Below are 72,089 nucleotides of genomic sequence, written 5' to 3' on the forward strand. Positions count from 1 at the left end.
GCTCGAACGATATTTCCGAACATTTTTTGCCCCGGAAACCAAACGAAATTCGGAGGTCGAACGGCCAATCGCAACTTGAAATAACCTGTACGCCTGAGACGCGTATGGCCAGCGTGCATGACGCTTGCCCAAAGGTTTTTACCATATGAGAGGCTCAGTTAACACGTAGCTCTCACCCAGTGCAGACCCGCAAACCATCGTCCCTTAACTTTTCAGTAATTTCCTTTATTTTAGTGTTTTTTTTGGTGTTCATCCATACGCAAGTTTCTTGTTTTTTTTGTATGATTCTTAGCATGTAATTACTGCAAACTTCGTGTAAAAATGCTTTATAATGAGAGATTTCTTTTGTCTGGAACCAATTCATGTCATTTACATGAATTCTTATGGGGAAGATTAATTCGGTGTTCGAACAAATCGGTGTTCGAACGGCCTTCCGGAACGAATTAAGCTCAATCTCCGGAGTACCACTGTACTTGGTTACTTAATAATATTATCCAATAATATTATAAGTCTTACTTTGTGCAAAGTGTTACTTTGTGAAAAGTATTACTTTGCACAAGAAGGCATATTCATTACATTCCAAATCTTGTTAAGATTCTTTGTATTCCCGATCGAGTTATTGTCCATCTTTCTGTCGTCGTTAAAACACGCTTTAAAAGTCCGCATTGATGCCCTATAATATTGAGGCAATTGCATTGGACGTGTGTGTGGTATGCGAGGTAGAAATGTGGGTGTGTGGTACAGGAGTGTGTGTGTGTGGTACGAGTGTGTGTGTGTGTGTGTGCGTGATACGTGTGTGTGTGGTACGTGTGTGTGTGTGTTACGTGTGTGGTACGTGTGTGTGTGGTACGTGTGTGTGGTACAAGTGTGTGTGGTGTGTGTGGTGCACATGGTAGGTGTGTGCGTGTGGTACGTGTGTGTGTGTGTGTAGTGCACGTGGTACGTGTGTGTGTGTGTGGTACGTGTAGTACGTGTGTGTGTGGTACGAGGGTGTGTGTGTGTGATACGAGGGTGTGTGTGTGTGGTATGTGTGTGTAGTGCACGTGGTACGTGTGTGTGGTACGTGTGGTATGTGTTTGTGTGTGGTATGAGTGGTACTTGTGTGTGTTGTTACGAGTAGTACGTGTGGTACGAGTGCGTGGTACATGTAGTACGAGTGTGTGGTACATGTAGTACGAGTGTGTGGTACATGTAGTACGAGTGTGTGTGGTACACGTGGTACGTGTGTGTGGTACGTGTGTGTGACAGGAGTGTGTGTGGTACGTGTGTATGGTACGTGTGGTAGAAGTGGTACGTGTGTGTGGTACGTGTGTGTGACACGAGTGTGTGGTACGAGTGGTACGTGTGTGGTACGTGTGTATGGTACGTGTGGTAGGAGTGTGTGTGTAGTACGTGTGGTAGGAGTGTGTGGTACGTGTGTGGTACGTGTGTGCGGTACGTGTGGTAGGAGTGTGTGTGTGTGGTACGTGTGTGTGGTACGTGTGGTAGGAGTGTGTGTGGTACGTGTGTGTTGTACGTGTGTGCGGTACGTTCTGGTAGGAGTGTGTGTGGTACGTGTGTGCTGTATGAGTGGTACGTGTGTGTGGTACGTGTGTGGTACGTGTGTGTGGTACGTGTGTGTGGTACGTGTGTGTGGTACGTGTGTGTGGCAGGAGTGTGTGCGGTACGTGTGGTAGGAGTGTGTGGTACGTGTGTATGGTACGTGTGTGTGGTACGTGTGTGTGGTACGTGTGTGTGGTAGGAGTGTGTGATACGTGTGTGTGGTACGTGTGTGTGGTACGTGTGTGTGGTACGAGTGTGTGGTACGTGTGTGCGGTACGTGTGTGTGTGTGGTACGTGTGTGTGGTACGTGTGGTAGGAGTGTGTGTGTGTGGTACGTGTGTGTGGTACGTGTGGTAGGAGTGTGTGTGTGGTACGTGTGTGTGGTACGAGTGCGTGGTACGAGTGTGTCTGTGTGGTACGTGTGTGTGGTACGTGTGTGTGGTACGAGTGTGTGGTAGGAGTGTGTGTGGTACTTGTGTGTGGTACGTGTGTGCGGTACGTGTGGTAGGAGTGTGTGTGTGGTGCGCGTGTGTGTGGTACGTGTGTGTGGTACGAGTGTGTGGTACGAGTGTGTGGTACGAGTGTGTGGTAGGAGTGTGTGTGGTACTTGTGTGTGTGGTACATGTGTGTGGTACGCGTGTGTGTGGTACGTGTGTGTGGTACGAGTGTGTGGTACGAGTGTGTGGCAGGAGTGTGTGTGGTACGTGTGATAGGAGTGTGTGTGGTACGTGTGTGTGGTACGTGTGTGTGGTACGAGTGTATGGTACGTGTGTGTGTGGTACGTGTGTGTGGTACGTGTGTGTGGTACATGTGTGTGGTACGAGTGTGTGGTACGAGTGTGTGGTACGAGTGTGTGGTACGTGTGTATGTGTGTGTGGTACGTGTGTGTGGTACGAGTGTGTGTGGTACGTGTGTGTGGTACGAGTGTGTGTGGTACGAGTGTGTGGTACGTGTGTATGGTACGTGTGTGTGTGTGTGGTACGAGTGTGTGTGGTACGTGTGTGTGGTACGTGTGTGTGGTACGTGTGTGTGTGTGGTACGTGTGTGTGGTACGTGTGTGTGGTACGAGTGTGTGGTACGTGTGTGGTACGAGTGTGTGGTACGAGTGTGTGTGGTATGAGTGTGTGGTACGTGCGTGTGGTACGTGTGGTAGGAGTGTGTGGTACGTGTGTATGGTACGTGCGTGTGGTACGTGTGGTAGGAGTGTGTGGTACGTGTGTATGGTACGTGCGTGTGGTACGTGTGGTAGGAGTGTGTGGTACGAGTGTGTGGTACGAGTGTGTGGTACGTGTGTGTGGTACGAGTGTGTGGTACGAGTGTGTGGTACGTGTGTGTGGTACGTGCGTGTGGTAAGTGTGGTAGGAGTGTGTGTGGTAGTGTGGTAGGAGTGCGTGTGAGCTCACGTCTCCGCACCTTCTCGTACTGCTCTTGGTACTCGCGGCGCACCTCCCCGGGTCGGCTGACGAGCACGGGAGCTTGAAACAGGGGCCCTGGAGCAACGTGGAGACACCAACATCACCACCACCACCATCACCAATACCTCCACTACCACCACCACTACCACCACTACCACCATCACCACGACCTCCACTACCACCACCATCACCACTACTACCACCACCACAATCACCACTACCACTACCACCACTACCACCATCACCACGACCTCCACCATCACCACTACTACCACCACCACAATCACCACCACTACTACCACTACCACCATCACCACGACCTCCACCACTACCACTACCATCACCACCACTACCACCACTACCACCACCACCACTACCACCACTACCACCACCACTACCACTACCACCACCATCACCACCACAACCACCACCACTACCATCACCACAACCACTACCATCACCACCGTCACCACTATCTTCACCACCAGTCATCTCCACCACCATCGTCATCTCCACCACCGCCACCATCTCCACCACCGCCACCATCTCCACCACCGCCACCATCTCCACCACCGCCACCATCTCCACCACCGTCATCATCTCCACCACCATCGTCATCTCCACCACCATCGTCATCTCCACCACCCTCACCATCACCGCCATCATCTCCACCGCTGCCATCAACTCTCCCACCGCCAGATCAAGACACCAGGCCCCGTAGCATCATGTCCACAATCACCACCGCGGCCATCATCTCAACAACAACCACCAGCACCAGATCAGATTCAGACACCAAAAGATCAGACCACCTGTAATATCATCACCACCACCACCAACCATCACCACTACAACCACAACATCAGATCAAGACACCAGGAGATCAGGAGGCCCCATACCATTATAATCTCCAAAAGACAAAGATCCCCCATATAGCCTTAACAGGCTACGGGGGGCAAGTGCTGTTAGCGAGCCAAGTCGCTTCTGAACAGGTCCCTGCGGGGTGGGCTGGTAGGAAGGAATAACCAAAGAATATAAACATAATGTATTATTACACTTGTTTAGCCAGGAAAGCCCCACTGAGTCTAAAGGTTTTTGTAGGGTCCTGCCAAGTGTTTGCAGTAGGGGGCGATGTTGCTACACCGAATCGGATGATACGAAGGGAGAGTGTGAGGCCTAATTCTAAGCTTTAGGCCTAGCTGTAGGCGTTAGGCCGCTGTGAGTTAATTTGTAATTTAAATGTTTTAATTATTTATGTAAAAGCTTAAAATGTAAATGTTTCTATTTAAAAACATCAGGGAATGTAACATTGTAAAACATTAACTCCCTTTCACACACGCGGGGGTACGATACGAAGGGAGAGGTTGAGGCCTAGTTCTAGGCTTTAGGCCTAGCTGTAGGCTTTAGACCGCCGTGAGTTAATTTTAAGATTAAATGTTTTTATTATTTATGTAAAAGCTTTAAATTTAAATGTTTCTACTTAAAAGCATCAGGGAATGTAACATTGTTAAACATTAACTCCCTTGCACACACGCGGGGGTACGATACGAAGGGAGAGTGATAGGCGTAGTTCGAGGCTTTAGGCCTAGCTGTAGGCTTTAGGGCGCTGTGAGTAAAATTGGAATTTAAAAGTTGTAATTAAAAGCTATCTCAGGGAATTATAAGGGAATGTTACACTTGTTTGGCCAGGAAAGCCTCGTTAATTTAAATGTTTTAATTAAAAGCTATCTGAGGGAATTATAAGGGAATGTTACACTTGTTTAGCCAGGAAAGCGTCACTGAGTCTAAAGGTTTTTGTAGGGTCATGCCAAGTGTTTGCAGTAGGGTCCTGCCAAGTGTTTGCAGTAGGGGGCGATGTTGCTACACGGACGGACGATATAATCTATTGTTGGCTGGTCCACTTCGTTCCTACCAGTAAAAAGAGCTACATAGCTCAGTGGGCCTTACTTGATAAAATAAAACGTCGGTTATAGTTTAGAACTCAGGTTGCTGTGTTCGTAGCGCAACGCGCTAATCACTGAGCCACCGCTTGCCATACCACCACCACATCCACCAGCAAAAAAGACCAAGAACACCAGAAGATCAAGATGCCCCGTACCATCATCACCACCATTCCCAGTAACAGCACCAGCACTACTACTACCACCACCACGTCCAGCACCAGATCAGATCAAGGACACCAGGAGAACATCATTATCACCAACACTACCAGCAGCAGTAACAGCACATTCATCACCACATCCATCATCAGATCAAATCAAGACTCCAGATCAGGAGGCCCCTAGCATTTTCACCACCACCACCACCGCCAGTAACCACCACAACCACGTCCACCACATCAGATCAATGACACCAGATCAGGATGCCTGTACCATCGTCATCACCACTACAACCACAGCCACCCCCAGATCAGATCAATGACGCCAGATCAGGATGCCCCGTACCATCATCATCACCACCACCACGTCCACCATCAGATCAAATCAATGACACCAGATCTGGATGCATGTACAATCATCATCATCACCACCGCCACCACCACCACTACCACCACCAGACCAAACCAATGACACCAGATCAGCATGCCCCGTATCATCGTCATCACCACAACCACAACCACAGACACCACCAGATCAGATCAATGACACCAGATCAGGATGCCTGTACCATCGTCATCACCACCACCACAACCACAGCCACCACCAGATCAGATCAATGACACCAGATCAGGATGCCCCGTACCATCATCATCACCACCACAACCACGTCCACCACCAGACCAAACCAATGACACCAAATCAGCATTCCCCGTAACATCATCATCACCACCACCACAGCCACCACCAAACCAAACCAATGACACCAAATCAGCATTCCCCGTACCATCATCATCACCACAACCACCACGTCCACCACCAGACCAAACCAATGACACCAAATTAGCATGCCCTGTACCATCATCATCGTCATCACCACCACCACAACCACGTCCACCACCAGACCAAACCAATGACGCCAGATGAGGGTGTCCCGTACCATCATCATCACCTCCTCCGCCATCACCACCACCGTCACCACCTGATCAGATCAATGACACCAGATCAGCATGCCCCGTACCATCATCACTACAACCACAACCACATCCACCACCAGACCAAACCAATGACACCAAATCAGCATGCCCCGTACCATCATCATCACCATCACCACCTCCGCCGTCACCACCACCAGACCAAACAAATGACACCAGATCAAGATGCCCGTACCATCATCATCATCACCACCACAACCACGTCCACCACCAGACCAAACCAATGACACCAGATCAGCATGCCCCCCGTATCATCATCATCACCACCACCACCACCACAACAACCACAGGCACCATCAGATCAATGACACCAGATCAGGATGCCTGTACCAGTCACCACCACCACCAGACCAAACCAATGACACCAAATCAGCATGCCCCGTACCATCATCATCATCACCACCACAACCACGTCCACCACCAGACCAAACCAATGACACCAAATAAGCATTCCCCGTAACATCATCATCACCACCACCACAGCCACCACCAAACCAAACCAATGACACCAAATTAGCATTCCCCGTACCATCACCACCACCACAACCACGTCCACCACCAGACCAAACCAATGACGCCAGATGAGGGTGTCCCGTACCATCATCATCACCTCCTCCGCCATCACCACCACCGTCACCACCTGATCAGATCAATGACACCAGATCAGCATGCCCCGTACCATCATCACTACAACCACAACCACATCCACCACCAGACCAAACCAATGACACCAAATCAGCATGCCCCGTACCATCATCATCACCATCACCACCTCCGCCGTCACCACCACCAGACCAAACAAATGACACCAGATCAGGATGCCCGTACCATCATCATCATCACCACCACAACCACGTCCACCACCAGACCAAACCAATGACACCAGATCAGCATGCCCCCCGTATCATCATCATCACCACCACCACAACAACCACAGGCACCATCAGATCAATGACACCAGATCAGGATGCCTGTACCAGTCACCACCACCACCAGACCAAACCAATGACACCAAATCAGCATGCCCCGTACCATCATCATCATCACCTCCGCCATCACCACCACCGTCACCACCACCACCACCATAACCACGTCCACCACCAGACCAAACCAATGACACCAAATCAGCATGCCTGTACCATCATCATCACCATCACCACCACCAGACCAAACCAATGACACCAAATCAGCATGCCTGTACCATCATCATCACCATCACCACCACCAGACCAAACCAATGACACCAAATCAGCATGCCTGTACCATCATCATCACCATCACCACCACCAGACCAAACCAATGATACCAAATCAGCATGCTCCGTACCATCATCATCACCACCACCACCACCATCATCATCACCATCACCACCACCAGACCAAACCAATGACTCCAAATCAGCATGCTCCGTACCATCATCATCACCACCACCACCACCACAACAACCACAGGCACCATCAGATCAATGACACCAGATCAGGATGCCTGTACCAGTCACCACCACCACAAGACCAAACCAATGACACCAAATCAGCATGCCCCGTACCATCATCATCATCACCACCACAACCACGTCCACCACCAGACCAAACCAATGACACCAAATAAGCATTCCCCGTAACATCATCATCACCACCACCACAGCCACCACCAAACCAAACCAATGACACCAAATTAGCATTCCCCGTACCATCACCACCACAAAAACCACGTCCACCACCAGACCAAACCAATGACGCCAGATGAGGGTGTCCCGTACCATCATCATCACCTCCTCCGCCATCACCACCACCGTCACCACCTGATCAGATCAATGACACCAGATCAGCATGCCCCGTACCATCATCACTACAACCACATCCACCACCAGACCAAACCAATGACACCAAATCAGCATGCCCCGTACCATCATCATCACCATCACCACCTCCGCCGTCACCACCACCAGACCAAACAAATGACACCAGATCAGGATGCCCGTACCATCATCATCATCACCACCACAACCACGTCCACCACCAGACCAAACCAATGACACCAGATCAGCATGCCCCCCGTATCATCATCATCACCACCACCACAACAACCACAGGCACCATCAGATCAATGACACCAGATCAGGATGCCTGTACCAGTCACCACCACCACCAGACCAAACCAATGACACCAAATCAGCATGCCCCGTACCATCATCATCATCACCTCCGCCATCACCACCACCGTCACCACCACCACCACCATAACCACGTCCACCACCAGACCAAACCAATGACACCAAATCAGCATGCCTGTACCATCATCATCACCATCACCACCACCAGACCAAACCAATGACACCAAATCAGCATGCCTGTACCATCATCATCACCATCACCACCACCAGACCAAACCAATGACACCAAATCAGCATGCCTGTACCATCATCATCACCATCACCACCACCAGACCAAACCAATGATACCAAATCAGCATGCTCCGTACCATCATCATCACCACCACCACCACCATCATCATCACCATCACCACCACCAGACCAAACCAATGACTCCAAATCAGCATGCTCCGTACCATCATCATCACCATCACCACCATCATCGTCACCATCACCACCACCAGACCAAACCAATGACACCAAATCAGCATGCCTGTACCATCATCATCACCACCACCACCACCAGACCAAACCAATGACACCAAATCAGCATGCTCCGTACCATCATCATCACCACCATCATCATCACCATCACCACCACCAGACCAAACCAATGTCACCAAATCAGCATGCTCCGTACCATCATCATCACCACCACCACCACCATCATCACCACCATCACCACCACCAGACCAAACCAATGACTCCAAATCAGCATGCTCCGTACCATCATCATCACCATCACCACCATCATCGTCACCATCACCACCACCAGACCAAACCAATGACACCAAATCAGCATGCCTGTACCATCATCATCACCACCACCACCACCAGACCAAACCAATGACACCAAATCAGCATGCTCCGTACCATCATCATCACCACCATCATCATCACCATCACCACCACCAGACCAAACCAATGTCACCAAATCAGCATGCTCCGTACCATCATCATCACCACCACCACCACCATCATCACCACCATCACCACCACCAGACCAAACCAATGACTCCAAATCAGCATGCTCCGTACCATCATCATCACCATCACCACCATCATCGTCACCATCACCACCACCAGACCAAACCAATGACACCAAATCAGCATGCCTGTACCATCATCATCACCACCACCACCACCAGACCAAACCAATGACACCAAATCAGCATGCTCCGTACCATCATCATCACCACCATCATCATCACCATCACCACCACCAGACCAAACCAATGACACCAAATCAGCATGCCCCGTACCATCATCATCACCACCTCCGCCATCACCACCACCACCGTCACCACCACCGTCACCACCACCACCGTCACCACGTTCCCGCATCCTCTTGAGGCACCGCTCTGGGTGCTGTGCCCGCAGTCTGCTCCACAGCTCCGCGTCCAGGAGGCCGCCCGGCTCGCGGGCCCTCCGCCGGGCCCAGCTGGAGACGCGGGCCCGGCACAGCGGGCAGCAGAGGGCCGCCTTCTCGACGCACTGCGCGAAGCAGGGAGCGCACAGCGAGTGTCCGCACGGCATCGTCACGGGCTCCACCAGGATGTCCAGACACACGGGACACATGCAACTTTCGAGAGGCAGCAGAGCCTCGCCTGCTGCTGCTGCTGCTGTTGCGGGGGGCTGCTGCTTGGGCCTCGTGGTCGTGGATCGGGCCGGTCGAGTTACACCCCGTCGCTGTTGATTTCTCTGTCGAGGTTGTTGTTGCTGTTGCTGCTGTTGTTGTTGTTGTTTTCGTCGCCATGTTGTTGGCGCCATCGCTGCCACGTGCTCACCACCTTCACCTCACCTCACCCCACTCGTAGACCTCCTCACCACCTCACCTCACCTCACCCCCCCCCCCCGTAGACCTCCTCACCACCTCACCCCCCCCCCGTAGACCTCCTCACCACCTCACCTCACCTCACCCCCCTCGTAGACCTCCTCACCACCTCACCTCACCTCACCCCCCTCGTAGACCTCCTCACCACCTCACCTCACCTCCCCCCCCTCGTAGACCTCCTCACCACCTCACCTCACCCCCCTCGTAGACCTCCTCACCACCTCACCCCCCTCGTAGACCTCCTCACCACCTCACCCCCTCGTAGACCTCCTCACCACCTCACCTCACCCCCTCGTAGACCTCCTCACCACCTCACCTCACCCCCCTCGTAGACCTCCTCACCACCTCACCTCACCTGACCCCCCTCGTAGACCTCCGAGCCCCCCTCCACCGAGCCCCCCTCCACCGAGCCCCCCTCCACCGAGCCCCCCTCACCACCCACCACCACGCGGCCCCCCCCTTACTTCCCTGTAACTTTTTTCAAATTGGGTAAAGATCGCCGCCACCACTACCACCACCACCAAACACCCCCCCCCCTCCCTAAACAACGAATGTATTCAAAGCCACGCCACCCGCTGTGCCTATCACCACCACCACCAATTAACTCAGATGCCCTCACCACCACCAACTCGGCCACCACTACCACAACTAAACTAACTCGGCCTCACCACCACCAACTCAGGCGGCCACCACCACAACTCAACTAACTCGGCCTCACCACCACCACAACTAACGGCCTCACCACCGCCAACTCAGGCGGCCACCACCACCACAACTAAACTCAGGCGGCCACCACCACCACAACTAAACTAACTCGGCCTCACCACCACCACCACAACTAAACTAACTCACCACCACCACCACAACTAAACTAACTCTGCCTCACCACCACCACAACTAAACTACCTCACCACCACCACAACTAAACTACCTCACCACCACCACAACTAAACTAACTCACCACCACCACAACTAAACTACCTCACCACCACCACAACTAAACTAACTCACCACCACCACAACTAAACTACCTCACCACCACCACAACTAAACTAACTCACCACCACCACAACTAAACTAACTCGGCCTCACCACCACCACCACAACTAAACTAACTCACCACCACCACAACTAAACTAACTCTGCCTCACCACCACCACAACTAAACTACCTCACCACCACCACAACTAAACTACCTCACCACCACCACAACTAAACTAACTCACCACCACCACAACTAAACTACCTCACCACCACCACAACTAAACTAACTCACCACCACCACAAATAAACTACCTCACCACCACCACAACTAAACTAACTCACCACCACCACAACAACTAAACTAACACCACCACCACCAACACTAAACTAACTCTGCCTCACCACCACCACCACAACTAAACTAACTCACCACCACCACAACTAAACAAACACCACCACCACAACAACTAAACTACCTCACCACCACCACAACTAAACTAACACCACCACCACCACAACAACTAAACTACCTCACCACCACCACCACAACTAAACTAACACCACCACCACCACAACAACTAAACTACCTCACCACCACCACCGTCTCTGCCCGCGACCCAAAACCAACCCCAACATTGGGAGTGTGGGAGAGAGAATCGATTGTCGATTCGAGTCGGTTTATACGTTGCAGGAATCGATTCCGTTCCAGGGGAATGCGTTTGAGCGCTAAACCCCGCGCGTGCGAATCGGTTTAACGATTTGTCATCAATTCGATTTTTGCGAATCGATTTTAGTTGAGGCGGTGAAGCCGATTGTGGATGTGGTGCAGGAGCTGAGAATCGATCAAGCGATTTCATTGTTGTATTAGCGGGGGAATCGATTCTGTTGAAATGTGCTACAAGATTAAGCGCGCGTAGGGAATCGATTACCCAAGATTACCGATTACGCGTTTTCGATTCCATTTACAGTATTGTAATTCGCGGCTTTTAGGAATCGATTACCGAATTAATCGATTGGTGCATCGATTCCGCCGGTTCACTCGAGGACAGCTGATGGGAGGTCACCTGATGATGCCACTCGTAATTACGGGCGAAACGTCGTACTCCGATTGTATTTAATTTGATTTCTTTCTACGTGACATTACCGAAAGACATTTTTATTTAAAGATTTTGTGACTGCAGGGATTTATATTATTGTATCTTTTGGTAAAGTCACGTAGAAGGGAAATAATAAAAAATTCTCAGTTTAGTTAAATAGTTTAATTGAATAATTTAATTTACCTTTTTTTTTAGTTTAATATGATATTCTTGGTGCTTTCGGTAACGCCACGTAGAAGGGAAATAATAAAATAATAAAATTATCAGATAGTTTAGTTAAATAGTTTAATTTAATAATTTAATTTACCTTTTTTAAGTTTAATGATATTTTTGTTCTTTCGGTAAAGTCACGTAGAAGGGAAATAATAAAAAATAAAAAAATAAAAATTCTCAGATGGTTTAGTTAAATAGTTTAATTTAATAATTTAATTTACCTTTTTTTGTTTAATATGATATTCTTGGTTCTTTCGGTAAAGTCACGTAGAAGGGAGATAATAAAATATTCAAAATCAAACAATACAATTCTCAGATAGTTTAGTTAGTTTGATTTAATAATTTAATTTATCTTTGTTTTTTTAAGTTTAATATGATATTCTTGGTTCTTTCGGTAACGCCACGTAGAAGGGAAATATTAAAAATAAAACAATAAAATTATCAGATAGTTTAGTTAAATAGTTTAATTTAATAATTTAATTTAGCTTTTTTTGTTTAATATGATATTCTTGGTTCTTTCGGTAAAGTCACGTAGAAGGGAAATAATAAAAAGAAAACAATAAAATTATCAGATAGTTTAGTTAAATAGTTTAATTTAATAATTTAATTAACCTTTATTAAAGTTTAATATGATATTCTTGGTTCTTTCGGTAATGTCATGCGGAAGGGAAATAATAAAATATAAAAAATCAAACAATAAAATTATCAGATAGTTTAGTTAAATAGTTTAATTTAATAATTTAAATTACCTTTTTTGTTAGTTTAATATTATATTCTTGGATCTTTCGGTAAAGTCACGTAGAAGGGAAATAATAAAATATTAAAAAATTAAACAATAAAATTATCACGACGTTTCGATTGCAACACAAGCAATCATCATCAGGTGTGAAGACCACAGCAATAATGTTTTTTTTTCTAAACCGTCACTTTTTTCAACCGAAATAACTAAGAATATCATGTTAAACTTTTTTTAAGGAAAATTAAATTATTAAATTAAACTATTTAACTAAACTATCTGAGAATTTAATTGTTTTTTATTTATTATTTTATTATTTCCCTTCAATGTGACTTTACCGAAAGAACCAAAAATATAATATTAAACTTTTTTTTTAAAAGGTAAATTAAAGTATTAAATCAAACTATTTAACTAAACTATCTGAGAATTTAATAGTTTTTTATTTATTATTTTATTATTTCCCTTCAATGTGACTTTACCGAAAGAACCAAAAATATAATATTAAACTTTTTTTTTAAAAGGTAAATTAAAGTATTAAATCAAACTATTTAACTAAACTATCTGAGAATATAATTGTTTTATTTATATTATTTTACTATTTCCCTTCTACGTGACTTTACCGAAAGAACCAAAAATATAATATTAAACTTTTTTTTAAAAAAGGTAAATTAAATTATTAAATTCAATTATTTAACTAAACTATCTGAGAATATAATTGTTTTATTTATATTATTTTACTATTTCCCTTCTACGTGACTTTACCGAAAGAACCAAAAATATAATATTAAACTTTTTTTTAAAAAGGTAAATTAAATTATTAAATTCAATTATTTAACTAAACTATCTGAGAATGTAATTGTTTTATTTATATTATTTTACTATTTCCCTTCTACGTGACTTCACCGATATAATATTAAACTTTTTTTTTAAAAGGTAAATTAAATTATTAAATTCAATTATTTAACTAAACTATCTGAGAATGTAATTGTTTTATTTGTATTATTTTATTATTTCCCTTCTACGTGACTTTACCAACCAAGAATATTACCGACAGAGCCAAAGAGTAATTGTAAATGTTGTCGTGGGTTTAGGGGCCGTCCATAAATGACGTCACGCACCTAGGGGGTGGGGGGGGGGGTCAGACATTTTGTGACGATGTGTGACGAGGGGGGGGGGGGGTGGGAAATGTGACGTCACATCAAAATGCCCAACTTTAAATAAATATAGACAACACGTTCTACTTAATTAAATAGACTTTTAATAAATGTTTTCTCCTACAACATCAGAGTGCAGCGCCACATTAAATACGCACTGCAATGACAATAGTTTAAAGCGATTTGAAGCATGTTCTATTTTTGGGGGGGGCAGGCAGAGCTTTGTGACGTCATATTTGAGGGGGGGGGGCCTGACTTTTTGTGATGCCGTGTGACGAAGGGGGGGGGGGGGTCAAAAATCGTCCAAAATCGCGTGACGTCGTTTTTTGTGAAAATTCCATCACAGTTCCTATGATCACTGTTTCAATGCTTTCATGGCTTTATTTTGGTGATTTTCGAAAAGTTTTTTGGTTTGGCCATATTTGTTTGGCCTTAATCTAAGTTGTCTTGTGGTTGTTGTTGTTGTTTGACTTGCATCCCACTGGGATTTTTTTGCACACATCGTTGGTGTGTACGGTGCTTTTTCTGCAACATTTTGCTGTCTTTTCTTGGATTTTCTGTTTGTACTTAGTCACATAGTCACTTTAAGATGTTTTTTTTCATCTTTTTTTTTATTTTTGTTTGTTGCGGTTGCACCCGATTCAAGAGCCGAATGGCTCACAGGGTTATACCTTTCGATTTAAAGCTTTCGTGACTGCAGGGATTCATCTTCTTGGTTCTTTCGGTAAAGTCACGTAGAAGGGAAATAATAGAATAAAAAGAATAAAACATAATGTTTTATTTTTATATAAGAAAAAAATAAAAGTTTTATTTTTATTATTTTATTATTTCCCTTCTACGTGACTTTACCGAAAGAACCAAGAAGAGGGCTATACCTAATCAATGAACTTGAACTTGATTTAAAGTTGCGGATTTTGATGTGACGTCACATTTCTCAACCCCCCCCCCCTCGTCACACATCGTCACAAATGTCTGACCCCCCCATCCCCTAGGTGAGTGACGTCATTTATGGACGGCCCCATATATTATAGTATCTATTTTAATGATCTGTTTCGTGAGGTTAACTTTCATTTACTACACTTTGCACTCCTATAATTGTTGCTTGTTGTTACTTTCTGAGCCGCCCCCACCGGAACGCCTGTTGAAAAGAGCTTCACAGATCTTCGGATTTCTCCAGTCTCAATGAAAGATTCTGATTCCTCGGCCATTCTCGATTATCCGTTCGTTAAGCATCGATTATAAAAGATCAATGAATTCGAATCGATTGCCGGGGATGATCGGATTTCTCCAGTCTCAATGAAAGATTCTGATTCCTCGGGCCTCGGCCATTCTCGATTATCCGTTCGTTAAGAATCGATTATAAAAGATCAATGAATTCGAATCGATTGCCGGGATTATTCAGAGGCGGGCGAGGGAGTCTCTGATTGGGCACCTCGTGAAACCACGTGGGTTGACGAAAGGGAGGGGGGTAGAAGGGGTGTGTGGGGGGAGGAGTTGAAGGGGGCGTGGCAGGGGGGGTAAGGGGGGTGGGGTAGGGGGGGGCGTTGTAGGGGGGCGGGGTAGGGGGCGGGGCAGGGGGGTAAGGGGGGTGGGGTGGGGGGCGTTGTAGGGGGTGGGGTAGTAAGGTGTAGAGGGGGGCGGGGCAGGGGGGTGTAGGGGGGGTGGGGTAGGGGGGGGGTAAGGGGGGTGGGGCAGGGGGGTGGGGTAGGGGGGGTAAGGGGGGGCGGGGCAGGGGGGGGCGTTGTAGGGGGGTGGGGTAGGGGGGGCGGGGTAGGGGGCGGGGCAGGGGGGTAAGGGGGGCGGGGCAGGGGGGGGTAAGGGGGGCGGGGCAGGGGGGGGTAAGGGGGGGGGGTAAGGGGGGCGGGGTAGGGGGGGGTAAGGGGGGCGGGGTAGGGGGGGTAAGGGGGGCGGGGTAGGGGGGGGCGTTGTAGGGGGTGGGGTAGTGAGGTGTAGAGGGGGGCGGGGCAGAGGGGTAAGGGGGGGCGGGTTGAGGGTGGTGTTGTAGGGGGGCGGGGTAAGGGGTGGGGTAGAGGGGGGCGGGTTGAGGGTGGCGTTGTAGGGGGGCGGGGGTAGAGGGGGGTAAGGGGGGCGGGGCAGGGGGGTAGAGGGGGGCGAGGTAGGGGGGAGCAGGGGGGCGGGGTAGGGGGGTAAGGGGGGTGGGGTGGGGCAGGGGGGCGGGGCAGGGGGGGTGGGGTAGGGGGGCGGGGCAGGGGGGGTAAGGGGGGCGGGGCAGGGGGGGTATGGGGGGCGGGGTAGGGGGGGGTAAGGGGGGTGGGGCAGGGGGGGTAAGGGGGGTGGGGCAGGGGGGGTATGGGGGGCGGGGTAGGGGGGGGTAAGGGGGGTGGGGCAGGGGAGGGTAAAGGGGGCGGGGTAGGGGGGGTAAGGGGGGCGGGGCAGGGGGGGTAAGGGGGGCGGGACGAGGAGCGGGGTCGGGGGGAGGGGGAAGTGGCGGAGGGAGGGGCGGTTTTTGGCGGCCATCTTGCTCAGGGCTGAGTTCCCATTGGACAGTGGATGAGCAGCTGATGACGTCACTGTTCCCCCCCCCCCTACCTAAGATGGCCGATGAAGGGGGCCAGGAAACCCACGGGCTATTGTTGATGGGGACGGTCGGCCCCGATTATTTTACGCGGGTTAAAGTGTTTTGTTAAATGTGAAACGGAATAAAAAATGTTGTTTTAAAATAGATATAAAATTAGGTTTTCTACAGACGCCAAGCGAAGGTATATACGACGTATCAAGGAAAACCATTCGGAGGTTTGTCCACGTCCGATCGGATTCAACATATACTCGGTAAGAAAGCCCCGATTTTAAACGTTTTTTAACAATCAAATTAACACTAACGCTCGCTAGCCATTGTTTCCTACGTATACATCATCATTATTTCAGACGATGTGTTAATTTTGGTGTGTTGCATTACAAGGGAGGGGTGGGCTGTGAGATTAGCGTCGGCCTTCATTTAGCAGTGGATAGAACAAAGCTGAGGCTTTTACACCATTGGAACCTCATTTGGCAGTAAAAAAGATAATTGTTTTTTTACCTTTCAATCTGACTACAAAACTGACACCTTTTTACAAGGAGTCATGTTTGCATAGACCACAATACCTGCAGTCATTTCTTGCATCCTCTGTCTTGTCATGCCGATATGCTCAAGTAGTGTCACATTATAGTGTAGTGTACAACGTAGTGTATAGTAGTGTATGGTGTAGTGTACAACGTAGTGTATAGTAGTGTATAGTAGTGGATGGTGTAGTGTATAGTGTAGTGTATAGTAGTAGATGGTGTAGTGTATAGTGTAGTGTATAGTAGTGGATGGTGTAGTGTATAGTGTAGTGTATAGTAGTGTACAACGTAGTGTATAGTAGTGGATGGTATAGGGATATCATCACGATCCATGGGCAGATAGCCAACGGTGGTTTCCATTTCACATTTAGTAATTTCTTGCATCCACTTTCCTCTGTCTTGTAGTGCCAGCATGCTCAAGTAGTGCCACATCGTAGTGTATCGTCTCGTATATAACCAAGTTATAGTGGTGTAGTGTATAACGTAGTGTATATTGTAGTGTATAGTGTAGTTCATCATCACCACGATCCGTGGGCAAATATCCGCCGAGGTGTCAACTACAGGTTTCGTCTGTTCCCACTTTCCTCTGGCTCGTAGCAGAGGTCGCAAACGGGTTTTGATTCCTTATCCGTACCCGGCCGCACCAGGGTCGCAAACGGGTACCCGTACCCTACCCGATACCCGGCTACCCGTACCCGGCCGGGTATCGGGTAGGGTATGGGTATCGGGTACCCGATTGCGACCTCTGGCTCGTAGTGCCAATATTGCTCAAGTAGTGGCCACATCTTTCTGGCACCGTCGTCGTTGTCAACCCATTCTCTGCCAGCAGGTCTTCCTCTATACGCTTTGGTTCTTTCGGTAAAGTCACGTAGGTAGAAAATAAAATAACTACCTACGTGACTTTACCGAAAGAACCAAAGAGTATGGATTCCTGCAGTCACGAAACATTCAAATCAAGGTCTTCCTCTCTTTCCCGGTTCCTTCAATTGTTTGCAAACCACACACTTTACATTTTCCTGTTGTCCATCCTAACTCAATGTGTCTAAACAGTGCCGGGTACCTTGTCATCATTGCCTGCATCATCATCATCATCTACAGGTCGTCTTCTTCGATGGTTCAACCATTATCATCTATGTTGGGGCATTCTTTGGGTCCAGCTTAGATGCAGCAGCAGTATCCTTCTGTAGGAGTGCCAATGTTACAGAAGGACACTGCTGCTTTGAGTGGCCATGCCTTATCTCTGTCGGTCTCTTTTTAAATCCTTTATATTAAGTTCGCGTGCTTGCTTGCTTAGGACCGTGCAAATCTTTCGGTCGTTTTTTAACCCACTTCCCGTGATCCAATCGAGCTGACATTTTCCACACAGACTCGTTGTGCCAGACAATTATTGTTCGTGAAAAAAAATTCCCAAAATGTTACACTTTTTAGGCAATTTTTTTTTATTTTACATATATTCAAATTGAACGCATTCAAGGCTTTGGCTGAACATCACAGTGCAAGAGCCCAGAGCGTAACCCCTCCACAGGCCGTGGTGGAGTAGCGCAGTTGGTAGCGCCCTCGCTTCCCATGCCAAAGGTCGCGGGATCGATCCCCGCGTCCTCCACAGGCGAATATATTTTTAAATCCTTTATATTAAGTTCGCTTGCTTGCTTAGGACCGTGCAAATCTTTCGCTCGTTTTTTAACCCACTTCCCGTGATCCAATCGAGCTGACATTTTGCACACAGACTCGTTGTGCGAGACATTTAATGTTCGTGAATTTTTTTTTCCAAAATTTTACACTGTTTAGGGAAAACAAATTAAATATTTAATTACCAATTGCTTAATACTGGCAGACAATCATCTGACCCATAGGTGGCAGCCATCTCAAGCCAGAGGACGAGAGGACTCTAGCCGCCACGCATATAAAGGATTTATAGTGAAAAACTTTGTTTTTACGGGTTATACTTATATTACACGCTTTCTTCTAACTCACTCTGTCTGTTGTTGTCGTTGTCGTATCCTCAAATCTTGTAATTCACTTTTATCCCACTTCCCAATGTGGTATCGACTGCAAACTTGGTATACTTATGTCATACTGATGACAAAACTATATTTTATCATAAAAAAAACATGAAAAATATAAAATTTAACTATCTTTTTACACGCTTTCTTTTAACTCAATATGTCTGTTGTTGTCATTGTTGTATTGTCAAATCTTGTATGTATTTGTTAAATGTATTTGTCTACATCATGGGACCTCCTTTGCCAGTACCAAAATGTACTAATAGGGGTTTTCCCCTTTTTTCTGGCAACAAAACTGACACCTTTTTCAAGGAATCATGCTTACATTAACCACAATACTTGCAGTCAAATGCAAACAAAAAACAATACTCTGATCATTTATGCATTGTCTTTGAAACTGATTGGTCCACACCAGAGACAGCTTTCTTTAGAGCCTAGTCTCATATGGTGTTCGACCAGATGACGCCAAAAGGTGCACAGTTCAAAGACAACGCAACTACCAGAGTAATGAGAGCTCGGGGTGAGCAGCTACATCATGGGACCTCCTTTGCCAGTACCAAAATATACTAATAGGGGTTTTCCCATTTTTTCTTGCAACAAAAATGACACCTTTTGCAAGGAATCATGCTTACATTAACCAGCTGTTCTAGACTAATTTCAGGGTGCTGATTCCAAATCTGATCTCAGATTTGCTCTATCACATCTCATTTTATGCTATCGGCATACCCCATTTTCATTGATTTTACCCGAAATTACCTCTGTCACTTATGATTGCAAGTTGTTGCGAGTCAGTGACTGCTTTAGTGTTAAAATATGGTGCTGTATTTTTAGGATAGTGTGTTTATAATATAATTTTATGTAGATATCCACATCTATTTAATATTTTTCTTCTGCAGTTTTTATTGAAAATGCAATATTTGATATCTCAAAAACCTGATGTGATAGACAAAAATTGATGCCAGATTTGGAATCGGCACCCCAAAATTACCTTAAAACCGTTGGAATACCTTATGCCAGAAAAAGTGTGTTGACCAGTGTTATTCTAGATGAGGGCTTTTTTGGGAATTCTGTAAAAGAAAACTCTATATTTCAAGAGCTGCAATGCGTGTCCTTACTAGATAACGTCACGAAGCAATCCTAAAAGAGCCGCATGCAGCTCCAGAGCTGCCGGTTGCCAACTCCTTGTTCTAGAGACACTGTCTGTTCCACTTGTGTATGACAGACATAGCTTCATTGCACACAAAGTGCTTACGACAAATGAGCCACACTGCCTTGCTGATTTCGTCAAGGAGCCTGAACCATCGCATGAACTCCGGTCATCCTCGCAGCGTCGGCCTTTGGCTGGCTATCGAACAAAGGCGGCGGGGACACTGCATCTCGCGCTTTTACAGATATGCATCTGCCGCCGTCTGGAACACTCGTCCTTCTGATATTAGGAAGCCAGATTCAGAATCTTTATTTGTACTGGAGGAATCCGATGAGTTGTAAAGCTCTTTTTCACAGATGTCCGGTAGGGTGAGTCAGAAAGCCACTGGAGCAATGCACTTTAAAATCTAAATTCGAAAACTAATTTCTTCAGACTCTTAGTTCTTTCGGTAAAGTCACGTAGGTAAAAAATGAAATTAAAATTAATATAAATAAAACAATAACAATCACGACGTTTCTTCAGTTTCGTTTATTGTCCTTCCCCCGCACCTCCGGTTGGCAAGGTACGGTGCGAACAAAGTTCAACATACATCCTTGCCTCCCCATTTCCCTGTACCCCCTGCCCCTCCTATCTCCCTGTAACCCTTGCCACCCCCCCATGCCACCCCCGTCTGTCCGTGCGTCGTCGCGTAGCGCGGCTGTGCCTGGCACGAGGGGCGATGGCGGAGGAGAAGAAGTCGCGCGTGAGCGGCACGCTGCTGCCCGTCGAGTCGGTGAAGCTCATCGGCGAGTCCGTGGGACTCGCGCAGATGTCGGAGGACGCATGTCAGCTGCTCGCAGAGGAGGTTGGCTTCCGACTCAAGGAGCTGTCGCAGGTGAGGGGGCCAGACGTTCGCTCTTTAATCCCCTTTAATCCCCTTTAATCCCCTTTCCGAGATGTCTGTCAGCAACTGGCAGGGTAGGTGTCCCGTTCACCGCCAAATCTCGGAACGTGCAAGCGGCTCTGTTAATTTTAGTTGGCGAGGCGTAGCGCCGTTGTTTTTAAAGACGTTGTTACTCGCCGCAGAGAACTGTTGCGACACGACCGCCACTACTCTATGATAGCTGGCACCGCACTTTGCCACACGCCCTCTCGTACGGCCTTCTGGGAGTCTCGGTACGTCTTCTAACCTGAAGATGTGCCGATGGAGTTATTTTATCATTAGACCCTCCTTTGCGAGTACTAAAATATAATAATAGGGTTTTTTCACTTTTTTTTTCACGCCTTTTGGCGTCCTCTGGTCTAGCACCAATTGAGACGAGGCTCAAAAGAAAGCCGTCTCTGGTGTGGACCAATCAGTTTCAAGGACAATGCGTATATTAACAGAGTGTGTTATTTTGTTTGCATTTTGACCACAAGCATTGTGGTTAATCCACACACGATTCCTTGTGTTATGGTGAAAACTACGACGGGGAGGCAGGTGAGTTGTAGGGGGCTCACGCCAAGTTTATTTGGGGCTTACGCCTAACAAGGGACGCCCTAGACTATACTCCCCAGGGGATGCGGGTCCTGGGGATGCTACCACCCCGGCTATCTGGCAGAGGTCGCAACCGGGTACCCGATACCCGTACCCTACCCGATACCCGGCTACCCGTACCCGGCCGGGTACAGGTACGGGTACCCGTTTGCGACCCTGGTGCGGCCGGGTACGGGTAGGCCGTGAGTCACTGGTGAGTAACCGTTTGTCACTCATTTCGGGTAGGGTATGGGTACGGGTAGGGAACGGCTACCCGTACCTGGCCGGGTACGGGTACCCATTTGCGACCCTGGTGCGGCCAGGTACGGGTACGGGTAGGCCGTGAGTCACTGGTGAGTAACCGTTTGTCACTCATTTCGGGTAGGGTTGGGGTACGGGTAGGGAACGGCTACCCGTACCTGGCCGGGTACGGGTACCCATTTGCGACCCTGGTGCGGCCGGGTACGGGTAAGGAATCAAAACCCGTTTGCGACCTCTGCTTTCTGGGCTCTCCTCCCTGCACCGGCCGAGGGCGAACCGCACTTCGGCCGGTCGGGTGAGTAGCCACCCTTAGCCTCGTGTCAGAGCTACGCTACCCCGGGTCCCAACCTGCAACCTCTCCCGTTCCCGGCTCCCACCACGACCCCTCTTACGTCACGTGCTTCCCCCTAAATACCCCCCTGGGACATGACGTTACCGTCCCCCAGGGTCTCCCCGTGACGTCACTCACTGCTCCTCTACACTTGTAAAAAGGTTTCAGTTTTGTTGCCAGAAAAAAAGGGGAAAAACCCCTATTATTATTATTGGAGTTATTTTATTTTGGTGTTCTCACGATTCCGGAACGGAATGACGTACACGTACATCATCAGAATGGAAAAGGGTTAATTAGTTTAGAATAAAATTAAAACTAAATTTTTTTATTTTTTACCAGGTAAGTAGCTCTTTTTCAGAAGCGACCTGGCCACAAATGATCGTACAATTTAGTGGCTTATCATCGGGCATGCGACTAACACGGTTAGGCTACGTGCAAAATAATTTCAACATACATCCGTGTGGAAACTTATAGGAGCCGGATACTTTAAACGCACGTTGATTCTAAATGTGGAGGGAAATACCGGAGGGCACGGAGAAAAACCCACGCGACCATGCGGAGAGAGACATCCAAACTCCAGATATACAGGGTCAGGACTGAACCCACGACCTCCTGCATACCAGGCGAGGTAGTTAACATCTTGCGGCTGCATCAGGAGTGTTGATGGTTATGTTGTACCATTGGAACCTCCTTTGCCAGTAGCTTACCCCGAGCTCTCATACTCTGATGGTGCATTGTCTTTGAGTTGTACGCCTTTTGGCGTCATCTGGTCCAACACCATGTGAGACTAGGCTCTAAGAAAAGCTGTCTCGGGTCTGGACCAATCAATTTCAAGGACCGTGCATACTTTATCAGAGTTGTGTTTTTGGTTTGCATTCCAACCGCAGGTATTGTGGTCAATGCAAACATGACTCCTTGTAAAAAAGGCGTCAGTTTTGTTGCCAGATAAAAGGGTAAAAAAACAATTATCGGTTATGTTGTCATTGATGGTGATGAGAATGTTGACGTTGCTTTTGGTGTTGATCATGCTGATACCGATTACTCCCTTGCAGTATTTGCTATTGTTGATGTCGATGTTGGTGATGTGCAGGAGGCGGCCAAATTCATGCGCCATGGCAAGCGGAAAAAACTGAGCACATCCGACCTCGACCACGCCCTGAAGATACGCAACATTGAGGTAGGTGTGTGCGTGTGTCCCTGCCCGTGTCTGTGTAGCGGTTGGCGCCCTGTGCTACGAACATGGCGATCTGACTTCGACTCCAGCTCACGGCCAACATCGGTGACGATTATCTGAACCGGTCCTGGGCCTCCCCTAGGTCGACTCGGCCTCAAATGACTACCTGGTGCAGCGCGTAAAGACATCGCCACTGAGGAGATAAAGGCGGCTGGGCGTGGTGCTGGCGACCCACCACCTCGTGTGCTGTGCCGGCCTTCATAGGTGCTCCCTAGCAGCACTTGCCCCGACAGTTTGTTGAGGCTATACGGGGGATCTTTGTTTTTGTGCCTGCGTGAACGGTAGTGCAGCGGTTAACGCGCTGCGCAATGAATCCGGTGACCCGAGTTCGTTTCCCGCTCACGGCCAACACCAGTGGCGATTATCTGAAACAGTCCTAGGCCTCCCCTAGGACAACTCTGCCTCAAATCAGTACCTGGTGCGATGTGTAAACATCGCCACTAGGGAGACAAAGGCGGGAGTTGGACGTGGTGCTGTCCACTCACCCCCTCGTGTGCCTTGCTGGCCTTCATAGTTGCTACTCGCTAACATCACTTGCCCCGAGAGGTTGGTGATGCTATACGGGTGATTTTTGTCTTGTGTCTGTGTGCACCTGCTTGTGTGTAGGTGCTTACGGATGTTAGTTTACGTGAGCCTGCCTTTCCGCGTGTTTATGCACGTGTGAGGTGGTGCATCTGCAAGTCATCTCGGTCAACCCATGGCATCTGGGTCTGTCCCATGACCTCCTGCCAGTGGGCGTTCGACACTTCACGTGGCCTTAAAGTGCACATAGCCTGGCACAAGCGTCGTTGTGACGTCACTGCAACCTAATGGCGCATGGCGGTTGTTGTATAAGCCAGCACTACGAACCTGGCGACTTGGTTTCGATTCCCGCTCATGGACAACATCAATGACGATTATATCTGAACTGGTATATTTTAGTAACTGGTGAAAAAATATAGATTGGTGTTTGTGTGCTCACCTGCCTGCGCACATGCGTGTGTTTGCGTGTGCTAGCATGTGCTTGCGTGTGTGTGTGTGTGTTCGTGCAGCCCTTCATAGGTGCTACTCGCTAACGATTCTAGCCCCAACAGTTTGTTACGGCTATACGGGGGATCTTTGTGTTAATCGTCGTGTGTGTGCGTGTTCGCGTGTTCAGCCCCTGTACGGGTTCCAGTCGGCCGAGTTCATCCCGTTCCGCTACGCGAGCGGAGGAGGGCGGGAGCTGTTCTTCTACGAGGAGCAGGAAGTGAACCTGAGCGACATGATCAACACGCCGCTCCCGCGCGTGCCACTCGACATCAGCCTCAAGGGTGGGCAGGGGAGCCTCCCCCACACGCACGCACACCCCCCCCCTCCGCCCCAAAACAAAAGACAAAGATCACCCGTGTAGCCTTAACAGACTGTTGAGGCAAGTGCTGTTAGCGAGCAGCACTTATGAAGGCCGGCACGGCACACGAGGGGGTGGGTGGCCAACACCACGCCCGGCCACCTTTGTCTCCCCGGTGGCGATGTTTACACCGCACCAGGTACTCATTTGAGGCTGAATCGACCTAGCGGAGGCCCAGGACGTCACTTGGTGTCAGTGATAATCGTCACGGGAGAGAGGAGGACGTGGATTAGAGGAAGTTCGCGGGTTAATGGCATCGTTTAAAGCGTTTAAGGGATGTGAGTGGGCTTTGGTAGGTAGACATCGGGGCCACTAGCGGCGATGCCAGGCGGCTGGGACGAACGACTCGGCGGCAGCTGAGGTTGATGGAACTCGTCGGGATAAGACGTCCCACCCAGGAGACGGAGCGATGAAATCGGCCCGTGTGCGGGGTGCTCAGGGGAATATTCACGTAATGGCCACTGGCGTTGGTGGCTGTGAGCGGGAATCTAACTCGGGTCGCCTGGTTCGTACCGCTCCCTTCCAGAAGATAAAGGCCCCCATATAGCCTTTAACTGACTTGGGGCAAGTGCTGTTAGCGAGCACCTATAAAGGCTGGCACGGCACACGAGAGGGTGGGTGGCCAACACCACCCCCGACCGCCTTTGTCTACCCCAGTGGCTATGTTAGCACATTGCACCAGGTACTCATTTGAGGCTGAGTCGACCTAGAGGAGGCCCAGGACCGATTCAGATAATTGCCACTGGTGTTTACCCTAAGCTCCCGCATACACACACGCGCCGCACGCGCACTGCACAAAGTGTTTCGTCGTGAAGGTCATCGTCACGTTCATAACGAGTGGTGGAAGCGGTGTTACGGCTCTCTGTACGCGCTCTACGAAGGATGTCACCGCGACCGTCACCGCCGTGAAGTGTTTATCACTCGTGGCGAGCGCAGTGCGTCATCGACATCGCGATCGGCAGTCGAGTGCATCATATAGACGCTGGATCTATGCATGTGGAACTTTAGCACCTGATGTAGCCAACCGTGTGAATTGGAGGTACAGGGCAAGGACAAAAACGTAAACACAAAAAAAAATACTTTACATACTCTAAATAAGTAATATTTAAAACAACTTTTTTTTAAACACGCTTTAATGTTAATGAAATGTACCGTACTAGTAATGGATGAAATCTACGACTCCAGGAAGTGGCCCCGAAGCTTGCCACAGCGTCAGGGAGCGTGGTGATTTACAGCCAACGTTAGTTGACCGTGGACAATTAGACCCAAGGCGAAACATAACATATAAAAAATAATGTTTACAAAAAAAAATATTTTTAATGATAGAATATAGCAGAGGTGTGGACTCGAGTCATGTGACTTGGACTCGAGTCAGACTCGAGTCATGAATTTGATGACTTCAGACTCGACTTGGACTTGCATAACAATGACTTTGTCCCACCTCTGAGGTGTGAACTCGAGTCATGTGACTTGGACTCGAGTCAGACTCGAGTCATGAATTTGATGACTTCAGACTCGACTTGGACTTGCATAACAATGACTTTGTCCCACCTCTGAGGTGTGAACTCGAGTCATGTGACTTGGACTCGAGTCAGACTCGAGTCATGAATTTGATGACTTCAGACTCGACTTGGACTTGCATAACAATGACTTTGTCCCACCTCTGGAATATAGTATTGTCATCAGTATGACATAAGTATACCAAGTTTGCAGTCGATACCACATTGGGAAGTGGGTTCAAATTTAGTTACAAGATTTGAGGATACGACAACAACAACAACAGACAGAGTGAGTTAATAGAAAGCGTGTTAAACGATCACCATCATGTTCATTGTCAGCGTCCTATTCATGACCAAGTACTCACAAACTAACTTTTTATTTTACTTGATAAGCCCCACCTAGCTCTAGAGCTCGATAGCTCAACGAAATGGCTTATCACATGGAAATGAGATGTTAACTACCTCGCCTGGTAGGCAGGAGGTCACGTGTTCAATCCCGACCCTGACGCCTGCTGCTGTATATTTTGAGTTTGCACGTTCTCCCCGCGTTCACGTGGTTTCTTCTCCAGTTCCTCCACATTTAGAATCAACATCTATTTTATTAAAGTATTTAGCTATGATACATGGCCACGTGATAAGCCACTTCGTTGAGATATCATTTGTGACCAGGTCGGTTCTGTAAAAAAAAGCTGTGTAGTTCAGTGGGCCTTACCTGGTAAAATAAAAAAAAATTGTTAAAATAAGAAATACAGTGAATCTTTGGATTGCGAGCATAATTCGTTCCGAAAACGTGTTCGTAATCCAAAGCACTCGTATATCAAAGCGAATTTCCCCATAAGAAATCATGGAAACTCAGATGATTCGTTCCACGATCCCAAAAATATTCATGTGAAAATTATTAATACAAAATTCTGTACTTATTTTTGTTTATATTTAATATAAAGTAATCAAATGTATTGATTAAATGTAATCGTGGCTGGTGTGAGGGAGACGAGAGAGAGGAGAGGAGGAGGAGGAGGGTTATTGTGTAGGACGTAGGTAAAAAAATGTAATTACTAAAAGTAAAATAAAAAATAAAATAAAAATCACGACGTTTCGGAGGCAACACCAGCTTCCGTCTTCATGTGGAACCGTCACAGCACGATAGCTGCATCAAGTAAGAGAAATTCCAAGAAAACAGTCCTTGTATATATACTGGTTGAGGGTGGGAGGAGCCAAGGTAGGCCCTTATTAAAAATAAAAAATAAAATAATACCCAGGGGCCTACCTTGGCTCCTCCCACTCTCAACCAGTATATATACAAGGACTGTTTTCTTGGAATTTCTCTTTACTTGATGCAGCAATCGTGCTGTGACGGTTCCACCTGAAGACGGAAGCTTGTGTTGCCTCCGAAACGTCGTGATTTTAATTTAATTTTTTATTTTACTTTTATTAATAAAAAATTTTCACCCACGTGACTTTACCGAAAAAACCTAAGAATATGAATCCTTGCAGTCACGAAAGCTTCAAATCTGGACTTTCACGGTCACTAACGGAATCACTGCCATCTGTTGGCTCACGGGAATCTTTTTCTTTTCGTGCGACTTTAACAAGAAACCTATCCAATGACACTTGCTTTTGCCTCCTCTTGAGGTGGCAAGAAGCATTGTTGCAGTACAGTTCCTAAAGAACAGTCACTACACTTGGACACAAAATAAAACAATGCTTTACGCACACACACGTGGTCACAACGCTTTAGTAAACGGTAAACGCTCGCACGGATGTTGACTATACGAGTGAGGCACGCCGACTGAGACCGAGCATGGGAGACCATTACCCACAATCCCGCAGCGAGAGAAAGAGAGAAGAACCATTGGCTCAGTTGTGATCACGTGACGCTCGGCAGACAAAGCGTATACTGTACGTACTGCTCGTATTGCAAGACCTCGCTCGTTTATCAAATTATTATTTATTAAAAAAATTTGCTCGTCTTGCAAAACACTCGCAGAACAAGTTACTGGCAATCCAAGGTTTCACTGTAGTTTCAACTTGACTCTGATGGTGTGTTGTGGTGTGGTGTGTTGTGGTGTGGTGTGTTGTGGTGTGTTGTTGTGTTGTGGTGTGTTGTGTTGTGATGTGTTGTGATGTGGTGTGTTGTGATGTGTGTGGTGTGTTGTGATGTGTTGTGGTGTGTTGTGTTGTGATGTGTGTGTTGTGTTGTGATGTGTTGTGGTGTGGTGTGTTGTGTTGTGATGTGTTGTGGTGTGTTGTGGTGTGTTGTGGTGTGTTGTGGTGTGTTGTGTTGTGGTGTGTTGTGATGTGGTGTGTTGTGTTGTGGTGTGTTGTGGTGTGATGTGTTGTGATGTGTTGCAGCTCACTGGCTGAGCATTGAGGGTGTTCAGCCGTCCATTCCGGAGAACCCGCCTCCCAGTGAGTATTTACACCACAAAAAAAACACACACACAAACAAAGTTCCTCGTATAGACTTTAACTGACTTGGGGCAAGTGCTGTTAGTGAGCACCTATAGAAGCCGGCATGCCACACGAGGGGGTGGGTGGCCAGTATCATGCCGGATCACCTTTGTATCCCTAGTGGCGATGTTATTAAACACACCGTGCCAGACATTTAAGGTTGAATCGACTTCGGGGGAGACCCGGGATCGGTTCAAATTATCGTCACGGTTATTGGTTGCGAGTGGGACTCTGACTCTGGTCGCTGGGTTCGTAGTGCAGTGCGCTGTCCGCTACACGAGCACTCCCCACGTGTATCGAGGCCATGACGTGGTACTCTTTGTTTTTTTGGGTAAAGTCACGAAGGTGAAAAATTCAAATAAATTAAATCACGACGTTTCGGGCGCAACACAAGCGCCCTACTTCAGGCGTCCTAATGATCCATTCCGACTGCTCTGTTCTTCACCTGAGGACGGCTGCTTGTGTTGTGGCCGAAACGTCGTGATTTAATTTATTATGTTTTATTTTTGTGATTTTATTATTTACCTTCCACGTGACTTTACCGAAAGAACCAAGAATATCATTAAACTTTAAAAAAGGTAAATTAAATTATTCATTTAAACTATTTAACTAAACTATCTGATAATTTTATTGTTTTATATTTTTACTATTTTATTATTTCCCTTCCACGTGACTTTACCGAAAGAACCAAGACTATGAATCCCTGCAGTCACGAAAGCTTTAAATCGGAATGTGACATTTTAACGATGACAGAATAAATAATAATAAGATACCCTTTTTACAAAGACGGTTGTTGAGTATTCTCTAAGTTCAATGTAGAGAAGCAGTGGGGCCACTTAGGGTACAGTGTACAGCAGTACATTACTGTACGTACCGTACTACTGCCATGCTGAAGAGATAATGGTGCAAGACCCTTATCAAGAGACCCGTCTCCCAGGAGGTTTCTACCAACATGGCATGTCCAGTGTGCCCCAGGAGTGTTTCGGGCTCAGATTGACCTTTTCAGCCACCTGCGTTTTCACCGAACCCCAAACTCCTCGTCCCAATGACGTGTGCCGTGGTTATCGTCAACCTTTGAAGGTGCATTTGAAAAATGTTGATACTCCTACTGATGCTCCTGCTGTTGTGGAGTGACTCATGCAGCCAGCTATGGCTGCAGGGTTTTGGTGGTACATGTTGTTTATGTCGTTTATTGTGAAATTTCGGTCACAGTTCCTATGATCACTGTTACATTGCTTTTATGGCTTTATTTTGGTGATTTCGAAAGTTTTTTTGGTTTGGCCATGTTTTGTTTGTTGTAGTACGGGGTTAGAATGATGGCTTTAATCTAAGTTGTCTTGTGGTTGTTGTTGTTGTTTGACTTGCATCCCACTGGGATTTTTGCACACACCGTTGGTGTACGGTGCTTTTTTATCTGGAAGATTTTGCAGTTTTTTCCTGGATTTTTCTGTTTGGCACTTAGTCACATAGTCACTTTAAGATGTTTTCTTTGTTGCGGTTGCACCCGATTCAAGAGCCCGAATGGCTCACAGGGCTATACCAAATAAATGAAACTGAAAAGCTGAAACTTTGATGGACGGACGGGCTGTATGTACAGACTGCCCCTGGCACCACCACCACCACCACCACTCGGCAGCGTCCCGAATCTCCCGTAAAAAACAACGGACCTACGATAAGCGCACGGGGAAGATGCCGGATGGCTGCCGGAATGTTTCCGGATACGTTGAAGGAAGATTCGTATTGCAGCCTATGACAGACGCCGGTTCATAGGGACATTCCGGATGGTAAAATGCCGGATCGCAGAGCTATGTTTGTGTTATTGAAGCAGCTTCATGTGCCATTCGACCTGTGTTCCCCCACAGTCAAGGTGTTTACTTGAGTAATTTTTAGTGGACACAGTCCGGGGGTCACTCATTCTGACCATTGTCATCACTGCAACCTATGGGATTGAATTTGGAGGATCAATGTGGCTTCAGGCTGGGGCGGTCCTGCACAAATCCCATATTTCGATTTAAAGCTTTCGTGACTGCAGGGATTCATCTTCTTGGTTCTTTCGGTAAAGTCACGTAGAAGGGAAGTAATAAAATAATAAAAATAAAACATAATAAAATAATATAATAAAATAATGTTTTAGTTTTATTATTTTATTACTTCCCTTCTACGTGACATTACCGAAAGAACCAAGAAAATAAATCCCATATTCCCGACTAACTTTGCATCCCTCATCACGCCCACCCTACCCCACCCCCCTCCCACCACCCCCAGCGCCAAAGGAGCAGCAGAAGAAGGAGGCGACGGAGCCCATGAGGATCATGAAGCCCGGACAGAGCGACGGGAACCTCAAGCCTGGGCACAAGGCCTCCACGAGCGGGACCTCCGACGGCAAGGGTGTGTTAGTGTGTGTGTGAGCACGCGCGTGTGTGTGTGTGGGGTGTGTGTGTGTGGTGTGTGTGTATGTGAGCACGTGCGTGTGTGTGTGTGGTGTGTGTGTGTGTGGTGTGTGTGTGTGTGAGCACGTGCGTGTGTGTGTGTGGTGTGTGTGTGGGGTGTGTGTGTGTGGGGTGTGTGTGTGTGGTGTGTGTGTGAGCACGTGCGTGTGTGTGTGTGGTGTGTGTGTGGGGTGTGTGTGTGTGGTGTGTGTGTGTGTGAGTGAGTGTGTGTGTGTGTGGTGTGTGTGTGTGGTGTGTGTGTGTGAGCACGTGTGTGTGTGTGAGCGCGTGTGTGTGTGGGCACGCGTGTGTGTGTGTGAGCACACGTGTGTGTGTGTGAGCACGTGTGTGTGTGTGTGTGTGAGCACGCGTGTGAGTGTGTGTGTGTGAGCACGCGTGTGAGTGTGTGTGTGTGAGCACGCGTGTGAGTGTGTGTGTGTGTGAGCACACGTGTGTGTGTGAGCACGTGTGTGTGTGAGCACGCGTGTGTGTGAGCACGCGTGTGTGTGAGCACGCGTGTGTGAGTTTGAGCACGCGTGTGTGAGTTTGAGCACGCGTGTGTGAGTGTGAGCACGCGTGTGTGTGTGTGAGTATGAGCACGCGTGTGTGTGTGTGAGCGCGCGTGTGTGTGAGCGCGCGTGTGTGTGCGAGTGTGTTAGCGCGCGTGTGTGTGCGAGTGTGTTAGCGCGCGTGTGTGTGTGTGTGAGCACGCGTGTGTGTGTGAGTGTGAGCACGCGTGTGTGAGAGCACGCGTGTGTGTGAGCACGCGTGTGTGTGAGCACGCGTGTGTGTGTGTGTGAGCACGCGTGTGTGTGTGTTAGCGCGCGTGTGTGTGTCAGCGCGCGTGTGTGTGTGTGTCAGCATGCGTGTGTGTGCGGGCGGTAGTGTAGCGGTTAGCGCGCTGCGCTACGAACCCGGCGACACGGGTTTGATTCCCGCTCACGGCCAACACCACTGACGATTATCTGAACCGGTCCTGGGCGTCCCCTAGGTCGACTCGGCCTCAAATGAGTACCTGGTGCGGTGTGTAAACATCGCCACTGGGGAGACAAAGGCGGCCGGGCATGATCCTGGCCACCCACCCCCTCGTGTGCCGTGCCGGCCTTCATAGGTGCTCGCTAACAGCACTTGCCCCATAAAGTTTCTTGAGGCTATACAGGGGTTATTTGTCTTGGTGGGAGCATTTTGGTTGGGGTCAGCACGCCGCTCTACAAATCCCGGCGACCCGAGTTCGATTCCCACTCACACCCTCAGTCCCGCGAACACCAGGCCTCTCTCACCTACTCCCTCGCCACGTCTGTTCGCACTTCCGAATCGCACGGCTTGGCTATGTACGGCGCGAAAGAACTTCAGTGTGGAACGATATCACCCCTCTGCACATTCGCAGCATCACCTCAATCGCCTCCTTCAAGAGACACTTAAAAACTCACCTCTACAACCACGCGCTTTCGAGCGACTCTGAGCTTGGCTCCGCGCCTCTGAGTTGTGGCCACTACGTCTGCAAATTTGCGCGTGTTACAAATTTAACTATTATTATTAGAGTACAAACGTCCATACGTCCATGCCCTCTCTCCCTCCGTCTCCCACGCGCCCGCGCTGCCCCTCTGCCCCGTCTCCCGCCGCGTCTCGCGCAGGCAAGGACAAGAGGAAGGTGCCTGCGGAGGGCGCCGCCGTGCGCGTGAAAGCGCGTGCCACGCACGAGCTCTCCGTGGAGCAGCAGCTCTACTACAAGGAGATCACGGAGGCCTGCGTCGGCTCCTGCGAGTCCAAGCGAGCGGTGACACGCGCAGCCGGATATCCACACCGCCGGATATCCACACCACCAGATAGCCACACTACTGGATATCCACACCACCGGATATCCACACCACCGAATATCCACACCACCGGATATCCACACCACCAGATATCCACACCACCGGATAGCCACACCACCGGATATCCATACCGCCGGATATCCACACCGCCGGATATCCACACCACCGGATATCCACACCACCGGATAGCCACACCACCGGATATCCACACCGCCGGATAGCCACACCACCGGATATCCACACCACCGGATTGCCACACCACCGGATAGCCACACCACCGGATAGCCACACCGCCGGATAGCCACACCACCGGATAGCCACACCACCGGATTGCCACACCACCGGATAGCCACACCACCGGATATCCACACCGCCGGATAGCCACACCATCGGATATCCACACCACCGGATATCCACACCACCGGATATCCACACCGCCAGATATCCACACCGCCGGATATCCACACCGCCGGATATCCACACCGCCGGATATGCACACCACCGGATATCCACACCACGGGATATCCACACCACGGGATATCCACACCACCGGATATCCACACCACCGGATATCCACACCGCCGGATATCCACACCGCCGGATTGCCACACCACCGGATAGCCACTCCACCAGATTGCCACACCACCGGATATCCACACCGCCGGATTGCCACACCACCGGATAGCCACTCCACCAGATTGCCACATAGCCGGATGATAGCCACGCAGCCGCATAGCCACATAGTTGGATAGTAGGAGAGCTTCACCATTCTTGCCCGATGAAGCTGATTGTAATTACCAGAGAAACGTCGTGCTACTCAAATTTTTTAATGCTGTTGATTCTCTCTTCAACACACCGGTGGGCTAAAGAAGTGAATTTGTCCTTTGAAAAAGGTGACACTTTTTTTACTGATTGGCCGTGTCGGGTGGTGGAGGGTTACAATCGATCATGAACCGTAACGTTGTGCTGTAAACCAAAAAACGACTCCGTGTCGATATTCTTTGGTTCTTTCGGTAAAGTCACGTAGATAGAAAATAAAAATAAAAACAAAACAAACAAAAAAATCCACAAATAAAAACAAAAAACCGACTACATAAGTTGCTGAGGAGATGGAATCTTCCTCAGTGCCATCGAAAAAGTAACTTGCAACACCACACCTATCTCCATCATTTGGGGAAAGAAGGGTGATCCAATCTCTGACACCCAGGAACAGATTTGCAGATTTGCTGAGCAATTCTGAGGTCTTGGGGGGGGGAGGGGGAAATCCCTCAGCCTGGAAAACATCATGGGGTCAAGTGGGGATGACCCTGCTGAGGCTGGGGTGCCTCAAATATTGGAAGAAGTCTATTCTTTGGGTCTTTCGGTGACGTCACCTAGATAGGTTCAAAGAAAATAACAAAAACTACGACGTTTCGATCGCAACACAAGTGGTCGTCATCTTTGAACCTATCTGCGTGACTTTACCGAAAGACCCAAAGAATATTAATTCCTGCAGTCACGAAAGCTTTAAGTCAAGATTGGAAGAGGGAGTTACCGCCTGTGAGTGGCTGGCTGAGGTGCCATCTGTTGAGGAAGTACTGAAGGCGATCCAAAGTTGAGATCAGGAAAGGCACCAGGCAGGGATGATCTCCCAAGTGAAATGCTAAGGGAGGGTAGCGTTTATGCACAGACTGCCCTACATGACATCATAACAACAGTCTGGACCACTGGACGGGTTCCGCAGGATTGGAAGGATGCCCTGGTGGTCTCCCTCTTTAAGAAGGGGGACCGCACAGACTGCAACAACTACAGGGGCATCTCACTCCTCAGTGTGCCGGGAAAGGGCCTGGCAAGGATTATTCAACATCGCCTTGCTAGGCACGCTGAGGAGAGGCTTGCGGAGCCCCAATGCGGTTTCAGGAAAGGGCGGTCCTGCACAGATGCCATATTTTCTGTCAGTCTGCTACAGCAGAGGTGTAGGGAATTCCAACAAGACCTACATCTCTGTCTTGTTGACCTGGTCAAGGCCTATGATACCATCAGTAGACCTAGGCTCTGGGTTCTTCGTGCTTTCGGAGTCCCTGACTCTGCTCACAATCATTAAGGACCTTCATGATGGTGAGCGGGCCCGGACAAAACTACGTCACCGGGAGTCTGAGCCATTCCCTCTTCACCTTGGGGTGCGACAGGGATGTCCTCTGGCTCCCGCATTATTTAACATTTGTTTCGACCACGTAGTTAGTGAAGCCTTCCATGGCTGTACCGGAGGAATTTCTATCTGGTACAGATACAATGGGAGGCTGATCGATACCCGGGTGCAGTCAACAGACGGCTCCCTATTAGTCAACCATGTTATGTATGCCGATGATTTGGTTATTGCTGCTCACTCAGAGGAGGAGTTGGAGGCGCTGCTACTGAACCTGGAGCGTGCCACTAAGAGGTGGGGCCTTACCATTAGCCCCACCAAAACTAAGCACCTGCCTGGGTATTTTGTACCATCGGACACTCCACCCCCACCACTCCCAATTTATAATGGAGCAGTTGTGGAGAGAGTGGAGAGTTTCACACACCTGGGCAGTGTGCTCATGACTGGCTCCAGTTTAACAACAGAGGTCTCACTCCGAAACAGTCGAGAGGCGTTATCTTTTCATCGGTTGCATAACGCTGTGTGGAAGCTACCTGGTCTGTCGCTCCACACGAAGCTTCAGGTCTTCTCGGCCACAGTCATTCCCTCCCTTCTTGACGCTTGCGAAACGTGGACCCCCCTAATGGAACATCTTCACCGGTTAGAAACATTTAGGCTGGCCTGCCTACAATCCATCCTGGGTTTAACCAGGCTGGATTGTGTGAGGAGCTCACAAATCCTTGAAAGATCTGGACAAAGTTCCATCGGTGACCTCCTCCGGCAGGCAAAGCTGCTTTGACTGGGTCATGTAGCCCGCATGCCCAGTTACCTCATGCCTAAACAGCTTTTGTTTGGCCGGATAGAGGGGGCTAAATTGGCGCTGCACGGGCTAGAGAAGAGATGGAGTGATGTGGTACAAGAGGACGTGGAGCTGAGTGGACTTGCCGATGACTGGTACCAGCGGTGTCAAGATCGGGCTCTGTAGAGAAAGCTCGTGAAGGACGCTACTGGGCAGTTGGAGGCAGTCGCCCTCCAACAACAACGGAGGGCGGAGGAGCGACGCTCACAACAACGAGCGGAGCGCCGGGTGGCTAAAGCACAGCAAGTTAGCACAGTAGGGGGCACAGGTGGTGCATCAGCCAGTCATCTCGGTCATCTCAGTCATCTCAGTCAGTCGACCCGTGGCACCTGGGTCTGCCCCGTGACGTCCTGCTAGCGGGCTTTCGACACTTCACGTGGCCTCAACGTGCACATAGCCTGGCACAGACGCCGTGGTGATGTCACCGCCCCTTAGTGGCGAATGGCGGTTGTTGTTCTTGTCATGTGTGCGTGCCTCAAATGAGTACCTGGTGCGGTGTGTAGTAAACATCGCCAATGGGGATACAAAGGCGTGGTGCTGGCCACCCACCCCCTCGTGTGCCGTGTCAGCCTTCATAGGTGCTCTGTAACAACACTGGTCCCAACATTCTGTTAAGGCTACACGGTGGATCTTTGTCTTTGTGTGTGTTACAGGAAGCACTGCAGAGCATCGCGAGCGACCCGGGGCTGTACCAGATGCTGCCACGTTTCAGCACCTTCATCTCTGAGGGAGTGAGTTCAATTCTAGATTTGAAGCTTTCGTGACTGCAAGGATTCATACTCTTAGGTTTTATCGGTAAAGTCACGTAGGTAAAAAAATAAAATTAAAAGTTAATAAAAGTAATAATGGAAATTAAAAAAAAAATGACGACGTTTCGGAGGCAACACAAGTCTCCGTCATCAGGTGGGACCGTCACAGCTAATTTACTGTTTCAAGTGAGGACAAATTCCAAAAGACCAGCCCTTAAATACTTGATGCAGTAATTTTAGCTGTGACGGTCCCACCTGATGACGGAGACTTGTGTTGCCTCCGAAACGTCGTGATTTATTATTTTATTTTATTTCCATTATTACTTTAATTAACTTTTAATTTTCTCTTTTTACCTACGTGACTTTACCGAAAAAACATAAGAGTATGAGTGAGTTCACTCAGCTTTGCCATGCAGTAGCCTCGGCTGCTCCGGGCCGGAACCCAGGATCACCATTGTCTCTGACACTGCCGTTGTGAACTACCCCCGGCCCCTGCAGGTGCGCGTTAACGTCGCTCAGAACAACCTGGCTCTGCTCATCTACCTCATGAGGATGACCAAGGCCCTGCTGGACAACCAGACGCTCTACCTGGAGAAATACGTGAGCTCGTGTGAACACCCCCCCGCCCCACCACCACCCAGCTCCCACACTGCTTCCTCAGTGGGAGATTGGAGAGACCGGTGCTGGCTATGGGAACGTGGAATCTGCACCGCTCGGTGGTTCTACGCCGCCCGCGAAGATGGGCGCAGGATGATGTTGCTTTGTGTGTCCGTGGCTCCGTGCATCAGGCGTGGTGCTGGCCACCCACCCACCCCTCGTCTGCCACAGTGTGCCGGTCTTCATTGGTGCTACTCGCCAACAGCACTTGCCCCAATTGTTTGTTGAGGCTATGAGGGGGATCTTTGTCTTTGTATACTTCAACAGCCTTTGAACGGCAACACCGGGGATTTTTGTATTTGTATGTCGGTGCGTGTTTGTGCATGTCTGTGCGTGTTTGTGCATGTGTAGCAAAGTGTTTAGTGCGCTTCACTACGCACCTGGCAACCCTGCTCATGGCCGCCAATACCAGTGACGATTATCTGAACCGATCCTGGGTCTCCCCCTAGGTCGATTCGGCCTCAAATGAGTACCCGGTGTGGTGTGTAAACATCGCCGCTAGGGAGACAAAGGCGGCTGGGCGTGGTTCTGGCCACCCACCCCCTCGTGTGCCTTGCCGGCCTTCATAGGTGCTCGCTAACAGCACTTGCCCCTACAGTCTGGTACAGGCTATACCGGGGATCTTTTTTTCTCAAATAATAGCCCAATCAAGTGGCTTATCTCGTGGAAATATATCGCAGCCAAATGCTCTGAACGCACGGTTTTGATTCTAAATGCGGAGATCAAAACCGGAGGACCCAAATACACAGCATGCATCAGCGTCGCACTCGAACCCACGACCTCCTGCATACCAGGTGATTTGTTAACATCTCACCACCGCGCCGCCCACTCTTTCGTCTTGATGTTGTCCCCCGTCTCGTGCAGCTGCACGAGCTGATCCCCGCGGTGGTGACGTGCATCGTGAGCCGCCAGCTCTGCCTGCGCCCCGACGTGGACAACCACTGGGCCCTGCGCGACTTTGCCGCCCGCCTCATGGCGCAGATCTGCAAGAACTTCAGCTCCACGACGAACAACATCCAGTCCCGCTCGACCAAGACCTTCGTGAAGGTGCTCATCGCCTCCTTTGCCGTCTCCGTTGCGCTCCGTGGACCCGGCAGAGGCCTCGCAAAGTCTCGAGGGTTTTAGGAGGGTCCCACACTTACACTCTTGCAGGACAGGGGGAGATCATACAAACTCCACTCTCCCACACACTCTCTAGGACATGGGAAGATCACACAAACTCCACTCACTCACACTCTGTAGGACAGGGGGAGATCATACAAACTCCACTCACTCACACTGACTCTGTAGGACAGGGGGAGATCATACAAACTCCACTCACTCACTCACACACTCTGTAGGACAGGGGGAGATCATACAAACTCCACTCACACACTCTGTAGAACAGGGGGAGATCATACAAACTCCACTCACACTTTTGCAGTACCGGGGGAGATCATACAAACTCCACGCACTCACACACTCTGTAGGACAGGGGGAGATCATACAAACTCCACGCACTCACACACTCTGTAGGACAGGGGGAGATCATACAAACTCCACGCACTCACTCACTCTGTAGGACAGGGGGAGATCACACAAACTCCACGCACTCACACACACTCAGGACAGGGGGAGATCATACAAACTACACTCACTCACACTCTGTAGAACAGGGGGAGATCATACAAACTCCACTCACTCACTCACTCACACTCTGTAGGACAGGGGGAGATCATACAAACTCCACTCACTCACTTACACTCTGTAGGACAGGGGGAGATCATACAAACTCCACTCACACACTCTGTAGGACAGGGGGAGATCATACAAACTATACTCACTCACACACTCTGTTGACCAGGTAGAGATCATACAAACTCCACTCACTCACTCACACTGTAGAACAGGGGGAGATCATACAAACTCCACTCACTCACTCACACTGTAGAACAGGGGGAGATCATACAAACTCCACTCACTCACTCACACTGTAGAACAGGGGGAGATCATACAAACTCCACTCACTCACACTGTAGGACAGGGGGAGATCATACAAACTCCACTCACACACTCACACTCTGTAGGACAGGGGGAGATCATACAAACTTAACTCACACGCTCTGTAGGACAGGGGGAGATCATACAAACTCCACTCACTCACACACTCTGTAGAACAGGGGGAGATCATACAAACTCCACTCACTCACACACTCTGTAAGACAGGGGGAGATAACACAAACTCCACTCACTCACACTGTAGAACAGGGGGAGATCATACAAACTCCACTCACTCTCACCCTGCAGAACAGGGGGAGATCATACAAACTACACTCCCTCACACACTCTGTAGAACAGGGGGAGATCATACAAACTCCACTCACTCACACACTCTGTAGAACAGGGGGAGATCACACAAACTCCACTCACTCTCACCCTGCAGAACAGGGGGAGATCATACAAACTACACTCCCTCACACACTCTGTAGAACAGGGGGAGATCATACAAACTCCACTCACTCACACACTCTGTAGAACAGGGGGAGATCACACAAACTCCACTCACTCTCACCCTGCAGAACAGGGGGAGATCATACAAACTCCACTCACTCACACACTCTGTAAGACAGGGGGAGATCACACAAACTCCACTCACTCTCACCCTGCAGAACAGGGGGAGATCATACAAACTACACTCCCTCACACACTCTGTAGAACAGGGGGAGATCATACAAACTCCACTCACTCCCACTCTGTAGAACAGAGGGAGATCATACACACTACACTCACTCACACTCTGTAGAACAGGGGGAGATCATACAAACTCCACTCACTCATACACTCTGTAGAACAGGGGGAGATCATACAAACTCCACTCACTCACACTCTGTAGAACAGGGGGAGATCACACAAACTCCACTTACACCTTGCAGAACAGGGGGAGATCATACAAAGTACACTCACTCACTCTGTAGAACAGGGGGAGATCATACAAATTCCACTCACTCACTCTGTAGAACAGGGGGAGATCATACAAACTCCACTCACACACTCTGTAGAACAGGGGGAGATCATGCAAACTACACTCACTCACTCACTCTGTAGAACAGGGGGAGATCATACAAAGTACACTCACTCACACTCTCTGTAGAACAGGGTAGATCACACAAAGTCCACTAACTCACACACTCTGTAGAACAGGGGAGATCATGCAAACTACACTCACTCACACGCTGCCATTACTGGGGGATATCATACAAACTCCACTCACTCACACTCTGTAGGACAGGGGGAGAACATACAAACTCCACTCACTCACACTCTGTAGAACAGGGGGAGATCATACAAACTCCACTCACTCACACTCTGTAGAACAGGGGAGATCATACAAATTCCACTCACTCACTCTGTAGAACAGGGGGAGATCATACAAACTCCACTCACACACTCTGTAGAACAGGGGGAGATCATGCAAACTACACTCACTCACTCACTCTGTAGAACAGGGGGAGATCATACAAAGTACACTCACTCACACTCTCTGTAGAACAGGGTAGATCACACAAAGTCCACTAACTCACACACTCTGTAGAACAGGGGAGATCATGCAAACTACACTCACTCACACGCTGCCATTACTGGGGGATATCATACAAACTCCACTCACTCACTCTGTAGAACAGGGGGAGATCATACAAAATCCTCTCTCGTGAGGAACCCAGAAACCCGAGTTCGATTCCCAACTCATGGCCACCAAAATCGGTGACGATTATCTGAACTGGTCCTGGGCCTCCGCTTAGGTCGACTCGGCCTCAAATGAGTACCTGGTGTGGTGTGTAAACATCGACACTGGGGAGACAAAGGCGGCCGGGCGTGGTGCTGGCCACCCACCCCCTCGTGTGCCGTGCCGGTCTTCATCGGTGCTACTCGCAAACAGCACTTGCCCCCACAAGTATGTTAAGGCTACACGGAGGGACCTTTGTTAAGTGAGTTAATTTATAAATGCGCAACTCTCATATCCAAGTGCACCAACTGTCCGTGTGTGTTGCTTGTTGCTAGCGGCGGGGATACAAAGGTGCTCTGCCATCGTGCCGGCCACCCACCCCCTCGTGTGCCGTGCTTGCTAGCAGCACTTGCCCCAGCAGGCCATCAGGGCTATCCGGGGGGGGATCTTTTGACTTTGTGTAACTCTGTGTCTCGCAGAGTCTGCACGACGACAAGACGCCGTGGACCACACGCTACGGCTGCATCGCGGGCCTGGCCGAGCTCGGCTTCGACGTGAGCCCCTCCCCCCTCAGCCCCCCCCCTCAACCCCCCCCCTCAACCCCCCAACCCCGGTTTCTGATGCTGCACCACCGATTGGCTACGTACGGTGCGACAGATGGTCAACATGCGTACACACATACAAACAACTATACACTACACATTACTATACACTACACTACTATACACTACACTACTATACACTACACATTACTATACACTACACATTACTATACACTACACTACTATACACTACACTACTATATACTATACACTACTATACACTACACTACTATACACTATACACTATATACCGCTACACTACTATACACTACTATACACACTACTATACACTACACTACTATACACTACACTACTATACACTACACGACTATACACTACACTACTATACACTACACCAATATACACTACACTACTATACACTACTATACACTACTCACTACTATACACTACACTACTATACACTATACAATACAATACACTACTATACACTACACTACTATACACTACACTACTATACACTACACACTACTATACACTACACTACTATACACTACACTACTATACACTACACTATACACTACACTATACACTACACTATACACTACACACTACTGTCGTCTCAACAGCCTCACTTGAGTAGCTGGTGCGGTGTGTAGTGAACATCACCACTGGGGAGACAAAGACAGCCGGGCGTGGTGCTGGCCTCCCGCCCTCTCGTGAGCCGTGCCGGCCTCGCCGGCGCCGCTACTCGCTAACGGCACTTGCCCCAACGGCCTCTTTGTCCGCGTGCGCACGCAGGTGATCAAGACGCTCGTCATCCCGCGTCTCCCCGCCGAGGGTGACCGCATCCGGCAGGTGCTGGAGGGCCCGGTGATCAGCAACATCGACAAGATCGGGGCGCAGCACGTGCAGACGCTGCTGCTGGTCAGACGAGCGCGTGTGTGTGCGTGTGCGCGTGTGTGTGTACGTGTGTGTGTGTGTGCGCGTGTGTGTGTGTGTGCACACACGGGGAGCGCCGGATGGCTAAAGCACAGCAAGTTGGCACAGTAGGGGGCACAGGTGGTGCATCAGCCAGTCATCTCAATCATCTCGGTCAGTCGACCCGTGGCACCTGGGTCTGTCCCGTGACCTCCTGCCAGCGGGCGTTCGACACTTCACGTGGCCTCAAGGTGCACTTGGCCTGGCACAAGCGTCGTGGTGATGTCACCGCCACTTAGTGGCGAATGGCGGTTGTTGTTGTGTGTGTGTGGCGGTGGTGGTGTGAGGGGCGGTAGTTGTGGGGAGCGGTAGTGTAGCGGTTAGCGCGCTGCGCTACGAACCTGGCGATCCGGGTTCGATTCCCGCTCAAGGCCAACACCAGTGACGATTATCTGAACCGGTCCTGGGCGTCCCCTAGGTCGACTCAGCCTGAAATGAGTACCTGGTGCGGTGTGTAAACATCGCCACTGGGGAGACAAAGGCGGTCGGGCGTGGTGTTGGCCACCCACCCCCTCGTGTACCGTTCAGGTCTTCATAGGTGCTCGCTAACAGCACTTGCCCGTATACAATTTTTATTTTTTATTGTTTTATATTTATATTATTTTATTTCCCTTCTATGTGACTTTACCGAAAGAACCAAGAATATAATACCTATACAGTCTGTTAAGGCTATACGGGGGATCTTTGTTGTAAGGGGCGGTAGTGGATGATGATGGTGGTGGTGGTGGTGTGGTGTTGGTGGTACAGCGGTGTTGGTGGTACAGTGGTGTTGGTGGTACAGCGGTGTGGTGTTGGTGGTGGTGTTGGTGCTACAGCGGTGTGGTGTTGGTGGTACAGCGGTGTGGTGTTGGTGGTACAGCGGTGTGGTGTTGGTGGTGGTGTTGGTGCTACAGCGGTGTGGTGTTGGTGGTACAGCGGTGTGGTGTTGGTGGTACAGCGGTGTGGTGTTGGTGCTACAGCGGTGTGGTGTTGGTGCTACAGCGGTGTGGTGTTGGTGGTACAGCGGTGTGGTGTTGGTGGTACAGCGGTGTGGTGTTGGTGGTACAGCGGTGTGGTGTTGGTGCTACAGCGGTGTGGTGTTGGTGGTACAGCGGTGTGGTGTTGGTGCTACAGCGGTGTGGTGTTGGCGGTACATCAGTGTGGTGTTGGTGGTACAGCGGTGTGGTGTTGGTGGTACAGCGGTGTGGTGTTGGTGCTACAGCGGTGTGGTGTTGGTGGTACAGCGGTGTGGTGTTGGTGGTACAGCGGTGTGGTGTTGGCGGTACATCGGTGTGGTGTTGGCGGTACAGCGGTGTGGTGTTGGTGGTACAGCGGTGTGGTGTTGGTGGTACAGCGGTGTGGTGTTGGTGGTACAGCGGTGTGGTGTTGGTGCTACAGCGGTGTGGTGTTGGCGGCACATCGGTGTGGTGTTGGTGCTACAGCGGTGTGGTGTTGGCGGTACATCGGTGGTGACGCGGCTGCGCTTTGTGATCCACAGAAGCACTGCGCGCCGGTGCTGGTGAAGCTGCGTCCGGGCCCCGACAGCGCCGAGGCCTACAAGGCGGACTATGGGCACCTGGGCCCCCTGCTGTGCACCCACGTCACCAAGGCCCGCGTGCAGGTCAGCTCCTCCTCCTCCTCCTCCTCTCAGGGCCTGCAGCTCAACCGCTCCACGCTCACCTTCACTCACCCGCAGGTGAGCGGCTTCAAACTCACCACCCTCACCTCAGTCCCCTCCATCGTGACCCCAACAACCGCTCCACGCTCACCTTCACTCACCCACAGGTGAGCAGCTTCAAACTCACCACCCTCACCTCAGTCCCCACGTCGTAACCCCGACAACCGCTCCACGCTCACCTTCACTCACCGCCATCACGTGAACAGCACTGTACTCGGCTGAATCCCGCCACCACTTCACTCGCCTGCAAGTTGTGACGCTGTATGGACGACGACGACGATGATGATGGGTAGTTTGATCACGATGACGATGTGTTGATGACGACGACGTTGCTGACGTTGCTGCTGTGCCCACCCCCCAGGTGCGTGGCGCCATCGGTGCCCCTCACTCTCTCGCGAGCCCCCAGACGGCGCTGCCCCCCCGCTCCTCCACCATCATCAAGGTGCCAGGCTCAGGGGGGGGGCTCTATTCCACGTCCCTGCAGGGGGCCAGCGACGCGTCTGGGCTGCCCCCCAAGTTCATCGTCGTGTCGGCCCCCACCGGCCCCACACAGGTGATCACACACACAGACACACACAGACACGTGTACACACAGACACACACAGACACGTGTACACACAGACACACACAGACACACACAGAGACACACAGAGACACACAGACACACGTGCACACACAGACACACGTGTGCACACAGACACACACAGACACACGTACACACACAGACACACACAGAGACACGTGTGCACACAGACACACGTGTGCACACAGACACACACAGACACACGTGTACACACAGACACACACAGACACGTGTGCACACAGACACGTGTGCACACAGAGACACGTGTGCACACAGACAACAAAGGCAAAATCCCCTTTATAGCCTTAACAGACTGTAGGGGCAAGTGCTTTTAGCGAGTAGCACCTATGAAGGCCGGCACGGCACACAAGGGGTTGGGTGGCCAGAACCACGCCCAACCGCCTTTGTCTCCCCAGTGCTCGTGTTTACACACCACCGCACCAGATGTACTCATTTGAAGCTGAGTCAACCTAGGGGAGGACCCAGGACCAAGCGAGACTCTCGCGCGTACGCACACAAAGACAAAGATCCCCCGTGATAGCCTTCAGAGACTGTTGGGCCAAGTGCTGTTAGCACACGTGCACACAAACACACTCGATAATGTTGATGCTGCTGTTGCTAGTGGCCATGGATAAATTAGGACGATGATGATAATCTATTGAAGATGATAGAATAATGACGACGACGTTGATGATGATGATGTTGCTACGTGCACAAAAAACAAAGGCAACGATTTCCCGTATAGCCTTAATCGACTGTTGGGGCAAGTGCTGTTAGCGAGCACCCACACAGACAAACGCTCCTCCACCACGGAAAAAAAACCCTCCCGGCTTCTCCCCCCGCAGATCCTGCCGATGTCCTCCTCCACCTCGTCGCCCTCCTCCATCTCGTCACCCGCCACCGCCTCCTCGCTGTCCTCGTCCCTGTCGGCCACGATGGCGACGGCCGGCGGCACGCCCACCGTGGTGAAGCTGCTCGCGCCCAGCCAGAAGCTGGCGCCGGGCATCACCGTCTCGGTGATGCCCTCCTCCTCCTCGTCCTCCTCGTCGCCCTCCTCCTCGTCGCTCGACGTGACCGGCAAGCCGGTGACGCCGGCGCCGGCGGGGGCGTCGTCCTCGCTGGGCGTCGCGGCGAGGGGCGGTGCCGGCGGCAGCGTGCCGCAGCTCATCGCCGTCAAGCAGGAGGGCGTCGACGGCCAGCCCATGGTGGTGCTGCGCAAGCCGGGTGCGCCGGGACCGGCAGCAGGAGCAGCAGCAGGAGGAGCCACGAGCAACGCCGTGACGGTGACGGTGGCGGGGGTGACGGCCGCTGCCGGCGGTGGCGTTGGCGGTGCCGTTGGCGGTGTCGGCACGGCTTTGGGGACGGCGCCTGGTGGGACGGGCTCAGCGGTGCCCAAATCGGAGCCCGGGACCACGGGCTCGGCTTAGCCCGGTACCACTGCCGTGGTGGTGGTGGTGGTGGCAGGGGAGTCGAGATGATAGTGATGGTGTCTGGATCGTAGTAGTGTTGAATTCTCTAAAGCAGTGGATTTACACCCACCCCCCCCCCCCCCCAGTCCATAGCTACGCGCACTGCCGGATAGCGTCCCCCCCCCCCCCCCCCGCCTCCCCTCCCACAAGGGTTATACTGCTGCTTCACACGGCCGCACGTATGCTTGTGTGTATCTTGAAATCGTACATGTTCGTGTTTGGACGTTGACATTATTTAGCGCCGAGCGTAGCCAACGGCGCTTAACGGAGGTGCGGGGAAAGTGGCCAGCGGCCAGTCGCATGCAACACTCTTCCATTAACGTCGACGATGAATTGACCGTGGCTTTAGCGAGAATCCTATGGAGTTGGTGCTTTCGCTAAAATCAAATCTATTTTACTGTTTTTACTTCACCAGGCAAGGCCCGCTAGCGCTTTCTCAGCAGCAACCCGGCCGCAAATGATAGCTCAGCCAAGTGGCTTATCGCGTGGAAATTTCAGGCAGTCTAATACTCTGAACGCGGGATGTTGATTCTAAATGTGGAGGGGAAAAGCGGAGGATCCGGAGAAAGATCTGCGTGACGGGGAGAGGGAGAGAGACGCAAACTCCAAATATACAGCAGCAGGCGTCGTCAGGGTTGGGATCGAACCCACGACCTCCTGCATACCGGGCGAGGTAGTTAACATCTCCTAGCCACCGTGATGATGATGAGAGACGCAAACTCCAAATATACAGCAGCAGCAGGCGTCAGGGTTGGGATCGAACCCACGACCTCCTGCACACCAGGCGAGGTAGTCAACATCTCCTAGCCACCGTGATGATGATGAGAGAGAGACGCAAACTCCAAATATACAGCAGCAGGCGTCGTCAAGGTTGGGATCGAACCCACGACCTCCTGCACACCAGGCGAGGTAGTTAACATCTCCTAGCCACCGTGGTGCCCTTGTTGAACAATTAATTGCGTCACATGTGGAGCTGTGTGTGTTTCATTGTTGGGGGGGTGGAGGGAGGTTGTTAAATGTTCCAAGGATAAATCACAGGCATAGTGGGTGCGGAACGGAGTGCATTCTGGGGCACGTCAACGGGGGAGATGGAGCGATGGAATCGGCACGTGGATTGGTGGCCCGGTGGGGAGGCCTTCATCCAGCGGTGAATTGATCACGACTGAGGATCACGGCAATGACGGCAAACATGTTGTACGTACGTTGACGTTCTTTCGCATCGGAGGTTGTGGGGGAAGGACAACGGAGGATGACATTTTGACACGTGTGGCGACGAGAGGTTGTTTTATATTCTTGGTTCTTTTGGTAAAGTCACGTAGAAGGGAAAGAACCAAGAATAGGAATCCCTGCAGTCGCCAAAGCTTTAAATCGAAAGAGGTTGTTTGTTTCAAAAGTGCAAATTTGTGGAGAATGATTTTAAACGATTGTGGAGTTTTAGGAGCGGTGGTTTAGGATCACGGGAAATGACACGCGCGTCCCGGGAGCCCGGAGGAATCCCTCCGCGCTGTATACGAGTGGGTGACGTTGAAAAGCGCCACACGGATGGATACAAGAATCCAAAATCTGTTTCCGCAGATTGCTGAGCACCCTTCTGAGTCACGGATTGTTTTTAAGGCGCAAAAAAAAGTTATTTCCAGAAGCAAGAATCCTCTGTGGAGTAGTCAGTGATAGTGATGATTTACGAGCCTTGGTCGATGCACTGCTAGATGAAGGCAGCGGTAGCCATGCTTCACCGCGCTGGTCAGTGCTGGCAGGAGAATGGTGAGAGGTGGGTTCCCAGGATCGGTTCGGGTTTCTTCGCTCACCGTTGATGTTGGCCAGAATCACTATCATCATTTCGCTTGGGAGATCATCTCTGCCCGGTGCCTTTCCTGGTCTCAGACTCAGGATCGCCTTCAGTACTTCCTCAACAGATGGCACCTCAGCCAGCCACTCACAGGGGGTGACCTCTTCCAATATTTGAGGCACCGCAGCCTCAGCAGGGTTATATCCCCACTTTGTGCCATGATGTTTTCCTGGCTGAGGGATTTCCCCTCCCCCAGGACCTCACAGAAATGCTCAGCAAATCTGCAAACCTGTTCCTGGGGGTCGGAGATTGGATCACCGTTTTTTCCCCTACTGATGGTTATAGGTGTGGCGCTGCAGGTTACTTTTTGCGGGCACGGATGGCCGGGATTGAGTTCAAAGTCAGCGGGTTCGGAGCGCGAGGCGCTAACCACTGCGCCACCGCTCTGTGTCTCGCGCGTAACCGACACGTGACGATCATGTGATGTTTTATTAAAGTTGTTTCTTTACACGCGCGGTGACGTTTCCGTTTGTAAGTCGGAATCGATTGTTTGTGATTGGTCGAAATGCAGGCGGTCTCTGGTTTACTGCGGTCCACATTCACAGCGTTTATGTAACGCCATCGTGGATCCATTTACGACGCAGAAACTTGATTTTACGACGCATCTTCCGACGTGTCTCTGATGTGACTTTGGTGTTGAGCTTTTGTTATTCTCGAGTGTTTGTGTGGATGTTTACCTAATAAATCCTGTTAAATACGGCCAATGCAAGGGAAAACACACATCAAGCAAGTGATGTTTTTACTGTCTATAGGAAAAAATAGGGGTCCGGTTTTATGACGATCCGATTTACGACAACGGCTTTTCCATGAACGAATTGTAACGTAACAGCGGGGGCCGCCTGTATTATGCAACTGGTGCATGCTGATGAAGTTGGTGGTGATGGGGGTGAAGGTGGTGGTGATGGGATGATAAAGATATGGATTCGTGAAGCCTTCGATAGCTGCACCAGAGGAATTTCCATTTGGTACAGATACAATTGGAGGCTGATTGATGCCCGGGTGCGGTCAAGGGATGGCTCCCTATTGGTCAACCACGTTATGTATGCCGATGATTGGGTGATAGCTGCTCATTCAGAGGAGGAGTTGGAGGCGCTGTTGCTGAACCTGGAGCGTGCCACTAAGAGGTGGGGCCTGACCATCAGCCCCACCAAAACTAAGCACCTGCCTGGGTATTTTGTACCATCGGACACTCCACCCCCACAACTCCCAATCGGTGATGGGGCAGTTGTGGAGAGAGTGGAGAGTTTCCCATACCTGGGCAGTGTGCTCATGACGGGCTCCGGTTTGACAGCAGAGGTCTCACTCCGAATCAGTCGAGCGGCAATATATTTTCATCGGTTGCGTAACGCTGTGTGGAAGCTACCTGGTCTGTCGCTCCGCACGAAGCTTCAAGTCTTCTCAGCCACAGTCATGCCATCCCTTCTCTACGCTTGCGAAACGTGGACCCCCCGAATGGAACATCTTCGGCGGTTAGAAACATTTAGGCTGGTCTGCCTACGATCCATCCTGGGTTTAACCTGGCTGGATTGTGTGAGGAGCCCACACATTTTATTTCTGTGAGCGAGGAATGCCGATGAAGGGCCGATGCAGACCTCGAGGGGTGGTGTGGCCAGAACCAAGTGGCAGAGGTCGCAAACGGGTTTTGATTCCTCATCCGTACCCGGCCGCACCAGGGTCGCAAACAGGTACCCGTACCCTACCCGTACCCGGCTGAGTACGGGTAGGGTACGGGTACCTGATTGCGACCTCTGGGATGAAAGCCATGTTGCAGGCGCGGTTGGGTTGATTCTAGGAACTTGAATTGTGAGAAGAGACAAGACGTTGGGAAATGAGTGACAGTTACCCACCAGTGACTCACGGCCTACCCGTACCCGGCCGCACCAGGGTCGCAAACGGGTACCCGTACCCGGCTGGGTACGGGTAGCCGGGTATCGGGTAGGGTACGGGTATCGGGTACCCGGTTGCGACCTCTGCCAAGTGGTAACTCAGCATCGGGACTCGAGGCAAGTGAAAACACAACTTTTGTGTTCGATTCGTATCACTTTATTTTATGTTTTATTCACCATACAATATGTATTACATTGTTAAACATGCACGTGTACAATATTTATTCTTATGAGTGTAACAAGGCTTCCATTTTCTGTGGGAACGCAACACATTTCATCACGCTGACCATATGGGCATTTAATAATAATGCATTTATTTTATATAGCGCTTTCCTACTACCCAAATCACTGACCAGTGAAACGTATTAAATCATATATACTGGAAACAATTACGTTGTGTTCCTACTTACGAACGGGTCTCGGGAACAAATTGTGTTCATAAGTCGAGGACTCCCTGCACATTTAACTTGGGTCCCGAGGGGTGGGGGTCTGGATGGGTGGGGGTCTGGATGGGTGGGGGCACGGATGGGTGGGGGTCCGGATGGGTGGGGGTCCGGTGGGGTGGGGGTCCGGAGGGGTGGGGGTCCGGAGGGGTGGGGGTCTGGATGGGTGGGGGTCTGGATGGGTGGGGGTCTGGATGGGTGGGGGCACGGATGGGTGGTGGTCCGGATGGGTGGGGGTCTGGATGGGTGGGGGTCCGGATGGGTGGGGGTCTGGATGGGTGGGGGCACGGATGAATGGGTGGGGGGGTCTGGACAAGTGGGGGCCTCCAGCTGTTGCCTGGAAGTGGATGATGGTCGAATTAATGATGATAGCAAGCAGCTGCTTATGTGCATTGGAGGAATGTTCTGGATGGCTGCGGGTGCAGCTGGTAGTGGGTGGGATGAGGAAGCGGTGTGTTTGCTACCGCGTGGCCGTGCGTCGTCAAACTCAGCACGGCCTCCACAACAACTGCAGAGACGTTTTAAAGAGTTTGCGCAGAAAGTGCCACGTTCTTTTGCGTCTGAATTTCGGTTGGGATCCTCTTCCTTTGAGAATCATCGTGACATCCTATCAAGGCGTCAGCAACCGGTTCCTCTTTCGGCCCGCAAGGGTCATCGGTGTCTGCTGCTGCTACCCCGTCATCTACAGGCGTTGGAGAGCATCTTTTGCGGGGAGTCACTCATCTGGGTCCCAACTGGAAAAAAAGAACACTTCGTAAAATAACGAAATTAACAGAGAGACTGTTGTACCATAACAGAGGTGGTTTGGGTTAGATCGCGTGAATGTGTCGTAAAACCCGCCACCACCCAACACAGCCAATTATTAGGGTTTCCATGTCAACAAAACATGGCAATTATTTACCGGTCCAACACACCGATGTGTTGGAGAGTAAACCCACCACATTTACAATTCCGCTACCAAGACGTTTCACTGATGATAGTGGTGGTTGAATCGTAACAAATTTAATGGGCATTTAAATACAGTACATTGTTGTGTTCTTCCAAACCGTTCGATTTAAGAACGGGTCTCAGAAAAGAATTGTGTTTCTCAGCCGAGGACTTCCTATTGTACATTTGTAGTGTCGGTGTGTGCGTCTCTTCTGCTCGGGGCTTGTGTGCGAGTGGCGTGCGTTGCACATACACTCAGTCGGAGACGAGCTGGTCGCAGGAGGCACCGTCCTCTTGTTGTTCTTGTTGTTGTTCTTGTTGTTGTTGAGTCCACGCCACCACTCGTGCCCCCTCTCCCTCACGACCCAGCAATGATCTGGCGAAGGCCGAAACTACCACCACAGATATCACTAATACTCATCACCACCACTATCAGCACCACCACAACCACTATCATCACCACGATCACCACTATCACAACCACCATCACCAATACCATCACCACCGCTAACATCACCAACATCATCACTACTATCATCACCACCGCTATCACTACCACCACTAAATCATAACCACCACTGTGACCACTACCACTATTATCACAACCACTATCACCACCACGATCACCACCACCACTATCATCACCACCACCACGATCACCACCACCACGATCACCACCACCACCATCACGATCACCATCACCACGATCACCACCACCACCATCACGATCACCATCACCACGATCACCACCATCACGATCACCATCACGATCACCACCACCACCACCACGATCACCACCACTACGATCACCACCACCACGATCACCACCACGACCACCATCACCACCACCACGATCACCACCACCACCACGATCACCACCACCACGACCACCACCACCACGATCACCACCACCACCTCGCAAAGTCACCGCGTCACATGGCAACATCCCCCTACTGTACTCGCCTTACTTTGTGCAGCTCGTGTACCGTTGGTAGCGCAACCATCATTAAAACACAATAAGTAACATATAACAATACTTTTGTATAAACACAATAAGTAATATATAACAATACTTTTGTATAAACACAATAAGTAATATATAACAATACTTTTGTATAAACACAATAAGTAATATTTAACAATACTTTGTATAAACACAATAAGTAATATTTAACAATACTTTTGTATAAACACAATAAGTAATATATAACAATACTTTTGTATAAACACAATAAGTAATATATAACAATACTTTTGTATAAACACAATAAGTAATATATAACAATACTTTTGTATAAACACAATAAGTAATATATAACAATACTTTTGTATAAACACAATAAGTAATATTTAACAATACTTTTGTATAAACACAATAAGTAATATTTAACAATACTTTTGTATAAACACAATAAGTAATATATAACAATACTTTTGTATAAACACAATAAGTAATATATAACAATACTTTTGTATAAACACAATAAGTAATATATAACAATACTTTTGTATAAACACATAAGTAATATATAACAATACTTTTGTATAAACACAATAAGTAATATATAACATACTTTTGTATAAACACAATAAGTAATATATAACAATACTTTTGTATAAACACAATAAGTAATATATAACAATACTTTTGTATAAACACAATAGTAATATATAACAATACTTTGTATAAACACAATAAGTAATATTTAACAATACTTTTGTATAAACACAATAAGTAATATATAACAATACTTTTGTATAAACACAATAAGTAATATTTAACAATACTTTTGTATAAACACAATAAGTAATATATAACAATACTTTTGCATAAACACAATAAGTAATATATAACAATATTTTTGTATAAACACAATAAGTAATATATAACAATACTTTTGTATAAACACAATAAGTAATATATAACAATACTTTTGTATAAACACAACAAGTAATATATAACAATACTTTCGTATAAACACGCTTTAATGAAATGTACCGTACTAAATTTCGATTTAAAGCTTTCGTGACTGCAGGGATTCATCTTCTTGGTTCTTTCGGTAAAGTCACGTAGAAGGGAAATAATAAAATAATAAAAATAAAACATTATATTATTATATTATGTTTTAGAAGAAGAAGAATATTTATTTAATTTAATCTTTTATCTTTAGACGTGACTTAACCGAAAGAACCAAATAAGTATTCTTAAACTCAAACTTATTCACTTTCCTCTTAACCGCGTGAACGTTTTTGTTCACTCCGTGCCCCCCGGGCGCGTTCAGCGTGGATGACGTCACTCCTTAGTGGTCACGTGCCGAGATACTCCTGGCTATTACGTCACTCCTTCTAGTGACGTCACGCGGCACGTGATCGCTTTCGTGGAGCTTGCGCGTCTCACTCCGTGCTGCGACCGCGACTCGCTCTGAAGGTAAATTTAATTATTAAATGTAACTATTTAGGTAAACTATCATATTAAATGTCGATTTTGAAAGCTTTCGTGACTGCAGGGATTCATATTCTTGGTTCTTTCGGTGAAGTCACGTAGAAGGGAAATAATAAAATAATGGAAATAAAACATAAAATTCTAAGATAGTTTAGTTAAATAGTTTAATTTAATAATTTAATTTACCTTTTTTTAAAGTTTAATATGATATTCTTGGTTCTTTCGGTAAAGTCACGTAGAAAGAAAATAATAAAATAATAAAAATAAAACAATGCAATTCTCAGATAGTTTAGTTAAATAGTTTAATTTAATCATTTAATTTACGTTTTTTTTTAGTTTAATATGATATTCTTGGTTCTTTCGGTCACACATCGTCACAAATGTCTGACCCCCCCCCCCCCCCCAGGTGCGTGACGTCATTTATGGACGGCCCCTTTACACAACAGTGCAGGGAGGGGCTGGGTGGGGAGGTAGGGGCTGGGTGGGGAGGGGAGGGGCTGGGTGGGGAGGGTGGGGAGGGTGGGTAGGGGCTGGGTGGGGAGAGTGGGGCTGGGTGGGGGGTGGGGAGGGGCTGGTCACCCCGTGGTGCCCTTATAAAACTCAACGTTTAACCTACTCACGCCGGCTTGTGCCCGCCCTCACAGTCGGCCATATTTGCGGAATACACCACGCCGCCGTTGACCCTGCAGGCCATTGACCGAGCAACCCAACGTTCCTACCAGCTCCCTCCGCAGGACAATGTGTTTTGTTTGTATGACGTCTCTCGTTTTTGGTCACGTGCCAGGAGATTCCCGCATTCGCTGTTGCGTCACTCATCCCGGTGACGTCACGCGGCACCTCGTGGAGCCATGCCTGCCTCCACTGGGCTCTTCCACAGTTTCTGCAGAGCCATGAAACTTAAAAGGGTGAGCTCAACTATGAAACTTAACTACGTAAACTATTTGTTTATGTTTACCAGGGAAGACCTCACTGAGCCTGTGGAACTCTTTGTCAAAAGCAACTTCACCATTTCGATTTAAAGCTTTCGTGACTGCAGGGATTCATCTTGGTTCTTTCGGTAAAGTCACGTAGAAGGGAAGTAATAAAATAATAAAAATAAAACATAATTAAATAATTCTCACGACGTTTCGGCCACAACGCAAGCAGCCGTCCTCAGGTGAAGACCAGGTCTGTCGATCAGACAGAGTCTGAATGACACGTCCTAGGCTTGGAGTGTCTATTTAAGCTGGGAGGCGCTCTTCCTCCTCCCTCCCAGCTTAAATAGACGCTCCAAGCCTAGGGGACGTGTCATTCAGACTCTGTCTTATCGACAGACCTGTTCTTCACCTGAGGACGGCTGCTTGCGTTGTGGCCGAAACGTCGTGAGAATTATTTTATTATGTTTTATTTTTATTATTTTATTATTTCCCTTCTACGTGACTTTACCGAAAGAACCAAGAAGATGATCTTCCATGGTAAACTGGACTTCCATGGTAAACTAGATGTCCATGGTGAACTTGACTACCATGGTGAACTGGACTTCCATGGCAAACTGGAATTCCATGGTAAACTGGATTTCCATGGTAAACTGAATTGCCACAGTGGACTTGACTACCATGCCATGGTAAACTAGACTTCCATGGTAAACTGGATTTTCAAGGTAAACTGAACTTCCATGGTGAACTGGACTTCCATGGTCAACTCGATTTCCATGGTGAACTGAAATTCCATGGTAGACTTAATTTACATAGTGAACTTGACTACCATGGTGAACTGGACTGCTATGGTAAACTAGACTTCCATGGTAAATTTAACTTTCATCCTAAACTGGACTTCCATGGTAAACTGGATTCCTTGGTGGACTGGACTGCCATGGTAAACTAGACTTCCATGGTAAACTTAACTTTCATCCTAAACTGGACTTCCATGGTAAACTGGATTCCTTGGTGAACTGGACTTCCATGGTGAACTGGATTTTCATGGTAACTGGATTTCCATGGTAAACTGAATTTCCATAGTAAACTTGACTACCATGGTAAACTCAACTTCCATCCTAAACTGGGTTTCCATGGTAAAATAGACTTCCATGGTAAACTGGACTTCTATGGTAAACTGGATTTTTATGGTGAACTGGACTTCCATGGCGAACTGGACGTCCATGGTCAGGGGTCGTCAGGGTCGGGGACCGTGAGACCTACTGTCTAAACAAAAGTATAGATGTTTTGGGGTTAGATCACGTACATTTGAATGTGCCATTAAACCCGCCACCACCCAACACAGCCAATTAGTAAGTTTTGTCACGTAAACAGAGCATGCCAATTCGTTACTGGGACAGCACACCGGTGTGTTGGAGAGTAAACACGGTAATGATTAAGAGCATCATCAGGCGACTGCCAGAGTTGTGGAGAAAACTTCCTGTTTCTACTCTTTGGTTTTTTCGGTAAAGTCACGTAGGTAAGAGATTAAAATAAATGAAATCACGACGTTTCGGAGGCAACACAAGCTTCCATCTTCAGGTGGAACCGTCACAGCGAAATTACTGTATTAAGTGAAGAGACCTCTAAGCTCTCTTCACTTGATACAGTGATTTACTGTGATTTAATTTATTTTAATTTCTTACCTACGTGACTTTACAAAAAAAAAACAAAGAGTATGAATCCTTGCAGTCACAAAAACTTCAAATCTAGAATTCCTGTTTCTGTCTTAAATAGAGAAAGGATAAATGCCATGTCGTCACGTGCGAGCCAGTCACGTGCGAAGGCCCGAGGGGGGTGGTGGGGAGGTAATGAATGAATATAAATTACAAATGACATCTACAGTCATACCTCAGCATACGACCGCTTTGGAATACGTAGAATTTGGTCTACGTCGTGTTTTCACGAGAAAAAAATGTCTTGGGATACGACGTCTTGCTTGGGATACGATGCCTTGCTTGGGATACGATGCCTTGCTTGGGATACGACATCTCGCTTGGGATACGACGCCTTGCTTGGGATACGACGTCTTGCTTGGGATACGATGCCTTGCTTGGGATACGATGCCTTGCTTGGGATACGACATCTCGCTTGGGATACGACGCCTTGCTTGGGATACGACATCCTGCTTGGGATACGACGTCTTGCTTGGGATGCGTCGCCTTGCTTGGGATACGATGCCTTGCTTGGGATACGACGTCCTGCTTGGGATACGACGCCTTGCTTGGGATACGACGCCTTGCTTGGGATATGTCGCCTTGCTTGGGATACGACATCTTGCTTGGGATACGTCTTGCTTGGGATACGACGTCTCGCTTGGGATACGACGTCTTGCTTGGGATACGACGTCTTGCTTGGGATACGACGTCTTGCTTGGGATACGATGCCTTGCTTGGGATACGACGTCTTGCTTGGGATACGACGCCTTGCTTGGGATATGACGTCTTGCTTGGGATACGTCTTGCTTGGGATACGACGTCTTGCTTGGGATACGACGTCTTGCTTGGGATACGTCTTGCTAGAACTTGTATGGGTCGGGATGAGTCACCGCGTACCCGCGTAGACCCCGTTCACGACTGCTCCCCTTCCTCAACACCATCCTCGTAGGCTATCAACTCCTCTCAGCAAGCTAAAGTGATGTAAACATTTTTATTTATTTATTTTAATTTATGTATGCATTTTAGTAATAATAGTGTCTAAATTATTTTATACAACCCCATTAATGTATAATATGCCATATAAAATATAATTGCTTATACTCTGGAACGGATTATTTCCTTTCCCTTTATTTCTTATGGGAAAAATTCGTTTGGTGTTTACGTCATTTTCGGTATAAGTCCTCCTATCTTCTGGAACGAATTAACGACGTATACCGAGGTACCACTGTATTACAATGGATATCCATTACGGTATAAACTGCCACGTGCTGCACTCACTGATCCCATTCCTCTTCCGCACCCCCACCCCCAACCCTTTCCCTATGCCTAGGCACAGAACTTCTACATCAATCACCAATATGTGCTTTCGTCCAAACTCGGCTCTGGAATATATAGCAACGTATTTGAATGCGTGGACCGCAATAATAAGATCAAAGTGGCAGTGAAGATTACACACAATGCTGACAGGTGAGAATACGTTGGAACTTGTACGACCATTTTAATTTGCAAGCTTGTGAATTTTTTCGAAACATCTGCCTCGGGAAATGGGAGCAAATCAATGGAAGGCTCCGTGACTTGCAGAAGTAAACGGTTCTTAATGTATGTTGAACTTGATAATTGTTTTTTTACCCTTTTATCTGGCAACAAAACTGACACCTTTTTTACAAGGAGTCATGTTTGCATTGACCACAATACCTGCAGTCGGAATGCAAACAAAAAACATAACTCTGATAATGTATGCACTGCCCTTGAAATTGATTGGTCCACACCCGAGACAGCTTTTTTTAGAGCCTAGTCTCACATGGTGTTGGACCAGATGACGCCAAAAGGCGCACAACTCAAAGACAATGCACCATCAGAGTATGAGAGCTCGGGTTAAGCATTTACACCATTGGAACCTCATTTTGCCAGTAGCAAAATATGATAATTGTTTTTTTACCCTTTTATCTGGCAACAAAACTGACACCTTTTTTACAAGGAGTCATGTTTGCATTGATCACAATACCTGCAGTCGGAATGCAAACAAAAAACATAACTCTGATAATGTATGCACTGTCCTTGAAATTGATTGGTCCACACCCGAGACAGCTTTCCTTAGAGCCTAGTCTCACATAGTGTTGGACCAGATGACGCCAAAAGGTGTCAGTTTTGTTGCCAGATAAAATGTTAAAAAACCAATTATCATATTTTGCTACTGGCAAATGAGGTTCCAATGGTGTATGTTGAACTTCTATCGCACTGTACGTAGCCAACCGTGCCAATCAGGGGTGTGTCAGGTAAGGCGGACAAACTAAACACAAAAAGCAGTAAAAAAATTAGTTTAATTTAGTATAGTGCTGTTGTGTATAGTAGTATAGTGTAGTATGTAGTGTAGTATGTTGTGTATAGTATAGTGTGTAGTGTAGTATGTAGTGTATAGTGTAGTGTGTAGTATGTAGTGTATAGTATAGTGTGTAGTGTAGTATGTAGTGTATAGTGTAGTGTGTAGTATGTAGTGTATAGTATAGTGTGTAGTGTAGTATGTAGTGTGTAGTATGTAGTGTATAGTATAGTGTGTAGTGTATTATGTAGTGTATAGTGTAGTGTGTAGTATGTAGTGTATAGTGTAGTGTGTAGTGAAGTACAGTAAAACATTGGATTGCGAGTAACTTGGTCTGCGAATGTTTTGCAAGACGAGCAAAAGTTTAAATAAATATTAATTTGATAAACGAGCGAGGTCTTGCAATACGAGTAGTACGTGTCTACGCTTTGTCTGCCGAGCGTCACGTGATCACAACTGATATACGAGTGCTTTGGATTACAAACACGTTTCCGGAACGAATTATGCTCGCAATCCAAGGTTTTACTGTATGTAGTGTATAGTATAGTGTGTAGTGTAGTATGTAGTGTATTGTGTAGTGTAGTATGTAGTGTATAGTGTAGTGTAGTATGTAGTGTATAGCATAATACACATGTATGTATATTGAACTTCTTTGACACAGTACATAGCCAACCATGCTAATCGGAGGATGCCGTATCGCGTTCCCCATCGAATTCCATTTCTTTGTTGAGCATCCTGCACCATTCATAGTCTACCATTTGAAATGTTGCGGCTCTCAAGCGAAGCCCCCTAATGCGTCACCGGCTGTACATTTGGAGTTGGCGTGTTCTCTCTCTCACCGTGGTCATGTGGATTTCCCTCCGCGTCCGCCGGTTTTTCTCTCAACATTTCGAAACGCTTGCTTTAAAGAGTATATACTCTTAGGTTTTTTTCGGTAAAGTCGCGTAGGTAAAAAATAAAATTAAGAGTTAATAAAAGTAATAATGGAAATAAAATAAAAGCTCCGTTTTCTTGCACAGGTCAACGTTGACCAATTTCTCTTGTAGCCCCGCCCACCACCTCCACATTCCATTCCCTGGTTACCACATTCAGATAAGCCCCTCCCCCCTTAACTTGTATTTAAGGGCTGGTCTTTTTGGAATTTTCCTCACTTGATGCAGTAATTTTAGCTGTGACTGTCCCACCTGATGACGGAGACTTGTGTTGCCTCCGAAACGTCGTGATTTATTATTTTATTTCCATTATTACTTTTATTAACTTTTAATTTAATTTTTTACCTACGTGGCTTTACCGAAAAAACCTAAGAGTATGAATCCTTGCAGTCACGAAAGCTTCAAATCTAGAATTATAGAGTATATTTGGGTGCTGTACATTTCCAAATGATCAGCCACTTCTTTGAGCCATTATTACACACTTTTATTTAACTCACTTGGTCTGTTGTATCCTCAAAAAAGAAATATTGGAACTCAATTTTTACACAATCCCCAATGTGCTATCGACTACAAACTTCGTATAGGTATGTCATACTGATGACAACACGATATTCTATCATAAAAAATAAAAAATAAATATATATTTTTTTACTTTTTACACGCTTTTATTTAACTTACTGTATGTGTTGTATCCAAAAATTTGTAACTCAATTTCAAACGTATTCCCAATGTCATATCGACTGCAAACTTGGTATAGGTATGTCATACTGATGACAATACTATATTCTATCATTGAAAATTAAAAAGATATATTTTTAAAAACAATCTTTTTTACAGCTCTAATTGTCGATGCTCAACTCACGTTGGCGGTAAATCACCACGTGGTCCCTGACGTCACGGCAAGCCTCGGGGAGCCACGCCCAGGGGCGGGGCATGTGGAAGGAGGGGGGAGGGGCGATGGGGGAAGGGGGCAGGGGGAGGGGCAGCTCGGACAGTACATTTCATTAAAGCGTGTTTTTAAAAAAGTACTTTTAAATATTTTCTTTTTTGTAGCCAAGTCACTTCTGAAAAAGAACTACATGGCTCAATAGGCCTCACCTTGTAAAACGAATCTATAATATGAGACCTCCTTTACCAGTGGCAAAATATAGTAATAGGTTTTTACCCTTTCAACTGGTACAAAAACTGACACCTTTATACAAGGGATCATGTTTTCAATAACCACAACACAAGCAGTCAAAATCCAAACATTGGTGTTGAACCAGATGACGCCAAAAGGCGTACAACTCAAAAAACAGCGCACTATCAGAGTATTGAGAGCTCGGGGTAAGCTATGAGACCTCCTTTACCAGTGGCAAAATATAGTAATAGGTTTTTACGCTTTCAACTGGTACATGATGCCTTGTTAAAAGGTGTCAGTTTTTGTATAAAGGTGTCACTTTTTATACCAGTTGAAAGGGTAAAAACCTATTACTACTGAATCTATAATAGTTCAGTTTAAAAAAGTTCCCGGTGTACACGGTCATGGAGGTTCGTAGTAGTTTGTGATGAGATGTCTGATCTGTGTCAAATTCGTTACGCACAGCATGACGGAGGCGGAGCGTATGTATGAAGCTGCCTTCCTCAAGACATTGAAAAACAGGAGGGTCATCAGGCTCTTGGATGAATTCATGTGGAATGGGAACATGCACCTCGTTCTTAGTCTCATCAGGTAAGGATTCCACCAAATTGCTTCACAGAGTCATGTCCACCTCCCCCCCCCCCCCCCCCCCCAATATACAAAAGTAAATGTTTATACTTTTTTCATTGTGTACAGACTGGAAGCTACCCACATGCCAAATTTCTAGTTTGTTGCATGTCATGTCGGGAAGTACGCTAAACGTTTCGAACAGACACACACATTCACAAATTTCCCTTTCATATATATACATTAGAATATAATCTGTCAAGAATGTTTCATTATTTGCTGCAAAACATCTGGTAAACAGTCGGAATTAATCTTCTTGGTTCTTTCGGTAAAGTCACGTAGAAGGGAAATAATAAAATAATGTATTTTATCATGTTTTATTTTATTATTTCCCTTCTACGTGACTTTACTAAAAGAACCTAGAAGATGAATCACTGCAGTCACGAAAGCTTCAAATCGAAATTTAAACAGTCGGAATGTTTTAAGTCGGTTTTAATCAATGGATATTCCAGGAATATGTCCACATCTCAAGCCTCACCTCACCATTACGGTGTAACAATATTCAGTGCACATGTATATTAGATGTGTGAGCACATCTACATTGGAATATGTATCACTGTGTCGGCACTGGATGTGTTTTTGTCTTCAGGGGAGGGAATCTTCAGGATGTCCTGCGGGAGAAAGGGGCCTTCCCTTTGGACGTTGTTAAATTGTACGCGCGATCTTTGCTGAAGGTCGTGGCTTTCTTTCTGGAAAAGAAAGTTGTTCATGGCAACATCACACCAGTAAGTTTGGAGGATCATATCTCAATGAGGACTCACAGTTGAGGTCATCGCACGCCTCCAGTTCACGTTATCTTGAGGTTGACAGGTTTAATCCTGCATCAGAGTTCGTTCTTACAAATGTAGGTGGATATAATTGGCGCTATTGTTGTTAACCAAAGCGTCCAATCTGTTGTGACAAAATACAGGTTGTCCCCGACTTACGATGGAGATGCGTTACGACGACCCCATCGTAAGTCGAAAATATCGTAAGTCGAAGATGGCCCAGCCTACCCAGGAGTCTTAAAGAATAGTGATAATTTAGCAAAACAGAGAAATGTACAGTACCGTACTGTATAAACTATATACTGTATGTATTTATTAACTACATCACTGTATTGCACAGTAAAATGTAAAGTAAACAAAACTAGGTAAATTCTTGGCCTACATATATGAACTGCAATTTCAGAGAAAGTTTTTTCAGGAAACAATCCTATCTGCTATAAAAAAAACTTTTGACATGCATTGAACGTATCGTATCGTGGTAACCTTAAAATGAAATCGCTAAAGCTACGTATCACACATGCATTGAACGTATCGTAACGTATCATATTGTACTGTACTCACCAAGATTCTGTCCCTCGTCTGCACACTTGAACGATGTTAGGTTGTTGATGGCAATTTTGTCGTATCGCTATCGCCATCGTAAGATCGAAATATCGTAAGTCGGACCCTCGTAACTCGGGGACTACCTGTATACAGGTGACCTCTGGATTACAACGGTTTGGCTTGCGACGCTCCACTTTTACGGCCTTTCTTATCGTCCGTAAGACCCCCACAGTAACGATGAAAACTCGTCTTTGTGACCGCCTAACGACTGTTACTGAGGCCGCGGTGATTGGTGACGAGTCTGCACATGTCATGCTGCAGACTCCTAGTGTAGTGTGTAGTGTATAGTGTAGTGTATAGTGTAATGTATAGTAGTGTAAAGTGTAGTGTATAGTGTAGTGTGTAGTGTATAGTAGTGTAGTGTATAGTAGTGTAGTGTATAGTAGTGTAGTGTATAGTAGTGCAGTGTATAGTAGTGCAGTGTATAGTAGTGTAGTGTATAGTAGTGTAGTGTATAGTAGTGTAGTGTATAGTGTAGTGTATAGTAGTGTATAGCAGTGTAGTGTATAGCAGTGTAGTGTAGTGTATAGTGTAGTTTATAGTGTAGTGTATCGTAGTGTAGTGTATAGTATTGTAGTGTATAGTAGTGTAGTGTATAGTGTAGTGTGTAGTGTATGATGTATAGTGCAGTGTATAGTAGTGGAGTGTATAGTAGTGTCGTGTATAGTAGTGTAGTGTATAGTGTAGTGTATAGTAGTGTAGTGTATAGTAGTGTAGTGTACAGTGTAGTGTATAGTAGTGTAGTGTATAGTGTAGTGTATAGTAGTGTAGTGTATAGTAGTGTAGTGTATAGTAGTGTAGTGTATAGTAGTGTAATGTATAGTGTAGTGTATAGTTGTGTAGTGTATAGTAGTGTAGTGTATAGTAGTGTAGTGTATAGTAGTGTAGTGTACAGTGTAGTGTATAGTAGTGTAGTGTATAGTGTAGTGTATAGTAGTGTAGTGTATAGTAGTGTAATGTATAGTGTATAGTAGTGTAGTGTATAGTAGTGTAGTGTATAGTAGTGTATAGTAGTGTCGTGTATAGTAGTGTAGTGTATAGTAGTGTAATGTATAGTGTATAGTAGTGTAGTGTATAGTGTATAGTAGTGTATAGTAGTGTAGTGTATAGTAGTGTAGTGTATAGTAGTGTAGTGTATAGTGTAGTGTATAGTTGTGTAGTGTGCAGGCGACGTGTCATGCTCAGACCTATAACCGAATGCACATTTTCTTTTTCTCTTCTTCAGGAAAACATAATGGTGAACAACCATCACAAGGGCTCCATAAAAATGATCGACTTCAACTCCTGCTTTAACGAAGATGAACCGTGTAAGTTATATTTGGTGTTCACTTCCCCAAACAGGAGCACGTGACAACCCCTGAGATGCCGTTGTAATTAGACACTAACAAATCCACGAGTTCATCATACCAATTTACAATAGGATGGTGTTATATGCAATGTACCATGTCTCCTGGAGTACTATTTCCTGTTAATATAAGCGACACTGCCTAAGCGTAGGGTGATAAGGTTATGCTAAAGTCACGTAGAAGGGAAATAATAAAATAATAAAAATAAAACATAATAAAATAATTCTCACGACCTGTTCTTAACCTGAGGACGGCTGTGGCCGAAACGTCGTGAGAATTTTATAATGTTTTATTTTTATTATTTTATTATTTCCCTTCTACGTGATTTTACCGAAAGAACCAAGAAGATGCATCCCTGCAGTCACGAAAGCTTTAAATCGAAATTTAAGGTTATGCTAGATCCATTGAAAGAAGGACTTCTTCAGAACTATGGTTCACATTCCAGGGGGAAATGCACACGTCCAAGGGTTAGTTGAGCGCATCGCTTGAGAAAGCCTCGCAAGACAACTTTGTGCTCCGGCAGGACACTTAACGGACCACCACCGTCGTCTCTTCCTTCTCTACAGTTGTCCAGGTCATGGGGACTCCGGGCTACAAGGCCCCCGAAGCTCTGCTGGGTCTCCCATTCGGCTCGCCCATCGACCTCTGGTCTGTTGGCGTCATCCTCGCCGAGTTGGCCGTGGGCAAAAGGCTGCTTCCGACGTGGAAATTCTGGCTGGATGTCCCTGGCCTCACGAAGGTACGGTCACCGCACTGTAGAGTCACGTGACGTGGCCGTTTTGTAGGAGAATACAGGTAGTCCCCGAGTTGCGATGGGGTCCGACTTACGATATTTCGATCTTACGATGGCGATAGCATTACGACAAAATTGCCATCGACAACCTAACATCGTTCAAGTATGCAGACGACGGACAGAATCTTGGTGAGTACAGTACAATGTGATACGTTACGATACGTTCAATGCATGTATGATACGTAGCTTTAGCGATTTCATTTTAGGGTTACCACGATACGACACGTTCAATGCATGTCAAAAGTGTTTACAGCAGATAGGATTGTTTCCTGAAAAAACGTTCTATTCAATTGCAGTTCATATAGGTAGGCTAAGAATTTACCTTGTTTTTGTTACTTTACATTTTACTGTGCAATACAGTATTGTAATTAATTAATAAATACTGTATATAGTTTATACAGTACGGTACTGTAAATTGCTCTGTTTTGCTAAATTATCACCATTCTTTACGACTCCTGGGTAGGCTAGGCCATCTTCCACTTACGATATTTTTGACTTACGATGGGGTCGTCGTAACGCATCTCCATCGTAAGTCGAGGACTGCCTGTATAAGTGCAATAATATATGAAAGTTGCTATAATTAGTCATTCACAGGTGATAACAATTTATCTTGAAAATTTCCTTACGGCAAGCCAAACCACGTGGCTATGATTACCCATTAAACACAGAGCACTTGTATAATAAAAAAAACAATAAATGTTTATTTTATTTTATTATTTCCCTTCTACGTGACTTTACCGAAAGAACCAAGAATATGAATCCCTGCAGTCACGAAAGCTTTAAATCGAAAAGTGCAAAACACGTTAGGAGTGTAAAGTACACACACGGTATACAAATCACCCAAACACAAACAAATAAAACTAAACCATCCCCATCCTTTCTAGATTTGAAGTTTTCGTGACTGCAAGGGTCATCACCACCACCCTCACCACCACAATCAATACCATCACCACCACCATCAATACCATCACCACCACCATCACCACCACCATCACCACCACCATCACCACCAAAATCACAACCACCATCAATACCATCAATACCATCACCACCACCATCACCACCACCATCAATACCATCACCACCACCACCATCACCACCATCACCACCACCATCAATACCATCAACAACAACATCATCATACTCTTTGGTTTTTTCGGTAAAGTCACGTAGGTCAAAAAAAAAATAGACGGAAGCTTGTGTTGCCTCCGAAACGTCGTGATTTAATTTATTTTCATTTTATTTTTTACCTACGTGACTTTACCGAAAAAAACAAAGAGTACATCCCCATCCTACCAGGCAACCCCCACGGAGGGATTAACTTATTTTGCAGAAGCGACCTTGCCATCAATAACAGCTCAACAAATTGGCTCATCATCACACGGAAATTCATCGCAGCTGGGGGGGTTTTCAAACTGTTAGTGGCAAGCGCTTGCGAAATGCGACATTTGCGACGGCACAACTTGCAGGTTCGATCCGACTGATTGGATGCATCATCGAAAAAGAATCAAATTTGTATCAAACCGTAAATGCAAGAAACTCTCAACTCTCCAGCGATACACTTAGAAATGTGAAATCTATTTCATGAGACCGCCTTTACCAGTAGCAAAATATAATAGGTTTTTTTACCCTTTTATCTGGCACAAAACTGACACCTTTTTACAAGGGATCATGTTTTGCATTGACCACAATACCTACGGTCAAAATGCAAACAAAAAACAGCACTCTGATAATGTATGCATTGTCCTTGAAATTGATTGGTCCACACCCGAGACAGCTTTTCTTAGAGCCTAGTCTCACATGGTGTTGGACCAGATGACGCCAAAAGGCGCACAACTCAAAGACAACACCCCATCAGAGTATTGAGAGCTCGGGGTAAGCATTCACATCATGAGACCTCCTTTGCCTTGTAAAAAGGTGTCCGTTTTGTGCCAGATAAAAGGGTAAAAAAATATTATTAAAACGTGAAATCTATTTCCAGATCCTGGGTGGACCTCCGTCAGAAATGCTGGAGGCTGCACCACTTCGGAGCATGTATTTCGGTAAGCGAAACATACATACAGTCAGTTCTGCTATAATGCATTTTTTTTATAAAGTGAAATGGATGTAGCGTGATTAATGCATTCAGAAACACATTTTTTTTTATAACGCAGATGCGATTGGATACTCTTAGGTTTTTTCGGTAAAGTCACGTAGGTAATAAATAAATAATAATATAAAAATTTATAGAAATAGATATTTTTTCTATAATTTTTATTTATTATTATTATTATTATTTATTTTTACCTACGTGACTTTACCGAAAAAACCTAAGAGTATGAAATCTTGCAGTCACGAAAGCTTCAAATCTAGAAGCGAATTGGATACCCTGATGCCTGTATATTTTGAGTTTGCGTGTTTTCCTCTTGGTTGCGTGCATTTTCCTCCACGACCTTCAGTCTTTCCCTCCACATTTAGAATCAACATCATGCGTTTAAACGTATTTGGCCGCTATAAATCTTGACGTAATGATATACCACTTGGCTGAGCTACCGTTTGTGAAAGCCATTTCTCTGCTAAAACAGGACTACATATCTCAGTGGGCCTTGCCTTGTAAAATAAAAGGATACTTTAACAGTATTAAAGATCTTCTTGGTTCTTTCGGTAAAGTCACGTAGAAGGGAGATAATAAAATAATAAAAATTTAACATAATAAAATAATACAATTCTCACGATGTTTCGGCCACAATGCAAGCAGCCGTCCTCAGGTGAAGAACAGGTCTGTCGGAAAGACAGCGTCTGAATGAAACACCACCAGGCTTGGAGCGTATATTTAAGCTGGGTTGGAGGGGGGGGAAGGGGCGCCTTGACAAAGGAATTTGCATATCAAGAGTAATTTAGCATAGTTATGGAAAATGCAGATATGGGATTAGTCACTACTTGTGGAATGCGTAGGAGGTGGGGGGGGGGGGCGGTTTCAAAGTCATATTATGCCCGTGCATTATGTATGATTAGCAGCATCAAAGGGAGGAGGTAGGGTTAGCAGTAATAAAGGGAAGGAATTTTAATAGTAAGGAGCTGCAGCAGCCAAACCACCAGTATAATAGATAACACGTTCAAATACAGAGAACCATAAGGCTTAGCCAGTTGATTCGAGTCCAATGCGTGGCTGCCTTCCTGCTTGTCTGTGGTTACTTGCGCCTCTGAGGACCGTAATTCTCTCATCGCGAGTGAGTAAATACCGTGCGCATTACAAATTCTAAATTATGATGGACACTAAGTGGATGGACGTGGACGCAATTGAGAATGTGGCTACGCTATGTACGTACGTTTAACTTCTTTCGCACCGTACGTAGCCAACCATGCAAATCAGAGGTTGCCCGAGGGAAGGACAACAAACTAAACACCAAAAGCAGCTATATTCTTGGTTCTTTCGGTAAAGTCACGTAGAAGGGAAATAATAAAATCCACAGCAAGACAATTTCACACCTGGTGATGATTGCTTGTGTTGCAGTCGAAACGTCGTGAGAATTTTTATTGTTTTATATTTATATTATTTCCCTTCCACGTGACTTTACCGAAAGAACCAAGAATATGAATCCCTGCAGTCACGAAAGCTTTAAATCAAAAACCAAAAGCAGCTCTCAAATAAATTCGTTTTCAATTCGTGGCTGCGTGCCACCGACGTTCTGGAGATAGGACGTCGCTAGACGACAATGGGGTCTCGTGCTTTAGCTTGAAGAATTCCCTCATTGGCATTTCCACTCAACGATTGTCTGCATATGCTGTTGTTGTATAGAAGGCTAATACTGGTAGGAACCTCCTGGTTACACCAGCCCACAGGGGATTATTGTGTCCGTCCGTCGTGAATGGAGGGGCTGGGTGGGGAGGGAGGGGCTGGGTGGGGAGGGGAGGGTGGGGAGGGGCTGGGTGGGGAGGGTGGGGCTGGGTGGGGAGGGGAGGGTGGGGAGGGGCTGGGTGGGGAGGGTGAGGAGGGGCTGGGTGGGGAGGGTCGGAGGGGCTGGGTGGGCTGGGTGGGGGATGGGTGGGGTGGGGCTGGGTAGAGAGGGGCTGGTCACCCCGTGGTGCCCTTAGAAAACTCAACGTTTAACCTACTCACGCCGGCTTGTGCCCGCCCTCACAGTCGGCCATATTTGCGGAATACACCACGCCGCCGTTGACCCTGGCCATTGACCGAGCAGCCCAACGTTCCAACCAGCTCCCTCCGCAGGAATGTGTTACTGTGATCCATTTCGTTATCTGTTGTCCCTTCCCCAGACAAATCTGGACAGCTGACAGAGGGATGCATCGAACGAATGCCTCACTGCTTTCATCTCGGGACGTTCCTGAACGGCTTGGACAGCTCTTTCCAACATTTCATCAGGTGTCTCCTACGGTAAGTGTCCCACTATGAATTTCCCTCGGCATTTTACTCACAAATTCACATCCGATTACATATCACCACCTTCAAATTTCGACACAATGGGAGGTGGGGAGGAGCAATTGGGAATATTCCTGCAATGTCCCCACTTTGCAGGCTGAGCTCAACGAACGATCACATCTTCCCGACTAAAACTCGTAGACCAGTCACCCACCAATCTAAATAAAACTATTTTTTTATTTTACCAGGTAAGGCCCACTGAGCTGTATGGCTCTTTTTCAGAAGTGACCTGACCACAAATGATAGCTGAACGAAGTGGTTGATCATCAACTGGTAATTTATAGCAGCGGTCAAATACTCTGGACGCATGACGTTGATTCTAAATGTGCAGGAAAAACTGTAGCACCCAGAGATAAATCCACACGACCACAGGGAGATCAAATATACAGCAGCCGTCCCCTCGTGCAACTCATCCTCCCCACCCCCTCATCACGATGTTCTATGATCAATGTTGCATTGTTTTTATAGCTTTATTTTGGTGATTTCGAAAACGCTTTGGTTTATCCATATTTCAAAATCACTACAGGTTCCACCTGAAGACGGAAGCCTGTGTTGCCTCCGAAACGTCGTGATTTTATTTAGTTGTTTTTTCATTTATTTATTTTTTACCCACGTAACTTTACCGAAAAAACCTAAGAGTATGAATTCTTGCAGTCACGAAAGCTTCAAATCTAGAATTCAGCCATATTTGTTTGTTGTTGTAAGAGTTAGACGGACAACTTTATACTGGTAGGAACGAAGTGGACCAGACCACCAATAGATTAATGTGTCCGTCCGTCCGTCCGTCCGTGTATCAACATCGCCCCCTACTGCAAACACTTGGCATGACCCTGTCCGACAAGATGGCCGCCCGCTCCCCCTGCGATCTGTGAACTAAACAAGATGGCCGTCGCTTCCGGCGCCTCACGGCGAAACTTTAAACTTCGCTTCAGATTTACTTTACTGAAACGCAGCACGTTTTTTTAACACAGAGACAAGATACATTTATTAACACAGAGACGAGATACATTTATTAACACAGAGACAAGATACATTTATTAACACAGAGACGAGATACATTTATTAACACAGAGACGAGATACATTTAATCGCCTTATTTGTGCACGAAAAGCACGGCGCGAGGCCTAGTGCGGCAGGCTTCGCGAGGCCTAGTGCGGCAGGCTTTGCGAGGCCTACTGCAGAAAAGGCATCGCGAGGCCTACTGCAGAGAAGGCTTCGCGAGGCCTACTGCAGAGAAGGCTTCGCGAGGCCTAGTGCAGAAGGCTTCGCGAGGCCTACTGCAGGAGGCTTCGCGAGGCCTAGTGCAGGAGGCTTCGCGAGGCCTACTGCGACAGGCTTCGCGAGGCCGTCCGTCTGTCCGACAAGATGGCCGCCCGCTCCCCCTGCGATCCGTGAACTAAATGAACTAAACAAGATGGCCGTCGCATTCGGCGCAGCCAATGACATCGCCTGTTGCAATCCTTGCTCTGTGGGCACGCGAGTCAGTGGGGAGGGGGGTGTGGACGTCATCGCTCACCCCCCATGCACAAATCATTTTCTTTTTAACTCCTCTATACCCGGTCGATATCCCTGTACCGGTATTAGTATTATTCCTACCAGCCCACCCCACAGGGTCCTGTTCTACATTGTCTTGTGGTTGTTATTGTTTGACTTGCATCCAACTGGGATTTTTGCACACAGCGTTGATATACGGTGCTTTTTCTGGAAGACTTTGCTGATTTTTCCTGGATTCTTCTGTTTGCACGTAGTCACTTTAAGATGTTTCTTGTTCACGTTTTAGTTTGTTGCGGTTGCACCCGATTCAAGAGCCGAATGGCTCACAGGGCTATACCTAATCAATGAAAATGAAACTGAAAATGTCACTTTTCACTTGTAACTTGGCCGTGCCCTCCTGATTTCACTGGTCAACACACTTTTTCTGGCATAAGGTATTCCAACGGGTTTAAGGTAATTCTGGGTTGCTGATTCCAAATCTGGCATCAGTTTTTGTTTTTGAGATATCAAATATTGCATTTTCAATAAAAACTGCAGAAGAAAAATATTTTAAAAATGTGGATATCTACATAAAATGATATTATAAACACACTATCCTAAAAATACAGCACCATATTTTAACACTAAAGCAGTCACTGACTCGCAACAACTTGCAATCATAAGTGACAAAGTTAATTTCTGGTAAAATCAATGAAAATGGGGTATGCCGATAGCATAAAAATGAGATGTGATAGAGCAAATCTGAGATCAGATTTGGAATCAGCACCCTGAAATTGGTCTAAAACAGCTGCAAAAGTCCAGGCCAGAATTTTTTTTTTGTTGTTGACCAGTGTTATCAACGAGGGTGTAAGAACCACCGCCATGGTAACGCTCCACGC

General features: G+C 47.6%; 2 protein-coding genes across 3 annotated transcripts in view; one reads left to right on the forward strand and one right to left on the reverse strand.

Moving 5' to 3' along the window:
* LOC133357230 (uncharacterized) overlaps positions 1-10,068 on the reverse strand; it is a 17,672-nt gene extending 7,604 nt beyond the window's left edge. Inside the window, exons 1-4 of the mRNA XM_061575059.1 lie at positions 9,460-10,068; positions 7,805-7,846; positions 5,991-6,032; positions 2,956-3,032 (exon numbers count right to left, since the gene is read on the reverse strand). Coding sequence (XP_061431043.1) covers positions 2,956-3,032; positions 5,991-6,032; positions 7,805-7,846; positions 9,460-9,967 — 669 coding nt within the window. The 5' untranslated portion in view covers positions 9,968-10,068. The remainder of the gene's footprint in view (positions 1-2,955; positions 3,033-5,990; positions 6,033-7,804; positions 7,847-9,459) is intronic.
* A 6,696-nt stretch (positions 10,069-16,764) lies between these two features.
* Positions 16,765-46,711, forward strand: LOC133357298 (transcription initiation factor TFIID subunit 6-like). Of its 2 annotated transcripts, none has more exons than XM_061575174.1 (15): positions 16,765-17,005; positions 21,118-21,299; positions 23,603-23,689; positions 24,885-25,038; positions 28,967-29,023; positions 31,331-31,453; positions 33,129-33,271; positions 36,928-37,005; positions 37,522-37,623; positions 38,545-38,727; positions 41,863-41,937; positions 42,745-42,870; positions 44,402-44,599; positions 44,943-45,134; positions 46,010-46,711. In XM_061575174.1, the coding sequence occupies exons 2-15, from the start codon at positions 21,144-21,146 to the stop codon at positions 46,589-46,591; spliced, it is 2,256 nt and encodes a 751-aa protein (XP_061431158.1). In that variant the 5' UTR covers positions 16,765-17,005; positions 21,118-21,143; the 3' UTR covers positions 46,592-46,711. The 2 variants fall into 2 exon arrangements, with proteins under 2 accessions (XP_061431158.1, XP_061431159.1); XM_061575175.1 differs by having other exon boundaries at positions 44,402-44,524.
* The last annotated feature ends 25,378 nt before the right edge of the window (positions 46,712-72,089 follow it).

The sequence above is a fragment of the Lethenteron reissneri genome, chromosome 57 (genome assembly GCF_015708825.2).
Source record: "Lethenteron reissneri isolate LAM-NWPU_2019-01 chromosome 57, ASM1570882v1, whole genome shotgun sequence".
NCBI classification, from domain to species: Eukaryota; Metazoa; Chordata; class Hyperoartia; order Petromyzontiformes; family Petromyzontidae; genus Lethenteron; species Lethenteron reissneri.

Excerpts from the sequence above, each read along its gene's own strand:
- LOC133357298 (XM_061575174.1), top strand. The coding sequence starts at position 21,144 with ATGGCGGAGGAGAAGAAGTCGCGCGTGAGCGGCACGCTGCTGCCCGTC. Across the intron at positions 37,006-37,521 it reads GCACCTTCATCTCTGAGGGA|GTGCGCGTTAACGTCGCTCA; the intron begins GTGAGTTCAATT and ends CGGCCCCTGCAG. Across the intron at positions 37,624-38,544 it reads CGCTCTACCTGGAGAAATAC|CTGCACGAGCTGATCCCCGC; the intron begins GTGAGCTCGTGT and ends CGTCTCGTGCAG.